Here is a 70,568-nt window from a genome sequence, read left to right as displayed (position 1 = left end):
CAGTTTATGCTGCCAACTTATTCTCAAATGGTGAGGGGGATGAGTTGAGAGAGAAACTGAATGCAGCATCTGTGACACATTATGAAAAACCGATGAAACTAGCAAATGGTTTACAGATGTTTGTTCCAAGTTAATAATTCTTGCAACTTTTTGTAAATTTGAAAATTTTCAAAATAAAAAGCTTTAAAGAATAAGAAAATCATGATGAAAATACCCTGCTGAACTCTTAGGGTCTTATTTTCATAAAATAATCACCGAATAGGCTCCTACCTGGGAGGGGAGGTTAGGAGCGATCTTCTTGGACCTAATCTTCCTGTGATTTCTGTGTCTGCGTCATCTCATCTACAGATTTAGGGAATTACTTCTGCAATCCAGTTTGGGGTTCAGGGGGTGCCTGCCTTCCTGGGTGAAAACTTGCCAGCGGTGGGTGTTAATCCTTCACGATATTGCTGGCCTTTATTTTCTAGTACTTTAGTTAAATTTTTCTGTTTTCGTCTGTGCAGGCGACATGCACCTTTCCTTCTGCAGGTAACTGAGTCTACAGGGACCCAGGTGAGGGTTGAACTGGGTTGAGATTCCTCATGCTGGGGGTTACGGATCCAAACAAAAGGAGGGATGATTTGAGTAACAAAAAGCCCAACTCACCAAAAAAGGGCTGGAATTCTCCGACCTCCCCTCCCGGAGGGGCGCGGAGCCGCATGGGAAACCGAGTCCCCACTTTGATGGATGGCCCGGCGGGGAGCCAGGAATGGTCCCTCGCTGCGCCCTGCGCGCATGTGCGGTTCCTCCTCATTGTTCCCCGCTCGCCTGGTCTCCGGCCTCGGGCGGCGGATCACCGCGGGGCCGGGGGTCTGCGCTGCCCGGGACCCGGTCCTGCGCGGGGGATGTGCGCTGCAGGTGAGCACCTCGCTCGGGGGACGCTTTGCCGGGCTTGGGGTATGTTTGTGGCCACACCTGGTGGAAGCAAAAACTTGCGCGCAACCTCCGCGGGCCGAGATCTCGCAGCACCTGCTCCTGAGCGCTGTGCGCTCGTCCTGGGGACCGCCAGGGGCAGAGCATCGCCCAGAACCTGCAGGTTCCGCGAGCGGAGAGGGGAGCGGGCCGCGGGGTTCTTGGTCAGAAGAAAGAGCGCTTGAGAAAGGTTCAGGAACTGTTTGCAGAAGCTCCTCGGATGCGCGTGTGCCCCAGCCAACCATGCACGCGTGAGTCGAATCCACCAGCCCAGGGAGGAGAATGAATTCTTATTACTCTTAGGACATGGTTGCAGGCTAGGGGCGCGTGGGGGGTCTGCAGCAGAGCAGAGCCCGAGTTTGAACGAAAACGAGTTCAAAGTCTGGCTCAGCCACCGAGTTCCCCTAAATAACATGATGGGCCTCTGAAACTTAGTATCTCCATCTGTAAAGTGAAGTTATTCCTTAAAACCTGCCTCGAGGTTGTGCTGAGGCTACAATAAGGTAACACCTGGAAAGCACTCAGCGGCAGAGCCTGGCAGGCACTGGGGGGAAGCAGCTGAAAGTGCCCATTGCTATTGGCATTAAGTGTATTATTTGTTCTCCAAGACCGCCCCGCCAGATCCCTATCATAGATCTCATTTTACCCAAAAAAGAAAATCAAGACGTCAGTCACATCAAAACAAGTTTCTTAATAAGCACTTTGGAAATAGTCAAACCAAGGAAAGAACAAGTACCTTAAATGTATATATACATGTGTATACGCTCCCTTAATCAATGGTTCCTCTTTTTTTTTTTTTTTTAATTTTTCTAGAGGCATGTCTTATTTATTTATTTATTTGTTTGTTTGTTTGGTTTTATACACGCACTGGGTACAGTCAGAGGTGCGGGAGGGTGAGAGAATTCACCAGAGCCAGAGCGGGGAGCAGAGCAGGCAGAAGGACCGAAGGACACTGCTGAGGGGAGCAGCGGGCGGCAGGAGAGGTCTGCGCGCCATGTGGGACCCTCCTCTGGTGGCTGGGGAGCAGCCGGGGATCGAACCGGCGCCGCAGAGGCCGCGGGCAGCTTCACAACCCAGCGCTCAACCGCTGCGCCACCGGGGAGGCCCAATCAATGGTTCCTCTTAATTCTTTAACCTTGAGGGGTTGAAAATATAAGTAGAAATGTAAATGAGCAGATCTCCATCTGGTTTTTGTGGTGGTTGCTTGGTTTTGGCATTTTGTGCTGTTTTTTATGTTTTTTTAAGATTTATTTATTTATGCATACGAGAGCTGGGGTACAGGCCAGAGATGCCAGGGGTGAGAGGATTCACCAGAGACAGAGTGGGGAACAGACCAGGCAGACTGACTGAAACACACTGCTGAGGGGAGAGGCAGGCAAGTCAGGAGAGGTCTGCGCGCCATGTGGGTTGCTCCCTGGCCGGGGATCGAACTCATGCTGCAGAGGCTGCAGACTGCTTCATAGTGTGGTGTTCAACCCCTTGCGCCACCAGGGAGGCCCCACTCTGTGCTGTTTTTTAAAGGGAAATATCCAAAACCTACAGAAGTTAGGAAAATAGCACAGGCTGTGTTACTTGACGGTCATCAGCAGTTATCGGTGTAGATGCCATTTCATTACTCCCCACGCCCAACATGTGCACACACTCTTCTCTCCTCCTGACCTTCCTCTGCTGCGTTGTTTTAACGTAAATCCCAAACATCAGAAGATTCCTCATGAAACAGGTTCAATCATGGACTGGTGGCTTAGCCTCTCAAGCTTAGCTACACTGTGATTCCTTTAACCACATCTTCCTTGGATTATGTCTTGTTTTATATTCCTCTGCTATTAAATCAAAGGAGGGTATAAGTAGTAAGAAACCTTATTGAGGGGCCTTATTTGTAGCGCAAGGGGTTAAGACTCAGGACTATGAAGCTATCGGTAGCTACTACAGCTACTAGTTTGATCTCCAGCCAGAGAGGTGACCCATATGGCGCAGCAGACCTCCCCTGTCTCACCCGCTGCTCCCTTCAGCAGTGTATTTTAGTCAATCTGCCTGTTCTGTTCCCCACTCTGTCTCTGGTGAATCCTCTCACCCCACCCCCACACTCTGGCCTATACCCTAGTTCTTGTATGCATAAATAAATAAATCTTTACAAAAAAACAAAAGAAGAAACCTTATTGAAAAAATGCTTGCTTTTCCCAGTGAAAAGCTACTTCTCTTAGCTCCATGTGGTTATACGAGGTTAAAGAGTTCCCTGCACGCACCTGCTCGGAAAGGTCAGGGAGGCTTTCTCCTTCCTGGGGCCACGTCGGTGAGTCTGTGTGGATTTCCAGGCAAATGTTAGGATGACTTTCAAAGAAATTATTTCTCATGACTTCTTTACCGTTTCCCTTCCCTCCTGCTCTGCCTTCACCGTTCTCTAAGCATTTCCAGGAAAGGAAAATGGACACATCTCAGGTGAGATGCCTGCTCATTATGCAATTATTTCAGTGAACTCTAAGTTACTTTTTGCATTTTAGTGACCATGCTTTGTGACAGTTATTTTTCTTCATTTCTTGCTTTTTGTCCTGCATTATTATTCCACTTTTCTTTCTTCTTCTTCCAGTGACTTTGAAAATCTACATCGTATTTTCATTCTATCATGGATTACCACAGCTGTGTTTAATACATACATAAACATATCTTTTTATCAAGATCGGGAATTGTTTTTATTTGTCTTATCACCTACATAAGATACTGTTTCCTCACCCCATGTTGTGGGAATCATCTAAATGCTTTTCTTTTTTCAATTTCTCTTTTGTTTTTACACAATGAATATCATTTTTGGAATCCTTGGTTAACAGTGTTATTGTACCTTCTAGCTACTTGAAAAATAATTATTTCAATTTTAATATACATCTCCTGGCTATTTGTACAGTCCCAAATTTGAAGACAGTGACAACGTTATCATTGGTCAGCTATAGCATTACCTACAGTTTAGGGGTGCTTATAATGTTCCGATCACTATTTAATTCCTTCCCTAGATTAGCACACATAATTCTCATAACAACATTAGGAGGTAGGTATGTTTATTAGACCCTCTTTACTGAGAGTGTATGTCACAGATTTAAGAAGAGCCAGTAGCTGAAATTATTCTAAAGATACATCATTTTATTTATTATTTATTTTTTAAGATTTATTTATTTATACAAGCACTGGGTACAGTCAGAAGCGCAGGAGGGTGAGAGAATTCACCAGAGCCAGAGCGGGGAGCAGAGCAGGCAGAAGGACTGAAGGACACTGCTGAGGGGAGCAGCAGGCGGCAGGAGAGGTCTGCGCGCCATGTGGGACCCTCGCCCAGTGGCCAGGGATAGAACCAGCGCTGCAGAGGCTGCGGGCAGTTTTGCAACCCAGCGCTCAACCACTGTGCCACCGGGGAGGCCCGATACATCATTTTAAATTTGCCCAGATGGAGGCCTCAAGTCCTCTGCAAGCTTTCCACTCATGCTGGGGACTAAGTTATCATCTGCTCTTGTTCCAGCCTGCCTGGCAACTCAGAATAGGGGATCTCTGAGGTAGCGGGGTGCTGGATGAGACACAGAGCATGGTAAACAAAGTATAACCCACGTGGGACAGACGAAGGCTAAAAGCAGATTCGTTATTTATCTGAAGTTCAAGTTTAGCAGAGTGCCCTGTATTTTTGTTGACTGAATCTGGCAACCCCACTGAGGTAGAAAGAGCGCCCTCTGCCCACCCTCCTGGCTGGGAGGCTAATCCCCGCTCACCCAGAGGCCCTGACCTCTCCGCCTTAGTGGCTGATTCCGCCACCTCATTCCACATGGCTGCCTCCTCACCTGGCTTCCCACCATCCATCCTGCAGCAGCTGCTCTTCCAACATTTCAGGAGGCTCAGACTTGGAACCACGACATGTAGCTTTGCCTACCTCGGTCAGTGGCTCTAAAAACGCTTCTGCTGAGTTCATGCACACGCTCTCCCCTTTCACGGTCTCCAAGTCACCCCTCACACGCCCTCCCCGCAGCCCTCACCACCAGCCAGGCCCCACCCTGTCTTCTGTCTGTCCTCATGAGTCTGTCTGTCTGAGTCCCTTCTCAGCGTTGGCTGAGCTTTGAGAGGCTGTGCCTGGCGAGCTGAAAATGCCCCGTGACACGAATGATCGACGAGCCTTGGGACTGGGGTTTAAAATGGTTTCCCTGCAGCGTATTATGAGAAAAGGGCACCCCTGTCCTCGCTCAGCGTTTGGAGGGACTAAGGGTAGGCGGATTTTCTTTATCCTGGGGTTCTGCCTGTCTCCCCTCGGTGTCTGGTTATTTGTCTGCTTGGTAACTGGACTGGTCCTGGTGAGAGGAAACCCCTTGTTCCTGGGATTCTCCCCCCTTCCCTATTCTCCCCCCTCCCAGGACACCCTGCTGGGCCGGCATCCTCTGTGCCCTTGGCTGTTCTTTCCTCATGTCCACTGTTCTGTGTTCTGTCCCCTGCTTTGGGAGACGCGCTCATTTTGGCCACCCCCTTCCCGTTGTCTTCAAGCCCTCTCTTGAGAGTTTTGCTTTCTGTTTTCATCAGTCAGCAATGGAACCTTGACTGTCCGCTCACTTCTTTTTTCATAACTAACTTTTCTCATTTTGTGGAAGTAAGACTCTCGCATCAATTTGGGGATGTCCACTTGAATTCTTAGAAATTCTTCACTCTTTTCGTGAAATGTATTTTCATGGTCTTCAATCCACTCTCCTTGGCACCTGTCTTTTGGAGATGTTTTTATTGACAGTAACTTTGCTTAGCATTCTTCAAGCCTGTTATACTTGATGCTTACTCTTCAGATTATTGCTTTTCCTCCAGTCTCTGGACACTTTTCATTTTTTGCATGATTAGAAATATTAGAACCTCATTGGATCAACTTAGGGGGCCGAAGTGCAGCTGCCCAGCAGCATAGAAGCTGTTTCCCTGGCAGGCTTCTCCCTCGCAGGGAAGGGCCAGCTATGCCCTCTGCAAGCTTGTGGCTCCTCTTTAGGCTGAACAGAGGGGCCAGGAGGCAAACTCTGGCGGCCCCCTCCTCCTGCCAGATGGGGCAAAGCTTCACCCGATAGCAGAGTAGATGGGTCTGTTTTCCCAGAATTGCCTTAAAACAAAAGCTGTGGGCATATCAGAGTAACAAGCACAGAGCTCTGCTTCTCTCTTGGATTGTGGGGTTCACCAGTTCCCTGCTTTATAAGGGGACCCCTTTCCTGAGGACTCCCCCTCAGCCAGCCCCCTGGGATAAGGACCACCAAGGGGCTGGGCTGGCCAGTGGGTCTACCCTTGCACCCCATTCTTCAGCCCAATCCACTTCACCTTCCAGCCCATATATACTCTTTATATATTAGTTTTATATCTCAAAAATTAAGAATGTTCATCTTTACTTTTGTGGCTAGAGCCATATGTAATTTATAAATAAATAGCCTAAGGAAAGTTTTATTGATAGGTGGTAAATATTTGGAGGCCACTGATCCAAAATGTCCAAAATGTACAATATTTGGAGGCCATGGTCCAAAAGACCAAAATGTCTCTGTGTCTGACCCCTAAAACCTCTACTGCTCTTTACCTTATCAAAGCCCTCGCCTTGTCCCATCACACTGTTCTATGTTATTTCTTTCATTTGATGTTTTTGTGTTTCTGGACCTTCTGTTGCCCCATGTTCACACAAAGCTCACTGCTGGTGTGTGGCCCAATATCTATGTCCTAAGGAGATCAAATCCAAAATAAACAAGGAGCTTAAATGCACCTCCCCCTTCACGACCTGATTCTTCCTCGTCCACACCTTCTTTCTCAGTTCCCCGAGTTCACAATTGCATGTGTATGTTTACTTGGAAAGTGTCCTCATCTGTCTGTAAACTCCTTAAAAACAAGGCCAGTGTCTTTTTCACCTTAGTGTCCTCTGTAACCAGAACAGTCCTGAGAGTGCAGAAGAACTCAGATTATTTTATGAATGAATCAGTGAATTAATGAATACTCAGAGAGGTAGTCTTTCTGGTATGATTTCTATTTTCTCCCCCAAAGGCTAACAAAAAAGGAAGGTACTTAATTGACATCCTTTGTAACTTTTCCTGGTAAACCCTTACGAGTGAACACTGTAGGAATTAGTTCTTATATGTTTTTCCATGTTTGATGGTCTTGAATCCTTCAGACTGAGCAGGATTAGTCTGTTACAGGGATCGGTATGGTTTAAGGATATCTCTGTGGACTTCACCCAAAAGGAGTGGCTGCTGCTGGACCCAGCCCAGAGGCTCCTGTACAGGGAGGTGATGCTGGAGAACTACAGGCACCTGCTGTCCCTGGGTAAGCCAGCCTCTCGCACACCTCCGGGCAGCACACACTCACTATCTCAGGGACCAGATCACTGTAGAATGTAAGAGTCTTAGGCTTGAGAGCTTGCATTCAAATACCCTTTTAAGGGAACTTGAAAGGATATATATTCTCACTTCTCTGATTGGGCAGCTCCTAAAGCTTCTTCCTTCAGATTCTTCAAAGGGTCTGACCCCCAAGCAATGTTGCCAAGTCCTGGGTCATTTCCCATAACAGGGCATTGTGATACCAAACCTGAGCTGATATTCAAGCTGGAGCAAGGAGAAGAACCATGGATATTAACAAGAAAACTCCCAAGTCAGGCCCATGCAGGTGAGTGAATAAGGGCAAAGATAATGGTACCTTTTGGAAAGTGGGCCCTAAGTAGCCAATTCAGGGGGTGGTATCTTTTAAATGTGCTCTGGAAATGTCTTTTCAAGGCACCAGACTTTCAAAAGTGACTAAAGACAGAAGGTTACCATAGCTTGCATCAAACTTCCAAATATCACTCATAGGTAAATGTTCTTTGTTTACTGCTTGACTTTCATAGAGAGAAATTTGCTTGGTTTTTCTAGAATTCAATTGCTGCCTTCCTCATCCTCATCTCTGCTTTTCTTTCTGGTTAGCAATGGTCATTTGTTCATCTTCCCTCCAGTGCCAAACACTCTGTATTCTTTTATTCCACAAATTCTTTTATTATTCCACAAATATGTATTAAGCGCCTGCCATGCACCAGGCACATTCTAAGCACAGAGGACAGGGAAGCAAACACTCTCCTCCTGTCAGCAGATCCAGTAACAAATTAATGCATGTTATGCCTGGTAGCAACCAGCACTCTGAGAAAGCAGTCAGATGAAGGATAGAGACTGACAGGGAGTGGTGCTTTCAGAAGGGAAGTCAGGGAAGACCTTTGAGGATGTGAGCATTTGAACAGGAACAGTGAAATGGAGTTTTACATGAAAACAAGGAGTAGAATGAGCCATGGGTTATCTGAGAGATTTCCAGGTCAAGGGAACAGCAGGTGCCAACCCTCCGAGGTGGGAGTGTGCTTGTAATAATCGGGAAACAGCCAAGAAGTCCGTGTGACCAGAGGAGGCAGAGCTTATTAGGGTTGCTAAAGACTTGAATCTACTCTGAATGAGATCACTGGTAAGTCAAGAACTATCCCCTTAAGGGCTCCATTCAGAGGTCAAGAAGATGCAGGACTCTAGCAAGAGACACCAAGAAGGAGTGCCTGTTGTCATGGGGGAGAACCAGGAGACAGCGGTGTCCCAAAGTAAACTGTGTTTTTAGAAGGAAGGAGTGAATTTCAATTTGGAGATGGAAGTGCAGAGTCAGCATTGTGCCTTCTTTTCCTACCAAGTATCCCAAGGGAAAAAAAGCAAATGTCAACTCCATTTTCAATGGTAGTTAGAGGCAGCTATAATCTCAAACTTTGTGTTAAAAGTGGGAAAACAGCCAAGAGCAATGAAAATCAGACATGGTCATAGAAGCATAAACAGAAAGCATCACACAAACCAGTGCTGTGGAGGTAGTGTCATTAGGACGTATTATCCAGACAGTATTTACTTGCAGGTTTTGCCATAAATGTAACTCAAAGTGGTCATTTTTTTCTCTAACAACGGGATGGTAGCATTGCCCTGAAGGATGTGTAGGTTCTGAGTGGAGCTAAGTATGTGCTAATTAAGTGAAGAACATGAGGGTTGTGTTTAGATATGCGAAATATGTGGAATTAAATACCCTGGCCTGATAGGAACTGACAATATTGTGTAGAGTTGTGGGACAAATGCTGGAACCTGTACTGTGAATTTAGGGACAATAATCTAGTATAAACTCTTAGGTATAAAAATCCACCGTAAAATTTTCCTTGCTAGCATATTGGCTTCTACTTATTTTATCTGCTACAGAAAAGTTGTAAGTTTTTAAGCATACAGTTGATGTTATTGCATCAAATGAGACTAGCAGAGGATAATAATCATCCCTCGTCAAAAATTTTAAATACAAAACCAAAACATAATAAAGTTCCTAGGACCAAGCAGGTGTTTGAGTATGCACAGAAAAGAGAAATCAAAAGAGGAAGGAAGCTGACGAAAGAGTGGAATTCAAAATATTGTGACATAGCACAATCTATTGATAAAGTAAATCATCAAATTAAAAGAGGGAAAAGTAGGATTGTCAACCAGGACAGATAACTATTAGTTAACTCTCCGATAGAATCAACTGTTCACACCAACAGTCACAACACAGAGGTGAACTGGAGTCTGTTGCAAGGATGTTTTATGTTTTAACACACTCTTTGGGCATTATTTTCCATTAAAAAAAAAACTATATGATGAGATCGATCTGAACTATAGGACTGATCTTTAGACCCAAGGAATTTAATGATTTCATAACTATCATTGAGGATTTATGTGCAGAATGGAAAAAAAGAAGAGATTGGAAGTTTGGGTAGTGGAGAAAGGACCCCTACTGCAGTGATTAAGGTATAAGGAAGAAGAGGATATAGTTCTAGTCTCTGATCTGCCTCCAAACCTAATTGTTTCTCTGATACTTCCCTTGATTACCCTTCAGTCTTCTTGTGTCCCTATCCAGTGTCTCCTTATCTCCATCCCACTTTTTGAAAACCCTCCATCCAAGGACCAGTTATTTCCCTGACATCTTTTATCCCAGTTCACCATCCCTTGTATTTTATTTCAAACTTTTTACCCATTAAAGAGTGATAGTAGTAACAATACAAAGCTACTTGGATTCATTTTCTGCTTTCTGATCCTTTTTCTGATACTTTTTGTCTATTTTCATATTACCAAAAAAAAGAGTAGAATAAATATTTGCTTAAGAGTTGTTTCTTCCCAGCAGACTATGTCTGAAACCCAAGAATCAATTCAACATAGGGCATCTGTGCATAACTCTATTCCTTAAATATGTTAACATTTATAATATATGCTAAATCTTCATATTTCTAGAAATCCAGAAAATAAATAACATGAAGGAGAGAATCCAAGAAAATGAAGATAAATATTTGAGGCAAACTTTATTCATCAACAACAAAACAATGACTAAGGAGAGGAGTAAGATCTTGGGAGAATCATTTAATATAGCCATAAAACCAGTGCCTTCAACAGCATTTGGAAGAAGCTTGAAAAATGTTTCAGAATTAATTATTAGTAATAGAAGCCATGTAAGAAAGAAGTCTGATGGTTTCAGTGAATATGAGTTCTTTGATAAGAAAACTCCTATAGGGAAAAAACCCTGTGGAAGTGATCAGAAGAAGAAATCTCATAGTCATAATGAGGACTTTATTCAACAAAAGAATTCAGCTTTGGATCAACCTCTTGAATATAATAATTGTGAGAAAACCTTTAACAAAAAAAGGGCCTTTGTTATATGTAAGAGAGCTTACACAAGAGAGAAAGTCTCAGAAGGTAATGAGTCCAGGCAAGCCTTCTTTCAAAAGTTAAAGCCCAGTACTTGTCGAAAAACACTTAGGGTCAGGAAGCCACACGAGTCTAGTGACAGTGCGAAATCTTCACGCATGAAGTCAAGACTCGTACATCAGAAAACTCACATAGGAGAGAAACATGAATGTGGTAAATTTGGGAAATCCTTTAGCAATAAGTCAAACCTCTCTCAACATCAGCAAATACACACTGAAAAAAAACCTGATGTCTATAATGAGAGTGAAGAAATCTTGCATAAATCATACCACATTCAACATGAGAGAATTCATGCAGGAGTGAAAATCTGCGATTGTAATAAATGTGGGAAACTCTCCCATGAGAAGCCATGCCTTACTCACCATCAGAGGACTCATACAATAGAAGAAGCCGGTGAGTCACAACTCACTTTAAATCAGAGCATTAATACAAGAGAGGAAAACTTTAAAGATAAGAAAGGTGAGAAATCTCCCTGTAAAAAATTGAAAATCACTCGGCAACAGAGAACATACTTGAGAGGGGGAAATAATGAGTGTGACAAAAGTGGGAAGGCCTTAAGTAAGTCACACCTCCTTCAAAATCAGAGCACTCACAAAGGAAAGAAAATCTATGACTGTAATAAGTGTGAGAAGAGCTTCCTTAAGAAAACACACCTTTCTCAACATCAGAGTGCACACACAGGGAAAAAACCCTATGACTGCAGTGAATGTGGAAAGTCCTTCTTTGTGAAGTCCAACCTTACAGAACATCAGAGAACTCATACAGGAGAAAAACCATATGAATGTAGTGAATGTGGAAAATCCTTCTGCCAGAAGTCAGCCCTCACGGTGCATCAGAGAACTCACACAGGAGAGAAACCATACAAATGTAATGAATGTGGGAAAACCTTCTGTGTGAAATCAAACCTTACTCAACATCAAAGGACCCACACAGGTGAGAAACCCTATAAATGTAATGAATGCTGGAGATCCTTCTGTGTAAAATCCAACCTTGTTGTACATCAAAGAACTCACACAGGAGAAAAACCCTACAAATGTTCCGAATGTGGAAAAACCTTCTATGAAAAGTCAGCCCTCACCAAACACCAGAGAATTCACACAGGGGAAAAACCCTATGAGTGTAATGAATGTAGAAAAACCTTCAGTCAGCGGTCAGCCCTCACCAAGCATCAAAGAAAAACACACAAGAAAAAAACAACCCCCAACAACTCTCTCCATGTGTGAAAGACTACATCCATGAGTCAAGCTTGTTGAACAGTAGCAAAGTTACGGGGTAGATGGGCCTCCTTGGTGGCACAAGGGGTTAAGCACCACACTGTGAAGCAATCTGCAGCCTCTGCAGCACAAGTTTGATCCCCAGCCTGCCAGGGAGCAACCCATATGGCGCAGCAGACCTCTTTTGATTTGGCCGCTGCTCCCCTCAGCATTGTACTTCGGTCAGTCTGCCTGTTCTGTTCCCCACTGTCTCTGGTGAATCCTCTCACCTGCCACATCTCTGGCCTGTACATATCTTGTATGCATAAATAAATCTTAAAAAAATGTTACGGGGTAGAAACACTAAGATGTCAGCACTCATGAGAAAGTCTTCATCAGTAGGTTGTAGCTAATTGGAATTAAAGGATCAATATAGGGCCTCCCTGGTGGCATAGGGGTTAAGTTTCGGGCTATCACCACTAAGGCCTGAGTTCGATCCCTGACCAGGGAGATAACCCACATATGGTGCCGCAGACCTCTCCTGTCTCGCCCGCTGCTCCCCTTAGTGTATTTCAATAAATCTGCCTGTTCTGCTCCCCACTCTGTCTCTGGTGAATCCTCTCACCCCCTGCACCTCTGGCCTACACCCCAGTTCTTCTATGCAAAAAAAAAAAAAGAGAAAGGGTCAGTATAGGAGTAAGACGCTATAAATGATTTGAACATTTAAAAGTTTTAACAATATTCACAAATGTTGAGGGGAAAACCTCATTTTAGGAAATATTGTTAAAATGCTCTTGTGAAAATGTTTAACTGGAAGTCCTATTTCAGACATAATACCAGAATTATTACAGAAACTATTCTGTTTTTGAGAGTGAGGAACATATTGCTTAGGTAACTGCATGAATAATTTAAGTCATTGATGCCGTAGCATTACATAGATATGTGAAGACTGTCTGAGGTATCTTGGGTTATGTCTAGGTATGTCGTACATGAGTGTGTTGTATAACATGAACTGTGTGTATGTTGGACTTGCATATGGATGCCCACACCTCGGAGGCATCAGTGGAGGTGATAGGGAACAATAACCAGGTGCTCCTAACCACCCCCCAAGCCAGGGAGGTACCAGCAGTCCTACAGGGGAGGCAGAACTCCCCCACCCAACAGTAATGAAAAGCCCTCCCCTCGGAATCCAGAGGGCATGTGGGAAGCTGGATTTCTATGTCCAGGTAATGAGATGATGCCCCCTTTAAGATCCAGTGTCTCTTAACACCGAAATGTTCAGGCTATGATTGGAAATCATCGTACCAAGAACCAGGAAGGCCTCACCTTCCCCTCCTCTTGAGTGTTCTAAATTATGTCTGACAGTTGAAGCCAAGCATTACAACATTGTCTGATCTGGTTTTAAGTGTATGTAGAAGAAATATTTATGACAATACTATAAATCAGGAGAAACCTCAGGCAGAGCCCGTAAGTTCTCTGCTTGCGCTTGGTGATAAGCAACCAGCAGCCCGGGAACTGTTCAGGCTGCCTGACCCCCAGTGAGGGGCTGGCTTCTTCACTTCATTTGTTTTTTTCCATAGGAACAAATTTAATAAAAGATGTGTAAGACAGCATTGTGAAAAGATACGAAAGAAAGTTTCATTTCGTTCAAAGCAAATTGATGGCAAAAGAATCAGGAGCCACAGACCCTTCCACCACAGCCACGTGGCTGATGAAGAGAAAACTTACCTAACCAAGAATAATCAGGGCATGTAAGATTTGTCAGTGCAGGGGCCTGGTGGAGCAGGGCTTAAAGTCTCAGCACTATCAAGCTATTGCCAGCCACCACAACACAAGTTCGATACCCCGGCCAGGGAGCTACCCACATGGCGCAACAGACCTCTCCTGTCTCCCTGCTGCTCCCCTCAGCAGTGTATTTCAGTCAGTCTGCCTGTTCTGCTCCCCGCTCTGTCTCTGGTGGATCCTCTCCCCCCCACAACTCTGGCCTATACCCCCGTTCTTGTATGCATCAATAAATAAAAGTAAATCTTAAAAAAAAATTTGACAGCGCACTTATGATTCCTGCAAGAAATTGTAACTTGAAATGAGAGACATCGCCTGCCGCCACAGTTGTACCAAAACAGGTATCATAAATAAAAGTGATAAAATTAACAAAAAGGTATCACATGTTCATTTTACCATTAGTGTGTGTCATAAAAAGCTCATCTTGTTTTTCTGCCCATAAAATGTTTTCTTGTTGATTTTGTCTTGTTTTTCTGGAGATCGTTTTGGATAAGTGGACTTCCATGGAAAAGTTTGCACTTTGGTATTATATTCTTATCACAGTGTTTGCTGCTGGCTAAGGTACGCTGAGCCCTTGGGCCTGAGTACCTCAGATACTTGGCCACCCACTATACTAGACGCACCCACCTGGGCAGTGGGACCCGAGGGCAGGGAGCAGGCACCCCGTGCTGCTCTCACCTGCTGTCTGCTCGGTGGGGCTGTACCCCCAGCAGGCTTACTCCAGGCGGTCCTCTCTGAGGGGTAGTTCCCCAGCAACTGTCCACACTGTGCTAAGGACAAGTGCACCCTGTGGGGGAAGCCAGCCCACAGGAGCTGTGCCTGCTGGAATCACTGGACACCTACCCCCCAAATCTTCACGTCTGCTTTAGCCTGACCTGCCTCTCCCCAAGGGCTGGGAAGTCCTCCTGGTTCTCTCCTGGCTTCTGGGGTTGCAGAACCAGCACCCGCCAGACCGGCCCCCAGCCACTCCCCTGCCCTAACTTCTGGGAGGACTAAGAGAATCGTCAGGAGATAATGCCCTGAATGTTCCAGACACCTTCCACGAACCCGCCCCTGCGTGTCCCTAATCTTTCTCTTTTTTTTTAAAGATTGATTTATTTATGCATGCAAGAATGGGGTACAGGCCAGAGGTAGAGGGGCGGGGGTGAGAGGATTCACCAGAGACAGAGTGGGGAGCAGAACAGGCAGATCAACTGAGGGGAGCAGCGGGCGAGTCAGGAGAGGTCTGCTTGCCCAGGTGAGTCACCTCCCTGGCCGGGGATCGAACTCGTGCTGCAGAGGCTGCGGACTGCTTCATAGTGCGTTGCTCCACCCCTTGCACCAGCAGGGAGGCCCCCAGCTAATCTTTCCTTCATTCTCAGGCCCCCTCAAAGCTGACAAGAACCTGCCCAGGCGTCCCACAAAGGAGAGTAAGGATTTGGGGTTCAGGTGGAGCTGACTGCGGGTTTTGCCACGGACACTCTGACTCAGTTACTAAACCCCAGAGCCTCAAACCGGAATCCCGGACGCCTCCTGAGGGAGGCTGGAAAACAGCCCTGAAGGAACTGGCGCCCCTTGACTTACGCGGGCGCGTTCCTCAAGTGGCCGGCAGGGGGCGCCGCTCGCCCAGCAAAGCCGCCGCCTTCCGCGTTCGTGCTGGAGAAGCGATTTTCACAATTCGGTGTGTCACCACACTGCTGTCAAAAAAGCCAGTCCAATCACTGCAGTTGTACTACTCCCTTTCCCCTGCCTCCCTTAATGTTTTCCTTATGGGAATAGGCGTGCATTCTCAAGCAGGCAGCCGTGCCCCAAGGGGGTGAACATTCCTAGGGGTGTCCATGGTTTGTGGACCTGCAGAGGTCCGCGGTCTGTGAACACATACCTGGTATCTCTGGTTTTTGAATTTCACTGAGAGGGCACAGTTGGAGGAAGAGTCTAAAAATGCAAATGAGGGAATCAATCAGGAAGAGAGCCTGGTCCCCCACCTGAAGTTAGGATGTCCTAGAATTTGGGGGGTGCAGCGATGCTGTCTGACCCCAGCAGTCCCTAAGGTGCTCAGTTGCCCCCAACCCTAAAGCCTAACTCCCAGGGCTCCACCCATCTTCCTGTCGGCTTCCCCCTGTTTTCCAGGCCTTCATCCTTCACCACCAAGCTGCTCTGTGTCACCATAGTTAGCATTTTTTCAGAGTGTTTTTAGAGAGTGTTACCTAAATGAAATGAAACACAGGTTTGCTTTCTTTTCTGGCTTCTTTCATCTAGCATAATTAATTTGAGATTCATCTGTGTGCTTGGATCTATGAATGGTTCATTCCCCGTCTGAGACCCAGGAGGACTCAGATCATTTAAGAGTTAGAGTTGGGGTGACCACCCAGGCCAGCCAGCAGAAGGGACAGGGCCGAGGGGACTCTGGAGGAGGCAGCAGAGAGTAGAAGTTTCCAGCTGCCCCAGCTCTTCCCCATCTGCCTACCTACCTTGCATAACATAAGGAAAAATTAACGTCTTACATGTGGAAACTGCTGTCTCGGTTTTTTATTTCCTGCAATTCTGAACGATTCAGTATTCCTAACAATAGCATGTGCCTGCGTTTTGTTCTTTAATCTGATTTTGCTGCCTTTGGGTTTTTTTTTTTTTTAAAGATTTATTTATTTTTTATTTATTTATACAAGCACTGGGCACAGTCAGAAGCGCGGGAGGGTGAGAGAATTCACCAGAGCCAGAGCAGGGAGCAGAGCAGGCAGAAGGACCGAAGTACACTGCTGAGGGGAGCAGCGGGTGGCAGGAGAGGTCTGCGCGCCATGTGGGACCCTCCTCCGGTGGCCGGGGAGCAGCTGGGGATTGAACCGGCGCTGCAGAGGCTGCGGGCAGCTTTGCAACCCAGCGCTCAACTGCTGCACCACCGGGGAGGCCCCGCCTTTGGGTTTTAATAAGACAATTCAGCCCATTTGAGATTAGTGCGAAAAAAATGTAACTTGTTTTATTCCTCCATTTTTTAAAAATATTTATTTATTTATACAAGAACCAGGGTACAGGCCAGATGTGCAGGAGGGTGAGAGGACTCACCAGAGACAGAACGGGGAACAGAGCAGGTAGAGTGACGAAATACACTGCTGAGGGGAGCAGCGGGCGAAATAGGAGAGGTCTGCCGCACCGTGTGGGTAGCTCCCTGGCCAGCGGGGATCGAACTGGTGCTGCAGAGGCTGCAGACAGCTTCACAGTGCGGCACTCAACTGCCTGCGCCACCAGGGAAGCCCCTATTCCTCCACTTTAGTTCAGGTTGCCTGTTTATTTCTCTCCTCTTTTTCTTTTTCTTGTTCTTGCAGGCTTGATAATGTGGCCATTTGTGATCTTTTTTCTTTTAGATGTTGGTTTTCTTTTCTACTTCTTCATTCTTCTAGCAGTGACCTTTTCTTTTAATATCTAGAATAAAACACATAATTGCAATTATATAATTTCCCATTATGTGAAAAGCACCACCTAGTCCCCCACATTATAATGACCTGTTTGTAATGGTCTCTCACATCATCATTCTCCAGCCCCCAGAGCGATGGAAATGCTTCATTCTCTGTCTCCACCAGCCTCTCCCCCTCCCCAAACACACGCTGAGTCTCTCGGCACTAACCGCCCTGTATTCTTATTATTATCCTTCCCTGATGATGCCTTTTCTCTGAAAAATCTGTAAATATCATTACATTGCTGTTTGCTTCCGGTGTAGCACATGAGATGGCGCTCTCGTTGTTTTTCTTCGTAAGTTACTTGTTTTCTCTTTCTGGAAGCTGGTAAGCTTTAAATGTATGCTCGGAAGTCAATCACTTTTTCAGGACATGTCTAAGGATGAGAATTATTTTTTGCAAGTTCTGGGTGGGATGTTTTTGTTGTTCATTTCTATTGTGAGTTCTGTAAATTCAGTGAATCCTTCATTTTTAATGGGAGTATTTTTTAGGTGGGCCTTGCAGCAACATTGATCTGTTACTTCTCGTGGTGCTGTGGGTCTTCTGGACGGTTCTCCTGGTAGTTGGGTTCCCTCTGCAGGGGCATCGTCCTGGGAAGCTGGGGAGACAGGAGGTCTGAGACGCCTGTTTCCTGTGCCTAGAGGTTGTGCTGGCCTCTCACGCCCCATGTGGACCCCCCTCCTCCCGTGGACCCCGGTGACCCCAGGGCAGTGTCCTGGATAGAGAGGGTGCAAGCTGCATGGCTTCTGAGGTCCAGGCTTTGAAACACAAAAACTCCTGTCTGTCACCTTCTCCTGCTCAGTGTGAGTGCCAAGTCCAGCCCAGATCAAGGGGGAGGAGAAAGGGGCATGACCTCTGGAAGGGAAGAGCGGCAAAGTCAAGGCAAAGTCTCTACTGTAAATTTCCTCCCTTTTTTGTTTTTTTTAATGCAGGTCTTCCATTTCCCCCGTTTTATGAATTTCCACTATTCCAACATTGAATAATTCAGATGTACAAGTCATAGGTTGCCCACCTCATTCCCTCAAACCAGTTATTTTACTCTCTTAATAATTTTCACCTCCTTGAATTTTTTATTTCTCTTTGATTTCTCCATTTGGTGTTCCAGGGCAGGTCTCAACAGTGGCCGCCCTCCTCTTTGATTCATCTCCCGAGATTTTTACTCTAGACATGAGGTTTTCCTTCCATCTGGAAGGGAAACGTCTGTGTGTGCCTATGTGCATGTGCACGTGTGTGTAGGTGTGTGCATGTAGGTGCGTGTGGGGGCGTGCGTGCTGAGTGTGTATGTGTGTGTGTTGTGTGCATGACGTGTGTGCTGTGTGCACACTGTCATCATTGATGTTATCATCGATTTCTGTTCGGCCGCCCTCTCTCGCCTGCAGTGAGTGGCAGCTGCTGTTCTCTGTGACGTGGCATTTTTTCCTCCCTCCCAGGGCCCGGTGGCTGTGCTGGTGTTTCCTTGGCTGGCTCCTGGGCCCCTGTTCAGCTGCTGGGGGTTACAGCAGGGTTGGCCCCTTGAGTGGCCTGCAGCCCAGCAGACCTCGCCCTCTGGCTCAGCCTGGCTCCAGCTGGCAGGTGTGGGTCCCAGAACTTCTCTCTAGTGTCCTCGGCTGGCACTTCCCAGGGCAGGGGAGTCTGCGCACTTGCTTACTCCCCCACCACCTCTGGACTCCAGCTCTAGCCCCAGAACCTGTGTGTGGGCAGGTGCAGCCTCTTCCGCAGGAGAGCCTGGGTTTCCCTAAGTCAGGGCCCAGGTTTTACTGCTTTCTTCTGGGTCTGAGCCCCTGGCCCCCGGCTCTCACTGGACCAGGTGGCAGCATGTTTCTCTGCTGGACTCCAGACATGAACAACAGCTTGCCTCCACCCTAAATCTCAGACGCTGCTTTCCTCAAGAAAGATCCAGTAGCTGGCTTTATTTGAAGGATGAGGGCAGCAAGAACATATTCAAGCTACCATCTCCCCATAGTACTCCGAGGAAATCCATTTTTCAAAAGGCCAAAATAGGCCAGTTCATAGGCCACGGTACAATAAAACCAGAAATCATCAGCCAGAACACCAAGCCAATATAGCAACCAAAACCGTCACCACAAACAAAGCCCCTGAAGCCATGAATATCCAGTTCATATTCTTTTAACTACTCACTGGATTAAAGAGAAAATAAAAATAGAAAATTTTTTAATTCTTTCTAATGAATAAACATGGAAGCACAAAATGTAAAAATCTAAGAGACTTGACTAAAGAAGACTAAAGACACAGATTTAAATAACTGCATTAGAAAAACAAAGGGAAAAAATTTAAAAAGAAGGAAAACAAAGGGTTAAAAGGAATGAAGAGGTCCCAGGTAAAGGAAACAGATGGAACATTCACATCTCATGCTGCTCCCACTGGACACCTTCTTAAAATACAGTAAAAGGCCTTTATTTCACCTTTATACTTTATGAAATTTCAAACCCCCAGGGAAGGCAGAGAATGCCACAATATACACTGAATACAAATACTCTGCATTCACAATTGTGATGACTTTGCCACATTTGTTTTATTTCTGTCTCCCTCTTTTTTCAAAGATTTATTTATTTATGCATACGAGAACTGGGGTGTAGGGCCTCCCTGGTGGTGCAAGGGGTTAAGCACAGCACTATGAAGCAGCCTCTGTCTCTGTCTCTGGTGCATCCTCTCACCCCCCACCCCGCACCTCTGGCTTATACCCCAGTTCTTGTATGCATAAATAAATATATCTTTAAAAAACGCACACACAAAGAACTGGGGTGTAGGCCACAGGTGGGGGGAGGGGTGAGAGGATTCACCAGAGTGGGGAGCAGAACAGGCAGATCTACTGAAATACACTGCTGAGGGGAGCAGCAGGCAAGATAGGAGAGGTCTGCTGCACCATGTGAGTCAGCTACCTGGCCAGGGATGGAACTCGGGCCCCAGGGGCTTGATAGTGCTGTGTCTTTAACCTCTGTGCCACCAGGGAGGCCCCCAAATCCCTTTTTTGAGGTTAAAAAAAATCCTAGGAGACCAGTCAGTTTTCTTGATTGCAAACCATAGAAGTTGACTCAGGTGATTAAACCAAAAGTGAGGTTTTTAAATATTTTTTTTATTAGTACTTAAAACTATTTCTGACATTTGTTCAATTTTTTTAAGGATGTATTTATTTATACAAGCACTGGGGTACAGGCCAGAGGAACACAGGAGAGTGAGAGAATCCATCAGAGACAGAGCAGGGAACAGAACAGGCAGAAGGACCGAAATACACTGCTGAGGAGAGCAGAGACAGGAGAGGTCTGCCACGCCATGTGGGAATCTCCCTTGCTGGCCGGGAATCAAACCGGCACTGCAGAGGTTGCGGACAGTTTCACAGCACTGCGCTCAACCCATTGCACCACCAGGGAGGGCCCCAAAAGTGAGTTTTTAGACACTGAATAGCTCACTACAGTGTTGTGAGGGCAGCAGGTCATGCCCCAAACTATGCCTAGAGCTAAGGAAGAAATGTGGCTGCTATCCCCATCCCCCACTCTTTTTTTTTTTTTTAAGATTTATTTATTTATTTACAGAAGCACTGGGTACAGTCAGAAGTGCAGGAGGGTGAGAGAATTCACCAGAGCCAGAGGGGGGAGCAGAACAGGCAGACTTGCGCTGCAGAGGCTGCGGGCAGCTTCGCCATCCAGTGCTCAACCGCTGCACCACTGGGGAGGCCCCCCATCCCCCACTCTTTGCAGGTCCCTGACTTTGCAACCTCATGGGGACGCCACCTTCAAAGCCACAGCTTGTGCCACCCAGGCCTATGAAAATGGAAGCCCCACGTGGAAGGGGATTTCCCAAGTAATTCATTTCCAATTCATTCCACGAAGGTCAAACCCACGCATCCTAACTGTGAGGGAGGCTGGGAATTTGAGTTCTGACTGCCACCCTGGAGAGCTGGTACTTACGATCACAAATTTCTCCCGAACATAAAAGGCTACTCAAAAGATGATGGGAAGTGATGAACAAGACAGATGTCTACTAGAAGCAATAAAATAGATACACTCCTCGCGAGGCAGATAAAAGATAAGTGAAAAAGGACAAAGATGTTTAAGAAGCAATTCTGGGAGTGTTAGGGGTATCGGGGATGCCCTATAACAGTAGGACTGATCATCTGGAATGGTGTTGGCTCATCGAAAGATAACATAAACTGTGAGTGCAATGAAAACTTTTCGAGTAATGACATTAAGAAGAGTCAAAAAGAAATATGTGAACTAAATTGTAATATTTAATACAACACATCCAACGTATTATGACATAAACGTAATCAACATGCAACTTATTCATGAGACATTTTACAATTTTTTATACTAGATCATGATGTTACCGGAATTATGGGTATATTTCCTTGACTGGGAATCGAACTCAAGCCCCAACCATGGTGGCGAGAACACTGAGTATTAACCATTAGACCACCAGAGTTATAGGTGTTTACCTTAAGTAATCCCAGAACTTTGCGATGCTCAGGCAAGCAGGAGGAAATTTTATTTAAGAATCAATACTAGGGCCTCCCTGGTGGTGCGAGGGGTTAATATGCAACCTATGAAGCTATCTGTAGCCACTGCAGCATGAGTTCGATCCCCAGCCAGGGAGCAACCCACATGGCACAGCAGACCTCTCCTGTCTCACCCCCTGCTCCCCTCAGCACTGTATTTCAGTACATCTGCCTGTTCTGTTCCCTACTCTGTCTCTGGTGAGTCCTCTCACCCCCCACACCTCTGTCTGGCCTGTACCCCAGTTCTTGTATGCATAAATAAATAAATCCTAAAAAAAAAAAAAAAAAAAGGAATAGCTACCAAGTAGGACTCCCAGGCTGTAGGTGTGCTGAGAGAGGCTAGCCATCACTAAGTGGGTTTGTATCTAGGGGTTCAGATTGTCTCATGCTCATCATTCTAAGGCCCATTGGTTTCTGTGATTGGTCCTTTTCTCCATTGTCTCATCCCCCTGCATTAATGCAGCTGGGCTGGGAATTAGATCCTGCTTCCCAGCCCTTATCTTAGAGTTTTTTTTTTTCTTTTATTGCCTTTTATGCGGATGTGTTGTTTGCTCTCTTGGAATTTACTGCCCTTTTCTCTGAAGTCTCCCTAATCTTCTGAGGCTCCCCCACCCTACACTACTCTGTCCCTGGTGGCTGTCACCTGTCCCACAACTCAGTGACAATGTGGCAAGTATTTTTTTAATATATATAAACTATTTTGCAATAGAGTATTTTTTTTAAAGATTTATTTATTTATACAAGAACTGGGGTACAGTCAGAGGTGTGGGAGGGTGAGAGAATTCACCAGAGACAGAGTGGGGAGCAGAACAGGCAGATGGACCGAAAGCATTGTAACAGGGTGGTCCCTATATAAAATAGGCAGGTTTGCAGGGTTTGGGCTGCCTCTCTCCCTACCCTGTAACAGCACTGCTGAGGGGAGCAGCAGGCAAGGCAGGAAAGGTCTGTTGCACCATGCAGGTTTCTCCCTGGCCGGCCGGGAATCGAACCCGCGCTCAACCTGCACTCAACCCCCTGCGCCACCGTGGAGGCCCAGCAAGTATTTTAGATTTAAATCCAGCCACTTCAATTCAGGACACTCACATTGTAAGTGCTCAACGGCCACAAGTGGCAAGTGAGCACTATACTGAAAAGTGTAGAGATAGAAGAAATAAAATAGAATCCTATTTCACTTAAAAAGAAAGTCAAGGGGCCTCCCTGGTGGTGCAGGGGTTAAAGACACAGTGCTATCAAGCTCTCGCAGCCACTGCAGCACAGTATGATCCCTGGCCAGGGAGCTGACCCACATGGCACAGCAGACCTCTCCTGTCTTGCTCACTGCTCCCCTCAGCAGTGTATTTCAGTAGATCTACCCATTCTGCTCCCCACTCTCTCTGGTGAATCCTCTCACCCCTCCCTCCCCCCCCCACCTCTGGTCTACACCCCAGTTCTTGTATGCATAAAAAAATAAATCCTTAAAAATATAAATTCAAGATGTGTTAAAGACTTAAATCTAAAAAATAAAGCTATTAAATGTTAGAAAAAATCATGACGTATATGATCCTGGTCCTCAATAAGATCTTTCTACCATCTGTGGGGTAAAGAGCCAGATAAAGTATTCACATATACATATGCAAAGAGCTTTTGCAAACTAGTATCAGCATAAAAATGGTCAGAAGCTATCATGAGATTATTCATAGAGGAACAAATCCAAATGGTGAATAAATGTAAAAAGATGCTTCAGTCTAGCCGGGGAAATGTAAATTAAATAACAATGAGATATCACTTTACTCACAGAGGGAACACATAACACTTACCCAGGCTGGGAAGGGACTCTCTTTACATCACAGTAGCCATGACCTTGTTGGAAAGCAATCTGGCAACTTATATCAAAATAAAAGAGCTCCGAGCGTCCTCTGACCCAGCAGTCCCACGCCTGGGAATCCATCCCATGGAAATAAAAGCACCAGAATATATATGGATGTGGACGTTCGCAGCAACCATGAATTTAATAGTGGAATGGACCCTGATACATCTGTATCATTAAAAAAAAGAATTTCTTTACCTTTCTCTACTGACTTGAGAGAATGTCCATTTCTGCAGATGCCGAGAAATGCAAGAGACAGGGAGAGAAAACCATGTACACACATGAACATCCAATTTTCTGAGCATAAAGAAAGATATAGAAGGATGGAAGCATTCTGCAAGCAAGGTTATCTGGGAAGAGGAGAAGTGGTACAGACAGAAAAAAGGGAGGGAAAAGAAAGAAAACCCTAACAGGATGAAAGTGAGAAGGGCTTTAAGAAGCTATTACACGTCAAATGAAACAATTTTTGTAATGTCATCATGCGTGTTTGAAAAGAACAAATGTTTCTAGATGAGTCTACTTGATAAAGCTTGTCAGGCCTGGTATTCAAATCCTCTGCATTCCTGACTTGATTTTTAACTACTTGCTCTGTAGCTCGCAGGTATATTCAAACTCCCCACGAAGCAGTGGGCTTGTTGTTTTCTCCTTGCAGTTTACAAATTTTAGTATTATAGGTCTCAAACCTATTTGAGTAGGCACATTCAAGCATACAGGTTACACTTATTGATAGAGTGAATATTTTCTCAACTTACATTTTTGTCTTTTCAAATAACACTGATGATTTTTGCCTTGAAATCTGTTTTGCCTAGAGCTGAGATTGCTTTCAACCCTTGCTTTTCTTACCTGGCATCTGCCTGGTATACCTTTGCCATATTAGCGTTTTTGATCGTTCTGTTTCACACTGGTTTTGCTGTCTCTTGTCAAACGGCATGCAGCTTGACTTTTTACTCAATTCAAGCGTCTGTCTTTTAACAGTGCCTTTAATATATTCACATGGATCATAGTTATTGATATATAAGCCCATTGTTTGCTGATTTACCTTGTGTTTTCTGTTGTGTATGCTGTTTTCACAGCTCTCTTTCATCCTTGATAGCATTTATTTTTTTTGATAGCATTTATTTTTGATAGCATTTTATTTGTTCCCAATTAATTTTTCTTCTAATGACTTGCAAAGTATATCTTGTGTTCCTCTTATCTTTATATATTTGACACACATAGTTAAGCAGATTCTTTTTTTACGGTTTATTTATTTATGCATACAAGAACTGGGGCGCAGGCCAGTGGTGCTGGGGAGTGAGAGTGTTCACCAGAATCAGAGTGGGGAGCAGAACAGGTGGATTGACTGAAATACACTGCTGAGGGGAACAGCGGTTCATGGGGATGTTTTTCCGGAAAGTTGCAAACCTAAGAGAGGGAAAAGACTTGCCCTGTCCCTTCCCTTTCTGTGGGATGCTAAGAGTGTCACCCATGTGGTGTCTCATTGTGTCAGTAGCAGCTACTTCCTGCAACACCCTCAAATCCAGCTGGCAGTTGGGTCAATATTTGCAGACCAGCCTCCCTGTGCCCTGAGCCTTGGCTTGGAGGGCTGAGTCCCAGCCCCACAAGCCCCTCTTCTGAGCCTGCGCTGACCCCTCCTCATAGGTCTGCATTTTGGGAATGTCAGGAACTGTCTTGGTTTTAATCATGCCGGTGTTTTTCCTTTTCTCTTCCAGCCTTTGAGATGCTGGGTAGATGCTTCCTGCCTTCACGGCTCCTGTGACACCTTAGACCTTCCGTTCCCTTTTTAGGTACCTACTTAACATCTCTCAGCCTAGTTAACATGTCCTGCTATAGCTTTGTTGTAGTCATTTCAGCAGTGGAGTTGTTATTAAGGGCCAGACAGATGCTTTCTAGCACCTACCTAGACCCTCTTGACACATCCCCTCAATGGGGCAGGCCACCCCCAGCCACGAGGTGGCTGTATTCCTCAAGGGAGACATTAAGCCTCTGAAGGAAGAGAGCATCCTTTAAAACAGGGTCAGTCAGTTGCAGAAGCTTGGCCCAGAGAGCATGAGCAGCACGAATGCCTGCAGGACACTCGGGAGTGACAAGAGGACAAGTTATAGTCATCATAGCCTGGAGGAGAGCAGGCGTCTCCCAGTCAGTATCTGGACCAGCTGAATTCATGCGAGCACTGAGTCCGACATAACCTCGTGAGCAAAACAAACCTGAGCTCACATGGCTTTTGGAAAGAATGGGTTGGCATTGGGTTAGGCGCCAAAGGCAGGTTGGGTGGACACCAGCCTTAGAAGCACATTCACTGCAGCAAGTCTGCTGCTGATTGGCCGGTCTTCGAAGCACACACTATCACAGACTGGCTGGTTTTAGACGCGGGTTCAGGCTGGTGAGTTGCCCCTGACCTACTAGACAGGCTTAATTCCTGTTCCGGGTGTTACTTATTACCAGAACTATGGAAATCAGTCTTTCCCTAGGAGAATGTAGGTTTTAATATTCACCTCCTACTTGGTCTTCCTGGATCTGTCTGTGTAGCCTACTAACCACTCTCAATGCAGTCTATTCACAGCAACCTATGAGATCTTTTTTCAAAATTCAGATCAGATCTCTTGCTTACAACCCTCCAATGGATTCCCCTTACAGCAAACCAAAACTCCTCACAGCAGAGGCCTGCATTAGCTGACTTCTCCCTACCCTTCTCATCCCTTCCCTTTTATGATCTATCCTCATAGTTCAAATCAGGATCCCCACCTACCTGTCAGTCTTTCCACACTGCTGTCCCTTTTGTGTGGAAAACCCTGTGCTTCACCTAGAAAACTCCTATTCATCCCTCATGGCTCAATATAATCAACAGGCTGCTTGGGGGATTCTATGGCCATGCAATCTTCTTGCTTTAGATGGTGGAAGGTGGACAGGTGAACCTAGTAATTCTCTCATTACATTTGTCACAGTGGATTATCATTTGCTTACTCACTTATTTCTTTGCTTGCTGGCTTGCTTGCTGTGTGTCTCCTCTGCAGGCTGCGAGTGCTCTGAGGACAATGTCCACAATTGTTTTGCTCATCAGTATGTAACCAGCGACTGGCCTACATTAAGGACTCCACAAATGTTCATGGAAAAACCCTTGGGTAGGGGAGTCTTCCTACAATGAACAGGAGCCTCTCCACGTGGTCACTCTCCCCAGACAAGCCTCCAAGGCCAGGCACCCTGGCAAAAGGGGGTCTTCATTTCTTCTCTAATGGCCACCTCAGCTTCTCACCCAAGAGAGAGGTGCTCTGGGCAACCCAGGTGAGTTCAATAAAATGCTTGGAGCAAAGGAAGCATCGCCCATTAAAGGAGCCCCCAACTCTTACTCGGGCTCTGATTTCCTTGCGTTACAACTGGAGGGGTAAAGGCAAGGGGTAGTGAGTCAGAGGAGCCCACTCTCTCCCACCCCATGCTTGTGCATGTACACACACACACACACACACACACACACTCACACAGTCACTTATAAGAACTTCCATAGACTAAATTGCTACTCTGAGCTAGAAGCAGGACCTTTACTTGCTCTACCTTGTGTAACTTCCTCCCTTGCTCTGTAAGTTCTACTATTTCTACTATTATGTCTTTTTTACAGATCAGGATAGTGAATTTCAGAAAGGTCAAGCAAATTGTCCAGGACACTTAGGGAAGAGGGCAATATTCAGGCAGGATCACCATCCCAGTGGTTTAAGTATTGAAATTCTTCCATATTGGTAAGTTGTAGCTGCTTAGAATGTTTTCCCCACATGATCAACAACCCTGACCTCTCCCTCCACCCCTAAGCCCTTCACTGCCCCACAGTCCGGTAACTAAAGGGTTTTTTAGGCTCTGGACATATGGAGGTGGGGGGAGGAGCCGTGAAATCCTCCAGGAATCTTCTCCGGGAGCTGTCCGTTCTGATCTGTCAGTACTCATGCCTCACTGGTTGCTAAATATTTTGCATTATTATTTAGGATTTTCTGCTTTTGTTGTAACCAAGGTCTTCCTGCTGCAGAAGCAGATCAGGGCCAGGCTTAGCATTTACCTCCCGTCCAGACAGATGCAGTGGGCTGTAAACCCTGACACCCAGGGGAATCGACAAGCCCTCTCCTCCCCCGCCACCCCGTTTGAGTACAGAAAACAGCAGATCCACCAGATACTAGCTCACTTAGCGTTTTCTAAGAAATGACTGAGCCATTGCTTTGTGTCTGCTCTGAGTGAAACTCTTTACAAGGGGACTCGGCAGGGGGCGCTCCAGACATAAACAATAGCCATTTGGTGGTTTCCAAAGCAGGGGCAGGCAGAGTTGAGTCCACTTCTTCAAGTCCCAGGTCTGCCACTTAAGAGCCAAATAGCCAATGACTTAACCTTTCTGGGATTCATATTCCTCTTGTGAAAAATGACAATAATAATAATAGTAATGATTCCCACTCCAGAAGATTGAGTTGAAGTTTAAATTAGATGCATATGTGAATAAAATTAATGTAAAATTCTTAAAACAGTGCCTGGCCCCTACCCTAATGTTATCTGGATAAGTCGTGCCTATTAGCTTTATTGACTGGGTGTGCTAGATTTTGCAATCTCGTTGAATATGCTCCCCAAAGCTCCAACACACAGAGAACCTGAGATTTGGGCCTGTGACCTGCTGGCCAGCAGGTCGCGCTGGTCTCACACTGGCGGTGGAGCCCATCCCTGCTGGGGCTGACAGCTGACTTCTCGCCACGGTCTCGGTCTCCGAAGTCCCCTGCCCCTCTTTCTGCTTCCACTCACACAAAGACACCACAAGTCCCAGTTCCTGGAAGAACAATCTTGGCAAATTAAGTTATCGTGAGTTATGTGAACCCCCAACCTGCAAAAGCCAATGCTAGACTGGCTGTCTGCCTCCTGCCCTTTGCCTCCCACTTAAAGCACCAAGTCACCATGAATTTTCTTAATGATACTTTATTCCCCCATTTTAGTCATTTTTCTTCTCTTTCTATTCGAGGCAGAGGGTTCTCTTAAGGGAGACCAATGTGTCAGAAAAGACCCAGGCTTTGAAATTTGATTGGATTTGAATACTAACTTTATTGCCCCTCAAATATCCCTGGGCAAATGTCTTAACCTCTCTGTGCCTCAGTTTCCTCATTTGTGTAGTAAAGGTAATAAGAGTATGTACCTTAAAGGAATGTGAGGGTCAAAGGATGAATCATGTAAAGACCTTAGAACAAAGTTTCACATCTATCCAGGCATAATAAGTGAATTGAAGAATGAAATGCCCAGATTGTTTCCAGTGCGTAGTCTTGTAAGATGGTGGTCCCCAGGAAAAGGGGAGGTTCCAGGGTCCCTGCTCCACCCAAGGGAGGGAGGAGCTGAGCAGGGAGGAAGAAGAGGCTGGAGAGTAGACTGGAGAAGGAAGGAAGCAGGATGGAGAGCAAGAAGGAGACCTGAAAGAGGCACCTGGAGCAGAGGGACATGCTCTTGCTTCTTGGTCCTAGAGTGGTTGAAACAGCTGTGGTGAGAGACCCTTGGGGAGGTTAACAATGGCAGCTTTTATCTTGATTTTGAGTTTGCTCTTTTCCTCCCATACTTGTCTAGCTGTTTTTTACCCTTTTCCATGGGTCCCTGCCAGAAGGTGCTTTAGACTTGTGGCAGGCTTTTGGGCCTTGCTTTGGGCCAATCCTGTTTGGCTGAACTTTTACCCACGAGGGGATGAGTAATTTTGGGTGCTTGATTTGGAAACTATATTCTTTGTCTTTTTTGTATTGTACACTAACTGTATTAAAGTTTCTTTCCATGAAAGGTCTATATGTTTTGTCTTGATGCAGTGGATGACAGAACCTGTTTAGAGCAGGCAGGTTTGGGGATTCTGGGGTATTCCTCGCCATGCCCTATAACAGTGTAAAGAGAAAGATGTGGGCTTTGAAGTCACATTGACTTTGCTGTGTGGCCTTAGGAAGTTCCTTTGCATTTACAACCCTCAGTCTTCCTCATCTGTAAGATGGGCTCTTTAATATGCCATGGAAACTGGATAGTTTTCCATGAGGTAACGTTACAACGGTCCCGGACAGAAGTCTTGGCACATAGGAGACCCATAATAAATGTTGATTCTATTTCTTTTAGTAGACAAACGTAGGTTTTGACATTTATGAGCCACTGTATCAGAAAGCCTTTTGGTGTGGTGGCAAGGATTATATTTCAACAATAATTGCATACTTACAAAGAATCGACCCTAACATGAGTCAAGTTCATAGAGACCCACCATTTGCACACCATTTCTTTGTATGTGTCTATTCAACGGGGCAGAAAATAAGCTATTCACCATGCACATGCACCAGATACACTCTAGGTCCTGGGGAGGCAGCCAGCAACAAGATAGTCAGCATCTCTGCGTTGTGGAGCTTACCACTCATGTTGAAGTCAGAAAAGAAAAAGATGACATCCAGTACTATGAACAAGATAAAAGAGCAGAGTGGGGGTGGAGGGCCTGAGTTAGAGGAGATAGGGTGATCAGGGAGACTTGCCTGGGGACGTGAGAGCACTACCCGGTAAAGTGAAGGTGTGAGCCGCCTGGTACTCAGAGGGAAGGGCACTCCAGGAGAGGGAAGAGTAAGTGCAAAGGCACAGAGGTAGGAAGAAAGTGTGTGTTTGAGGAGTGAGTACTTTGACCTGTAAGACTCAAGCAGAGTGAGCAGGGTGGGGGAGGGTGGGGGAGTAAAACAGAGTAAGTCAAAGCAGGATCTTATAGACCATGGTGAAGATTTTGTCTCTCTAAGCCTCCACTGCTCTAAAGAACATATTACAGCAAAGGTGGATGCTGATGGAAAAGACAAGCATTGATGTTGCCCGGGAGAGGGGATACTTCAGAAGCAAGATTTCTGCTTGAGACAAGATGAAATCTAACATACACCACAGGGGCTGCCTTTACAGAGGACCAGGGAAGGCGTGTTTATGGTCATAGGAGAGAAACTGAGCACTCAGGCGCTGATGCAGGGAGGTTGGTGATGGACTTGGCCATAGGGGACAAGATCGTTTTCTCCTCGTTTTGTCTTTCATTTTTTGCCAGTGATATAAGAATATCATCAATGAAGAGTGAAGAGTGGAAGGAGAGAGAAGATGCCAGCTAGCCTCTGTGTGGGTGGGAGTGGGTAGGCAGGGACAGCCACGAAGTTAGGGTGACCCCATCGGTTGCTGGGCACAGGTGTGGACCAGGTGGTAAATTAGGGCCAAGCAGATCTGAGCTCTTCGGTGAGTAGATGCAGAGAGCTGGAGCACAGGAGTTGGGGGCCAACACTGAGGGATTTCAACAAAAACCAGGGTTCTAAGACAGATAAGGAAGGAAGTGAAGCCCCAAGGGGCTCGATGCAAATGTGGAAGGTCAATGGATTAGAGAACTGGGAGGAGTCTTTCAGCTCCAGTTTCAAATGTGATTTTAGAGGAACTCAAAATGGTCAATATAATTTACTCACCCACTAAATACTTGCTGAAGACCTACTCTAATGGTTACACTACCCACCATTTGTTGAGTGCTCATTAAGTGCCAGGCACTGTGTGAAGGGCTGTACATTCACTGTATGGTACCCCAGTTAAGATCCCTGGATTCCTAATTGAAACCACAGAAGCTGGGGGGCAGATGTCCCTGTTGGTGGGTTCTCACCTACATGCTCATACTCCAACTGCAGGATATAACTCTGGTCCCCATTGTATAAGAGATGAGGCACAGAGAGATCTAGTGACTCACACAAGGGATGATTCTGCTTGATTCTGTCAGAGGCGCCCTTCTGGTGACCATCCAACTCAGTGCTGGTGCAGTTTGTTTTGAAACCTGTGCGGTATTGAAAATGGACCAACTAGGTGCAAAATCTCACTAGTACCAATCAGGTTTGAGCTCGTTCTGGTGCCAATCAAGTAAAATGGCCAATCAGGATTGAAAGGCCAGTGCCCTTAAGCGGGCATAAACAAGGCTTCACCTGGCTTAAACAGACTCGTCCAGACAGACTCCTGGAAAGACCTTCATAGACCTTTGCAGACTGTTGAGACCATCACATCTGATCTCCACTCCAAACTGTTGCCTCACCTCTGCTCCTGCCTCTGCCTCCAGCATCGCCTGGTGATCAGTGCCATTTGGCCCACGCCTGGCATCCCCGAAAGAGTATACACTGGTGCATGGACCCCTGACATCCCCTCTAAAAGAGCTGTCTGCCACTGGCCTACCTCTCTAAGGGCTGTAACACCAGTGCCCAATTTCTAACTCTTTCCTTTCTCCCACTCTCTTTATCTCTTTGACCTCTTTGTAAATAAGCTCTGTTGTTGGCCGCACCCTGAGCCCGAGTTATATCCTGCAGCTGCAGTGTGAGCATGTAGATGAGAACCCACCAACAGTGACATCTGCCCCTCAGCTTTTGTGGTTTCAGTTAGGAATCCAGGGATCTTGATCTTAACTGTGATGTTCTACCATGTCCCCAACACAGGGTTGGGTTCATGTAATCATGACATTCCGCTTCAGGTACTTCTGCCTGACCTGGCCTCAGTTGTCCAAGGGCAGCAGCTGGGAGTGAAGTGAAGGGACCTGGAATTCTTCCCTGTCTATTCTTGGTGGCGCTATCAAGTGGCCCACCCTTCTTAGCAAAGGGGAGGGCATGTTACCTGAGTTCTGACACTTGGATATTGCTCCAGGGATTTTGACTCTGATGTAAGAAAGATCTGATCAAGAAAGAAGGGGAAAGCCTGGGACTGAGTCATTCATTTGGGGCCACCTAAACACCAAAGCACTGTCAGTCTCTGTCCTTCTGTCAGCTAGTTCTCCAGTTTCCTGTCGCCTCTGTGAATTAGCCACTAGCCTGCCCATAAGCTCCTTCTGTGCTAAAGTTAGCCGGACTTGTTTCCTGACACTTGCAGTTAAAGACCTTGCATTGGACTATCGGGGGAAAATAAGACAAAGTCTTGTAAAGTAACAGGAATGATTCAGTTCTTGGGTAAATGTGCACTGAGCAGGGTCAGGACAAGGGTGAGGCAAGGGAGGTACTGGGCACAGCATTTAAGTAGCTGCTCACTCTCTGGGTTGTGTCAGCATCGCCTGGTGATCAGTGCCACTGGTCCTGCACCCTAGATCTGGTGCAGGACCGGCTCTAACAGTCAACCTCCTCTGCCCCCGCAAAGTGACTTAAAGAACAAAGACTATTTCTCTTTCACATGAAAGTATGAACCTTTCAGGAGTCTCTGCTCCATGTGATCATTCAGCAGCCCCGATACCTTCTGTGGGACGATGCTCTCACCTTCCAACACATCATCAGGATTGCAAAGGCATGGGGGGGGTGGGGAGGATAGTACTTGTGCTGCAGTGGCTGAGGGTAGCTTCATAGGTTTCGTCTTAACCCCTTGTGCTACCAGGGAGGCCCATGTTAGCAACATTATTGATGACAATAACAATGTGTTCATAAATACATGAATAAAAACAATAGTATGAATAATAACAGGCTTGCCTGTGAAAATCTCACAAAGCAATGGTTTAGAAGAGGCTTTAGTATCCAGCAAAATGCCGTAGATCAGGGTCAGGCAAACTACAGCCACTGGCCAAGCCCTATTTTTGTAAATAAAGTTTTTTTTTTTTTAAAGATTTATTTATTTATTTATACAAGCACTGGGTACAGTCAGAGGCGCAAGAGGGTGAGAGAATTCACCAGAGCCAGAGAGGGGAGCAGAACAGGCAGAAGGACCGAAGTACACTGCTGAGGGGAGCAGCGGGCAGCAGGAGAGGTCTGCGTGCCCTGTGGGACCCTCCTCTGGTGGCTGGGGAGCAGCCGGGGATCGAACCGGCGATGCAGAGGCTGAGGGCAGCTTCACAACCCAGTGCTCAACCGCTGCGCCACCGGGGAGGCCCGTAAATAAAGTTTTATTGGAACAGTCACACAGATAAGTTTATATATTGTCTATGATTGCTTCCATACTACAACAGTAACTTTATTTGTGAGAGACCATATAACTCAAAATCTCTATAACTTAAAGTATCTACTCCGTAGATCTTTATGCGAAGTTTGCTGACCACCTCTTGCAAGGGCTGTAGTGTTGTTAGCAGTTACTAAGCCTCAACCTCCCTGGGTATCATTTATTCACCAGAAAACAGAACTAACAAAAATCGTCTTGAGGCTGGCATGAAACAACATATGTAAAACTGCTTTGCAGGCACTTTGCACCGTGAAGTGCCACAGAAATGGCAGTCATCATTCAGTCTCTCTGCTGAGTATCTATAACACAGACAACAAAATACCCATCTCCCCGAATTGTTGTCATGATCTTCTTGGACAAAATGGGCAAACACCTTGCTCTGCCCATCACCAGTTGCAGGATGGCTGGGCCTCTCCATCATCAGTTTCCTCATCTGTCACAGGGGGCCAGCCTCAGACCTCCACGCGGGTGGTTGTGCGGGAGCTGGCACGAGGGGGGCGCTGGCAGGGCCCCGGGCCGTTCCCTCCGCAGGTGTGGTGACGAAATGCCACCTCCCACGGGTCCCTACCAGCAGCACAGCTGAGCTGTACCCTTCTGCCTCTGCTCGGCGCCCACGGTCAACCCTGGGTGCCGGTATAATTAGCTCCAACTCGGTGGTGAGCAGCCGCGCGGCTGCTCAGAGCCTCTGCCACGACTGTCACCTCCCACTCGGCCCCCAAACCTCAGCTACCCCGCGTCGGGCGCGCGTCCAAGCCTGCGGGGCACGGAGCCGGGAGCCGCCGGAGGACAACTGTGCCCTGAGAACCTCTGATTTGTCACAAAGAACCAAGGCCTTTTCCTTCAATCCCAGGCTGGGCCAAATGTGACCTGCAGCTGCTGCTGAGAACCCCGGTCCCCGCAGCCCCCCAGCCCGGGGAGGGTGGGCGCGAGGAGCCGGGATCGCGGGACTCGCGCAGCCTGTGTCTTTAAGGGGCCTCCGGGGGCGGGGCCCGTCGGCGTTTTCCCGGCAGCTGGGCCCGCCCCTTCCTGAGTGACACGCAAACAGCCCAATTGGGGAAAGAGGCTTCAGCGCGACGGCGAAACAGAGCAATAGGAGGCCGAGCCTGCCTGCGTGGGGCGGGGTCCCGGGAGGGCGGGGCGGGGCGGTTTCAGGCGCCGCGGCGGAGCGGGGCGCGAGCTGGGCCTAGGTCGGCGCCCTGGTGAGTGGGGGGCGCGGGCGGCGGGGCGCGGCGGGCCCCGGGATGGGGCCGGGGGCGCGGGGAGGGGCCCGCGGCCGCGTCCTGCCTCGCCCGGGCGGCGGCGGGGCTGGGGAGGGCGGGCCTGGGCTGCTCCCCGGGCTTGTCGGGCTCCCGCGGGGTCGCGGCCCTGCCGGGGCCTCCGGGCGGGAAGGGGCTCGGGGTCCTGCTTCGGGGGCAGGAGGCGGGCGGGGCGCGGGGAGCGGGGTCTGGGCCGCGCTGGGCCGGAGGGAGGCGGTGGGAGGCTGGAGCCCGGGGGCGCGGGCACGCCGGGGGAGGCGGGAGGGGCTGGGGCGCTAGTCGGGGGCCCCGCGGGTTTTCTGGAAGTCGCCCCCAGCCCCGCCGCTGGCCACGCGCCACTCAACACCCCCGCCCCGCCCCTGCCGATCGGGTGGGCTCCGTGGCCCCCAGGCCTCCCCCTTCCATCCCCACCGCCGCCCACTCGTCCAGGCTGCTCGCCTCAGGCCGGGGCTGTTGCAGCGCCCGGACTGTCCAGCCCACGGGCGCCGGGCCCCTCTCCCGCTGCCTGCACCACAGCCCAGGGAGCTTTCCAAAATGCAGATCAGATCTGGGACCTCTGCTTAAAACTGGCCCCGCTTTGTACCCCTGGAGTCAGCCCCGAACCTCCCCCAGGTCCCACGACCGCTCCCTGGTCTCATAGACCCTCTTGCTCAACGCCCCCTGCTTCCTTCTGCATACCAGGCTCTGGCGGTCCGTCTGTACACTTCTCCTGGTTGAGCCCCGAAATTGCTCTTCATCCTTCAAGTTACCACTCAAGTATCACTTCCTGGGGAGGCATCCCTGGCCCCTGTGTGTGTGTCCCCCACCAAACAAATCCCCTCTTTTATCACCCCATGTCCATCCAGAAACTTGCACAGCTGCAGTTCTGCATACATTTGTGACAATATTAATAAGATCTATGAGGAAGAAGATAGTGTCTGGTTTTGCTTTTGTGTCTCCTGCCTCTTGCACAGGGCTGGCACTGTAAAGTGCCAGTGAATAAGTGAATAGAGGACAGGGATTTGTGAGGAGAAAGGAAGTGTCACTTGTGGTTTCTGATGTCTGCCTGTGGGGAAAGAAAATTTACTTTGGAGTACTTCTTGTGTGCCACACCCTATGCCAGAGTGATGCTGTCCAGTAGAAATATAATGCAAGCCATACATATGATTAAATTATTTTTAGTTGCCACATTGAAAAAGTAAAAAGAAACAGGTGAAATTAATGTTTATATTTTATTTAAGCTAGTATTTCCCAAAATATTATTTGGACATATAATTAATATGAAAACGTTACTGGAGAGATATGGCACATTTTTGTGTGCAATCTGAGTCTTTGGTACAGGTTTCACACTTACATAGCCCAGCTCAATTCTTTTTTTTTTTTTTTTTTTTTTTTTTTTTTTATAGAGGCATGCTTTATTTATTTGTTTGCTGGTTTCTTTGTTTGTTTTGTTTATACATGCACTGGGTACAGTCAGAAGCGCGGGAGGGCGAGAGAATTCACCAGAGCCAGAGCGGGGAGCAGAGCAGGCAGAAGGACCAAAGTACACTGCTGAGGGGAGCAGCGGGCGGCAGGAGAGGTCTGCGCGCCATGTGGGACCCTCCTCTGGTGGCCGGGGAGCAGCCGGGGATCGAACCGGCGCCGCAGAGGCCGCGCGCAGCTTCGCAACCCAGCGCTCAACCGCTGCGCCACCGGGGAGGCCCCCAGCTCAATTCTTAAGAGGCACAGTTCAAGTGTTCGATGGCCACACATGACTGGGGGGCTGTGAAGTGCCTGACACTAACCTGTGCCATTTAATCCCTACAGGTTTTTTTTGAGGTTATTATTGTTATTTGCATTTAGTAATCAAAATCATGAAGCTCCTATAAGTTACATTGCCCACCAGTGATCATCCTAGTTTGGTTATAGAGGAGGCAGAATTAAGACCAGAATCCCCATCTGTTAATCAGAGTCTAGTTTTTCCGTACAGCATGCTTCTAGGAGTTAGCAGGGAAATTTGGGGATACAGAAAGTGAGGTCTAAACTTCCTGAAAACAGTGGGATATATAGCATATTCTATATATAGCATATTCTTACTTATTCCACGTCAAAAGAATGTGGATACATCAGTGCCACCTGCCTACGTGGCTCAGGAACAAGCATATTTGATGCCGTTGAAGGAAAAAGCTCCAAGATCCATTCTTTTTCGCCCAGTCTCCGCAGCTGAGCACAGTGTGCACCAACTCAGCCTGGTCCCAGGAGCTGGGTAGATCCCAGGATCTCCAAGATCCTGGGAATCCTGGCCTTGAGTTCAACAGTTTGGCTGTTCAGTCCAGAAATTGCTCACTGAGTGAGGCCCTCACTACCATGAGGCCGGCCTGTTCTAGGCTACTTATGTTATTTGGGACTTTTAAGTCACAACCTTCATCTTCAGGATGCTCACAGTGTGCTTGAAAGACAAGACCAGATCACAGGATGGTTAGGCAAAGTGCAAGACATTGATGAAGAACCAGAATCCGTGATAAGCCAGAGGCTACAAAGTGGCTCTCCAGACCAGGCTGTGTGATGTGCTTTAACATGTTAAATTTGAACTCCAGGCTGGTCGTTCTTTGCAGCTTGCCATGGCCCCTACATTGACACCCTTATTTATTTACCTGCCTGCTTAACTGCCTGAGCATTAGGATGTATGACCCCCCAGGCATGCTGGCTGTACTTGAGTCACTAGAAAAGATTTGTTGAGCACTTAGCACGTACCAAGCATTATGCTGGCCACTGCTCTGGAACTGGTGGTGGGGGTGGGACATCTGCTACAGTGCTCTGCCTTTTCTGTCCATTTTTCTCCCTGATTACCTTCACATTTCTGCTCTCATTTCAGCATCGATAGGCGTCAGCCTGGCACATAGGTCTTTTGTATGCCCTATGTGTTACCTGGTTTTTGCAACTTCTGCAAGTTCACACAGTTGAAGTTCTGCTCAGTCTGTGCCAGGCATCCCATGTAATGCTCAGTCATAGACTGGGACTGATTGAAACCCCCATTGTACAGATAAAAGTTTGTTAGAGCTGAGATCCAGACCCAGGTCTGCCCCCCTGCAGAGCGCAAGCCTTTAACTGCCTCATTCAAGGTCTGGTTGGAAACCTCCTCCCATTGGTCAGGATCTGAGGTCCAGAGAGTTTTGTGCAGAGCTGCAGAGTCCAGGTTCCGGTGCTGTAGGGGAGAGCTGACCCAAGGGTGGGGGTGGGGCCTTAGGCTTTTGTCCTTTTGGCCTTGGCAGTTTCTGGAGCTCTTAGCTCCCTCTTTATAAAATGCAAGGGCTTGGCCTGATTTTACTGCAAGAGCAAGAACAATGCTGTGTTGTTATGGTCAGTATTGAGAATCAGGCCCACAGCCTGGGATTTCAGTCCTAACCCAGGACTCTTTCCCTCCCCACACCCCGGGTCCCCACAAGGCTGCTGTCCTGTTGCAGCCCTGTAGCCTGCTGAAGGGAAAGTTTCCTAAAGTTCCTGTGCATTTTCCATCTCAGTTTGTTTCTGTAAACACTGACCCCTTCTAAGTCTCCCTCCTCCATTACTGCACTTAGGGATTGGATGATGGAAGGTTTTCTGTCATTAGTATTTTAAAGGTCTGGGGCACCTTGGAGGGTATTTTCGGTGTGGGGTTCCACGGGCATAGCTGTGTGGGAGGTTCTGTGCTGCAGGCTGGGGAGGAGTAGATGGGGTGTCCACACCAGGTTGCTGATGATGCTGGGCTGTGGCTCTCAGTCCTGGCCATTGGTGAGAATTGCAGGGGAGTTGAGCAGGTGGGTGTAGAGGTTGTGAGAGGCTGAGAACCACGGTCTAGAGTCTGTGTCTCAGACTTCAGCATGTGTGATTGCATGTGTGTGACCTGCCCAACAACCTTGGGTCTGAACTGGAGAGGGTGACAGCGTGCAGTCTTGCGGCGCCCAGGTGTGCAGAGAGCACGTCCAGTTGCAAGAGAAAAAATTGCTCCTGGGCAACCAGAGGTCAGTGGGACTGGGGCAGTGTGTAGAGATGATGGCCTAGATGAGAGGGCAGAGAGAAGGTTTTCTGAGCTGTGACTTAAAAGCTTGAGAAGTTTGGCACAGAGCGGAAGGGATAATAGCAAGCAAACGTGTGGATGTGGAGGCCCTGGAGGCCGGTAGTTGGCCCGCCCAGGGTAACAAGTCTGCAGGCCAGTCGAGGTGGGACTGACCAAGCCCAGGCTCTGCTGCAGGGTTTATTCCATCTGTCAGTGTGGGTCCTGCCCAGCTTTCTGGGCAGGACGAGTGGAGGCCTGGACCCTTTTCACCTAGGTATTGGGGGCCGAAGCCCTGGCAGTCCGTCTGTTCCCATACTCTGCTCAGCATACCTCAGGCTCTACCTAAGTGAGTGACTTTTAACCTATGAGTCTTGGGATCCACCCAGGATCCAACAAACAGGAGAACCCTCAGCCGCTGTTGGGACCAGTGGGGAGGAGAAGCCAGTGATGGTCCTTCTTGGCGTTTCTAGTACTCGTTGCAATCTGAATCTCTGCCCACCAAATCCCTCTCTACTGTCCGTTAGAGCCTCATCCTCATTCTGTGGTCTGAACTAAGGGAAGCTGAGTCATGTCTGAGATGAGAAGAATCAGAGGGAGAACCTCTTTTGAGATGGTGGTGCTGATTAGAAGGAGGGTGTGACGGCTGGTTGCCTTCCTGGTGTGGTGTGTTCTGTTGTAGAAACAAAAACCTAATTCACCCAAGTCTTCTCCACAGAATCAAAAGCAAAGGTAGAGAACAAAAGCACCCTCAATCCTTATCCTTAAAAGCATAGGGGGGAGGAGGGAGCGGAAACTTGTGGTCTTCATTCTGAATTCCTTACTAATGGAAAGAGATCATCTTTCACTTCCTTTCTTAAGATGGGCCAAGATGGGCCATCCTGCCTGCAGAATCTGCTCTGCTGGAGCAGCCACAAGCGTGATTGAAAAGCTCCAGGGCCCTGTGTAAGGTTCTGAGCAGAGGGAAGCCAGGAATGGCACAGAAAGAAAGTGATGTCTGAGCCAGGCTTTACTGCTGAAATAGGAGCACTGCTGGTCAGTCGGAGGAGAACGTGGCCTCCTTCATTTAAGTAACAGGAGGTCCACCTCCGGAAGCCACTCAGAGGATGTGCCAGTGGAGACACTGACTTTCCTACTTGTCTGTTATTTTCCCAGCTTTGCCTCTGAAAACCTGGACATACAGTCTCATGCCTGACAGTGAAATTATCTTCTTCAGATCAACTTGTGTCTCTCTCCTGTTGGAGGCATTTTGAGTTTGCGGAATCATCATCGTCTCTGTAATGCGCCACGGGTTGGGAGGTTACTAGGTAGAGGGGTTCACTCTGGAAAGGGTGTATTAGTTCCTGGCCTCCTGGGCCTGGGCATGGAACTACAGCTCCCTGTCCTGGCTGTCTGTGGTTGAATTCTATAGTGCTGCTTAGTGGTGGAGTAAGAGGCTATTAATAACCCTGAGAATTTTGCAATGTTACTGGATTGCTTCGACCTAATTTCCACTTCCTTTCGAAAATGAAAAGAGTAAGCAAATAAGTGCTGGAAGGGTTTCCCCACAAGGAAATCCTTTATCTTGGAAATATCAGGAGACTTACTCCACCCTCCCATCTCCTGATGTCTCCATGGGGAGAAAAGCAGAGGGATGTTTCCCCTCTCTTTCAATTAGAGTCGGGGGGTGTCAGATCTGATTTCCTAGTGAGATGTGTTCTAATGTTAGGTATGAATATAGAACTTTAAGTAATGGAAACAGTGGATCTTTGGAAGGTGGTGGGACATGGAGGGGACATTAGACAACCAGAACGATTCATGCCAGTCCCTCTGCAGTCAGAGCCAGCCCTGCTTGGGAGGAGTTGAGGAAGTTGGATTTGAGCAGATACAGGTGCTTACCCAGCCTTGACTCTGAGCTAAGCGCTCTGCTAGGTAGAGAGACCGCAGGGCTGTACTGCCCTGGAGGTGGGGCTGGTGAAGAAGGGAAAGGTGTGAGTACACAGTGGATTGGGCAGGAGCCTTGGTGGAGGCGTGACCAGAATGCAGAGGACACAGAGGCCCCTGTCCTACCTCATTTTGCTAGATGAAGGGATGGGGACAGAGGGAAGCTAAGAATGGGACAGAAAGGACGTGATGTCTGAGCTGGGCTTTACTGCTTGAATAGGAACTTTCTGATCAGTCAGAGGAGAATGTGGCCCCCTTCATTTACATAACAGGTGGTCCAGGGAGATCTGGCTAGACTGTGAAGGACTCAAGGCCACAGGAGGAGGCATGGATTGCCTTGGTCAGGCAGCGGGGTCTCGTTACCTGTTAAAAGAAGGGAGTTTTGTTACATGCGCCTCTTGACTTCAGTCTGCTTTGGCTTAAGGTACAGCAAACCAAAAACTTCCATCACCACCTGCCGTGGGCCAGGTAGAGCACTACCCACTTTCATGTGGCTTCAGACACTACCAGTCTTGGCCCAGATCCAGGCTGTGCCACTTAATTATGAGGCTGAGCGTGGACTTGACATTTCTGTGTCTCCATTTCCTTATCTGTAAAAGGGGATAATGATATACTACCTGGGGTTGCTGTGTGGATTAAATAAATTAATATACATGAAACCCTCAGAACAGCAGTGCCTCAGCACCGTGTAATTGTGAGCGGGTTAATCAGCGGCATCAAAGAAACACTGTTGAGAGGAGAGCTGACTTTGAAGTCCTAAGACCTTGAGGTCCGGTGCTCGGGTGATTTCTGTCTCTCTTGGAGAGTGATGGGGCTAGAGGGGTGGGAAGGATGCTTTGAAAGGACAAGTTGCTGAAGTCATTTGAGCTCCCATTGGATCTCCTGTAAAATGGTGGGGGTGCTTTCTAGGGTACTTGCGAGCATCAACTATTACAATGGTGTGGAAACATGGGGCAGCTCCGAACAGGCTGTCTGCACAGCCTGGGCCTGCCATGCACGTACGGTGCTCCTGTGAAGTTCCCACATCGCTGGGCTGTTTTAAGCAAACCAGATTACCTGGAAGGGTTTGCGCTTCATTGTGCAGCAGGTGTTGATTAAGGGCCTGCTCAGTGCCGCCATGCCCCGCACGCTGCTGTCTGATCAGATCTCCATTGAAGAGGTCTTTCCATTTGGGGGCTGATCTGAGATGGAGGCTAAGTTTTAGCTGCCATGAGCAGAAACACAGGCTGGTTTGATTTAAAGGCGGTTTGTTGGCAGGAGGTGAGGGGACAGCAGGCAGCCCCCCTTGCGAAGTACCGCCGGGGAGCCTGCAGAGTCAGCAGACTGTGGGCTTTACGTCTCTCCGTGGGGCGGTGGTTCAGGCTTCTGGCCTTCCGTTGTCTACCCGCCGCTGATTCTTCCCGCACAGCAGCTTCCTCTGAGGGCTCGGGGGTCTGCTGCTCTCACCTCTGGCTCACCGCGGTACCTGCTCTGACGCTGCGACCTTTCTGCCCCACCCCTGGGGCCCGCCAGTGCCCTTAGACTGGGCCTTTAAGCTCAAGAGGAAGAATTAGAGTAGCCCGGCTAAGGTGGCGGCTTCGCCCGGCCCCATCAGCTGTGGCGGGGCTGGGGAGAGGCTCCTTCAGTACCAGCAGAGAGCGAGTCCGGTCACTTTCTTCAGAAGGGAGCGTCCCAGGCCAGCGTTCTTCCTTTTGTGCCTGCACTGTCTCCTCGAAGCAGAAACGGAACAAAGAGCCAATGGTGTGAGAGCCGTGCGCCCAGCCCTGTGGGAGCGGGTGTGAAGTAGGGACAGGCCGGCCCAAGGCACGGGGATGGAAACCGTTAGGAAGCTTCTTGCAGGGGTGGTGGGTGGCCTGGAAGGAGCTGCGAAGGGATTTTCTGGGGATGCAAATCTTGTTCTGAGTGCTGGTAACAGGGAGGCGCGTGTGTGCATGAGCAGATATTCCCGCGTGTGCACGCACATGTATGCTTAAGTGCTGCGTGTTTTACTCTATGTAAACATGTCAGTGCTTAGAACTCGTCTCACGGCTGCACGGTCACATCTCCTAATTATGGCAGATCGGCCGATTTGGATACAGATGCCTGCCAAGGCAGCCAGGGGCTCGTGGTAGCACCCAGCTCTGCTGTGTCCCCGGAGCAGAGCGTTTCAACTAGACGTTGTTTGATGGGACCAGTTTCTTTTCAGAGGTTTGTGTCTGGGAACAGGACCAATTCTGCCTGGAGCTGCAGAAGTGGTAGGGCTTCGGGCCGCAGGCAGCCCCCTCGGCGCCGTTAGGTGTGATTTAGTCGCAATGAGCAGAAACTCAGGTGGGCTCGGGAGGAGGGAAGAACACCACCCAAGTCAGTCCTGGTTCTGTCTCCTCTGCTGCTTATTAGCTGGGTGAACCTGGGCAGTTAAACCCACCTCCGAGCTCCAGTTTTGTCATCTTGAAGTGGAGATGATAACCTTATTCTGCCTACTTCGTGAGGCCGCTGGGAGAACTCAACAGAGCAGTGGAAGCAGCTCAAAAACCATCTCTCTCACACTGTCACATTTTGGAAATACTGTCCTTTTGACAGTTGCCTTGTGAAGCAGGCAGCCTCATCAGGAAATGGTCATGAAGCCTCCCCTTTTTCTGAGACCTGTGGGTTTAGGGGAAGGGACTTCTCTACCCTTTCACCAAAGAGGTTTATACCAAAGATGGTGAGAAGTGACATCTGTGGTTGGGCTGAAAGATTGATCGGTGCATGGGTGACAGCCTAGCAACAGCTCCACGGCGTGTTCTTGGGCAGGCGGGCGGTCTCCATCGGGTAGCAATTGCAGCTGAGTGGTTAAACCTGGAGGACGCAGGAGAAAGGTCTTTTTCATTAAGAGAGAGGCTCTCCTGAACCTGTAGGCAAGTCGTGTAAATATACATTGAAATAATCCATCAGCCGAGTGACTTCCCTTCATCAGACCTTGGAGAGAAAACGCTTTAGCTACTGCTTGGAGTACCACTAAGCTCGGCTGGTTGCCTAGGAGACCAGTCACATGGGCCCATCTTCCAGACTTGTTCAAAATGATTTATTCTTCATTTTGGAGAGAAGCGGGGGGAGGGGGCCAGAGGTACCTCCAAAGCCCGTGCTCCCGGAGAAGCGCCTTGGTGTGGGGGGCTCCTCTCCTCCCTGCCCTGGAGCTCTCAGCAGCCCTTGCCCTCGGGGAGAGGGACTAAAATAGCATTTCCTGTCCCAGTTCTCTTCCCAGTTTTCTGAACTCGCCTCATCCCACACAAATGAGGCTCCACATTGTGTCCTTTGAGGGGGAAGGAGCGGCAGCAGTAACTAGGGAGGCGGCAAGGGAGCATGTGGCCGGGCCCTGCTGACACCGGGATCTTGGGATGGCTGCAGGCAGGAGCGGCTGGCTCCTTCAGCTGACTGCTCAACCAAGAAAAGGCTGTGTCTATTCTTATCTGCCTCAGAACATATGCGTCTCCTCCAGGTCCCAAGACAGGAGTGTGCAGTAAATATGCTCTTCTACCGCGGAGTCCTCTCGACCCTTACACTGAGGGGTCACATTGGCAGATCTTGCTCCTGGCTGATCTGCAACTGATAGATAGGTCCGTCCCATTTCTCCTTGCTGATTTACTCTAAAGAGACAGAAAGCCAAGAGGTTGTGGGGTGATCTAGAAAAATTCCAACCATGTAGTTCCAGGTGTTACTTTGGACACTGTCTATCTTCTGAGTCTTCAGAATCATTGGCAAGGGGATGATGAAGGCAAACTGAGTGACTCCCCTCCCCGCCCCACCCCCCTCTTGCTGATTCTCTCCCCAGGCAGCGGTGTCTGTGTGTGTGTCTTGGGGAAGCAGGGCCCATTGGAAACGATGCCTCCGCCATCAGACATCGTCAAAGTGGCCATCGAGTGGCCAGGTGCTAATGCTCAGCTCCTTGAAATCGACCAGGTAAGCTCCCGAGATGAGAAGCTGCGATGCAGGAGCGGGGTCAGGGTGTGATGGCAGAGGCTGTCTTCAGGGAGAAGACCTCTGGCATCGGGAGTAGAAATAGCAGTGAGAAGGCTAAGGCCAGTCCCACCCTCTGGAAGGTCAGTTAGCTTGGCTTAGGGAAGGTGTCCTCTTCAACAGACGCCATCAGGGAAAACGTCCATGCTTGGGCCCCTGGTTGGGCCTGCTTGGCAGCCCCTTGCGGAGCCAGGCATGAGTCGGTGTGCCTGCTGGTGAAGGGTCTCTCTCTCTTTCAGAAACGGCCCTTGGGATCTATCATCAAAGAAGTTTGTGATGGGTAAGTTGTCACTGCCCTCATTTTGGACAAGGGCAGGCCACCAACTAAAGGAGCACCACCAGACCGGGAGAGGAATCCTGCTGAAGGCCTCCAGTTAGCTGGGCCCCAGTGAGGGGGTTGGGGGGGTCATTGTCTTACAGGAAGTAGAGCCAGTGAGGATGTCCCTAAGATCTCCAGACAACTTCAGTCTTTCCTTTACATCCAGAAGTGCCCTGTCTGAGTTCCTGGTGGCAGCTGGGACCGTGCTTCCTCCTATGTCCCGCCTCCTGAGGTGCCAGCCTGTACGAGTGGCCGATAAAGTGCTTTATTTAACATCTCATCCTAATTCTTTGGCGTTTTTCCTCTGTGCTCCAGATAGACCACTCAACTCCTTAAGCAATTCTACTGAAAAGTATTTCTTTGCAGCTTTCTACAGCCCAGAGGAATGGCCACATGGGCTCTCCTGCTTCTCTCTTGCCAGGTGGTCCTTGCCAAACCCGGAGTATTACACCCTGCGCTATGCGGACGGCCCCCAGCTCTACATCACCGAGCAGGTCAGTAGGGAGGAGGCCCTCCCAAGGAGAGGGCACTACTTGCTCTGCCAAATTAGGGTTCTTCCATTTATGGGGTAAAGAGCTGATTCCTGGGCAGATGAGGGAGACTAGCCCTAGTTCTCCCCTCTAGACTTCCTGGGAGTCAGCACCTACCATGGATCTGACCCTGTTCTAGAAACTGAGACTATGGAGACTGAAAAGTCAGGTCTTAGAAGTTCTTTGCCAAGGAACAAGCAGGGAAAAAGGGCCCGAGTGGAAGGTCTCAGTGACAACCACTTAAGAAATGGAAGTGCTTACTTTTTTCTCTTTCTGCCCCAGACTCGCAGTGACATTAAGAATGGGACAATCTTGCAGCTGGCCATCTCCCCGGTAGGTATTCTGCTTTCCTGGGCAGCCCCATTATTTAACAGCCACAGGCGAGCACCTGCTGTGGGCCTAACCCGTTCTAGAAACAGACTATGGAGGCTGAAAAGTCAGTATTTGTTTTCATAGCTTAGTTGGGAGCAAACAAACAAATACAGTCTAGGGCATCTCTCAGGACTTGAGAGAAGGTTGCTTAGGGAGGTGTGGGAACTCAGAGAAGGAGCTCCTAGCTCACCCTGAGAGTTTCCAGAAAACCCTCCCAGAGAAGGAGACACTTTAGGCCAGATGTGGACGAGTAAGCAGGAAGGAACTGGAGAAAGAAAATAAGTATTCTGAACAGAGAGACATCTCCATGGGGAGGGGGGATAGGAGCGCTGGGTGGCTGGGCTGTGGCATTCAGGGAGATGCTGGGTGTGAGGGCACCCAAGGCCCTGTGAGGGCACCTGATTGTGCTTGGACTTTGTCCAGGGGCAACATGGAAACATTGAAAGATTTTTGCAGGAAGGTACATTGTAAACACAATATATATTTTATTTTATTTTTTTATTATTTTTTTTTTTAAGATTTATTTATTTATTCATACAAGCACTGGGTACAGTCAGAAGCGCGGGAGGGTGAGAGAATTCACCAGAGCCAGAGCGGGGAGCAGAGCAGGCAGAAGGACTGAAGTACACTGCTGAGGGGAGCAGCAGGTGGCGGAAGAGGTCTGCGTGCCATGTGGGACCCTCCTCCGGTGGCCGGGGAGCAGCCGGGGATCGAACCGGCGCCGCAGAGGCTGCGGGCAGCTTCGCAACCCAGCGCTCAACCGCTGCGCCAGTGGGGAGGCCCAATATATATTTTATAAAAATCACTTCAGTGACAGTGTGAAGATGGGCTAAAAAAAGGAAGGTTGGTAGTAGGAGGAATCTTTAAGACGCTAATGGGAAATGTCGACAGCCTGTGCAGGCGAATGGCAATGGCACCGGCAGAATGGGCAGAAAGAGTAGCTGGGAGGTAACCTGGGTGTGACAGAGATACGCCGGGCCAGGTGCAGGAGGAAAGGGGACAATCTAAGATGACCCCCTGGTGTCTGCAAGAGCAGCCCTTCAAGGTTGCTTCCTTACTGAGGAGGCAGCCAGAAGGGTAGAAAACCACAAGCCTGAAGCAGTCACTGCTCAGGGCAGGGAGAGTGTCCGGAGAGGAAGTGTCTGCAGCGAGGAAGAGAGAAAGTAAACTGAGGAAAGAAAAGGTTGTTTGCTGGCCGGAAGGTGTGAGGTACCAGTGAGCGCGGAAGCAGTGTGGTGGGTGACGAGGTGACACCCATATCATCATGAGTTGAGTTGAAGAAAGGTGAGGAGGACCTTGAGTTGACCACATTTCGTGGTTACTAAGGGAAGTGCATAGAGAGGTAGTGACTTGGGGATGTAGAGTCGAGCAGACATGCATTTCGAAAAGAGTCGAAACATTCCTGTGTTTCAAAAACCCAAGCAATTTGAGGAAGCTTCTTTCTCAGCGAAAGGTCTTCCTTGAATTCCAGCCCCTTATTTCCCCAGGTCCTGCTGCCTGCAGACCTGGTGCTTGCTGCTGCAGCTTCTGTGTGTCCATAAAATGACATTAAGGTAGAAGAGAAGGTTGAAGGTGCAGGAAAGAGGGGTCATTAAGGAACAGGACCTTGCTGGGTCATGACAGGAGGAACCCAAAGCCCAGGTGAAGGGATTTACTTCAATTGCTTGACCCCCAAAGAAGATGGCTGATGTGGACAGAATCTGGAGACATATGTAGGAGGACTGCCAGAAAATGACGGGCACAATAGCACCTGTTTTGGGGTGCAGGGAGTGTCTGGGTCATTTGTGAGACGGGAGTATAACAGCTGAAATTTACCGAACAAGTGTATCCAGTATACACTTTGCACAGACTGTGTCATTTAATCCTGACAGATACCCTTCGAGATGGGTACTCTTGAGGATCCCATTTTGCAGACAAGGAAACTGAGACTCAGCAAAGTTACATAACCTGCCCCTTGTCACACAGCTGAAAATGTGGCAGAACCGACTCTCAAAGCCTGGTCTGTCTGACTCTGAGCCTGTATTCTTTCCATTGTCTGCTTCCCTCTCTTCAGACCTCTTCTCATCTCAGGGACTTCACTCCCCCCCAAGCTCTGCTAATTTAATGTGACAGTCTGGGATTACTCACTTTTATGTAAGTGCCGATGCGTTTTACAGACCTCTTGCAAGGAGTCGTTGACTTTCTCAGAGGCACATCTCTGGAGCAGGAGGCAGCAGCCCAGAAATGCTGTCTCGGGAGGAAAAATTAACATTTGGAGCTGGCAGTCTCTCCGTGCGATGTAGACCAGTGCTCTTCCGACCGTTCTATCCTGTGACCTTTTCTCGGGGCGCACATTTCCTCCTTGGTCTGTCGAGACACTGGAGGATTTCTGTACCATCGAGCGCAGCATGCTGTTAAAGGGCCATCTTTGTACATCTTTGTAATAAAAGGGGCACCAGAGGGGGAGGGGTATGAACAGGCCTGACCTTGGGCCAGCAGTGGGAACTTAGCACTGTCAGAAAAAATTAAGAAGACCAGAGTGTTCCTCTCCCCGGGGTCTTCCTTCACGGCGGAGAACGGTAAATTAGCACAAAAAATAGAGAATGATGAAGCAGTAAGTTGTGAGGCACTGACTATAAGGTTATCATGTTCAGCACAGGACAAGACCTGAGCGCACGGGAGGAAGGCCCAGCGGTGTTTCCCCCAGGAGGCAGCATCCTGTGAGGAAAGTCCCTGTGCTGGTTTGGGGTGGGGGTGGGGGTGAGTCTTCAGAGGCCACTATTTTCAGAAAACTCTGAAATTAGCTGCTTCCAGCTCTTGATGATCTTAAACTTTCCCAGGATTATCACTTTGAGAAGTCATGATAAGGACTGTGAGACATTCCCAGGATTACCACTTTGAGAAATAAGGACTGTGAGAGAAAGTTAAAAAAAAAAAAGGTCAGTTTTGGATTGAAAGCATCTTAAAGATCATCTGGTTAAGTTCTCCACCCGCTGCAGGGACCCTGGCTTAGCATCTCTGGCCATCAGGTTCTCCCAGGGTTGAATCCTCCCAGAGACAGCCCTTCTGCTGTCTGTCAGCTGTAATTGGTAGAAACCTCTCCTCCATGGACTGATAGTCGTTCTGTAACTTACATGGCTGGTTGCGCAGCTGGTGCACTGTCACCTCCCAGATCTTTCACTCTCTTCCACAGGCCAGAGTGGCCCAGAAAGGATACAGGTAGCTATACACTGGCCTGGGCCTGCTGATAATTCCCTGATTGCTCCAGTAAACATTTATTTAGCAGCTTCTAAGCAGTGCAAAGGAATAGTTCTGCCTTGGGCTCAGGTATCCCCAGAAAGGCCCTGGGGCTCTCCACAGAGCAGTCACCTGCCGCACGGAGCGGGTGGCAGAGATCTTGTCCCTGGTCTCGCAGTCCCGGGCTGCACGCCAGCTGATGGAGAGGACCCAGTCATCCAACATGGACACCCGGCTGGATGCCATGAAGGAGCTGGCCAAGCTCTCAGCGGATGTGACCTTTGCCACCGAGTTCATCAACATGGAGGGCATCGTTGTGCTGACGCGGCTTGTGGAAAGTGGAACCAAGCTCCTGTCCCAGTGAGTATGACTGAGGTCTTGTTCCAGGGTCTTCAGGAAGCCACTGCTTTTGCTGGCATCTTACTCTCATTTCCAGTGAAACGAATGTATTGAGCACCTTCTGCATATCGAGCAGTGCACCAAGCTCGAGGGTCCACCCCGAGGGGTCTAAGCACTGTTGTCCTTTATCTTACCATCCAGCTGGGTTCTCATGCGCTAAGTGGCAGCAGAGAACAGTTCTGTGTCAAGTGAGTTAAATGAGGGGTTCCGAGCGGCAGGAAGGTAGAGGTCAGAGCCTGTTGGTTTATGGGAAATGATTGGCCTCAGGGCAGTTAGTGTCGGGCTGTCCATTATCCACTAGAAGAGACGTCTGTTCCTAACCACCCCGCCCCTCCCTCACCACTCCCTCCACACTCATGTATTTACTGTAGGTTACCCCACATTCACCACCTCCTCACCACCCACTGTCACGGGACGAGGACATCCAGAACTCTGATATGCCATCTTCACGATCCTCCCGGCTGAGATGAGGCGGAAACTGCCTTGTCGTGATCAGCAGTGAATAAACAGATGTTTCATTTGCCTTCTAAGCCTGAGGAGTGTAAACTAGCAGAGAGGGAGTCAGAAATCTTTCAGCCGGTGGTTCTGGATCAGCTGTTGAAATTTTCAGCCCAACCAACCCACTAATCTTGGGCATTTGTTTTAAGTCTTGGATTTCCAGCTGCACTGAATCCTGACGCCCCTGCTGCCGCCCGCCTGGCCCAGGGTTCCACCATCCCCTGAGAGTGCAGGACTGGATGGGCCGCCCCTCCTCCTCCTCTTTGAAGGGGGGTAATCCCTTGCTGTGTTGTCATGAGTATTATTCGTGAAAAAGGGCCTGAACATGCTTCATAAATGGAAGTTTAAATAGTTTGCTAATTATAAAGCACTACACAGATGCATAAAGGATTAAATATATAAAAAGAGGAGGGAAGCATTTTAATCCTTACTCTCTGGCTGCTCTTTAGTAAAAGCTGTGTGTCCATTGTCATCTTGCCCTCATGAGCCTCAACCCAGTGAGGTTAACACAGTGAGACTAACTCGATTTTACAGAGGAAGAAATTAAAGTTTGGAAAGATAAAATTTGCACATCAGTAAACAGTTGAACAGGAATTGAGCCCATCCCCAGAGCTTGTACTCTTTTCTCCTAACCGCGGATGCCTGGATGGAACCTGCCCCTCACCTGGCTAGGTGTGCGCTGTCGTGTCCCTGTTTCCCATGGGGTGCTCACATGGAAACCCCCCCCCCCCATTGTAGGCGCCTTCATACCTGTGTTCGCTGACTCTGAATCTTTGTGTTATTCTGTGTGTTTTTTGCACGTCTCAGCTACAGTGAAATGCTGGCATTCACCCTGACTGCCTTCTTAGAACTCATGGACCATGGCATTGTCTCCTGGGACATGGTTTCAATCACCTTTATTAAGCAGGTGAGGCTCCCGTGTTCTTTCTCTTCTCCCTCAGTTTTCAGTATTCTCAGGCTTAGGTGGGATTGCAGGCAGCACAGACATTCTGGTGAGGATCTGCCCTCTGTCCCATGAGGCCACATTCTACATTCTCCAGCTCTGATCTTCCCAGGGCTCCTCTTAGCAACTGCCCTGAGAAGGTGGAACCGGGCTCACCAAGCTGAACGTGGGCATGGTGGGATTGGCCTCAGGGGGACTTGACACAACACCAGCCAGTCAGCTAGTACCAGCCCTCAGTCTTCTGGCCTACTTCCTGAACTCTCCTCTTTAGAGGAAAAGCACATTCATTTCATGGCCTGATACTTAAAGGCCAAGGTGGAGCAAGGAGGGGCAGTGGCGATTCAGAAAACTGAACTGAAACCAATGAACTCCCCTACATCTGCTGACCTAGAATTTCAGCTGACATTGACTTAAGGACGTTGGGGATTTCCCAGAGCCAGAGAGATGCAGGCAAATGTGAAGTAACCTTGTGTCGCAGATATTATGGAAGGGACTGAGAAGAGGTTACAAGACCTCAGCATTCCTCTGTTCCGTGTGTCTGGGGGGCGGTGTATGGGCGGAGAAGAGCATGCACACAAAAGGACATCCTGGTTCAGTGGGATCCTCTGCTTCTACACTTGGCTTTTTAACATAAGCCCTTATTTTGAAAACAAAGGATTAAGTTCTTTAATTTTGAGGCAGCACCGTTGACCGGGTACTGCCACTTGAAAGGAGCTATCCGTGCCTAGGGAATTCCTGGCATGTTGGTCAGGATTGCCATAAACTGGATGCCACTGTCCACTGGGGACAGTGCCCCTACGTGGGCATCGTGCCTGGGAGAGGCCTCCGTGGGCTGGCATCAGATCCTGAGGCTGTCCAGGTCTCTGAGGCCTGGGCTTCCTGATTTGCCCCTGTCTGGCTTTAGATTGCAGGGTACGTGAGCCAGCCCATGGTGGATGTGTCCATCCTTCAGCGGTCCCTGGCCATCCTGGAGAGCATGGTCCTGAACAGCCAGAGTCTGTACCAGAAGATCGCCGAGGAGATCACTGTGGGGCAGCTCATCTCTCACCTCCAGGTGTGAGTAAGAGCTCCGGGCCTGCCCCCTGCCCTCTCTGTCCTCTTCTTGCCCTCTGCTTGGTTAAGTCTCCCCATCCTACTACTTTCTACTGTGCTGCTTTTACAAGCTGCTGGTCCGCTTGTTCATGCGTTCATCTCCTCTTCCACGCCATTGCTGGAGTTCCTCCTATGATTCCCTCCTGGTCATGTCATGCTCCTGCTTGAAATCCATTGTGACTTTCCTTGCCTTCAGGATAAAGTGACCTTTCCCTCAATCTTCCTAACCACCATGGTGCCAGGCAGAATTAGATGCTTTCTCCTCTGATGGGTCAGATAATCTGGTTGTACCTATGGTGATTACATAGACATAAAAGAATGTCATAATTCCTATTATGTCTTCCATTTTAAACTTTGAGCTCTCTGGGTATAGGGACCAATCATTTGTATATTCCCTGCTCTGATTGAAGTAAAAGCTCAATTAGTAATTATTGGATGGACACTAAGTCTGGACCAGCAATGTGCTGTGTACCGGGTAGGGGTGAGTGCAGGAGAGTTCAGATCCCGGCTTGACTGCACGCGAGGTCTCCGCCCTCAGCAGGTTACCCCATCTTTTCCAGCTTCAGTTTCCCCATCTCTAAACAAAAATTAATCATCCCCACATCTCAGAATTGTGAGGATCAAATAATATTAAAAAAGAAAGCCTAGCCTAGCGACAGGTATTCAGTAAATGTAGGGTTTTTATTTTTTAAGAAGCTTAGCGCTTCCTGAAATGTTCTACTTAATAATAAACAAAACCAGAGGATGGGTGTGGAACGCTGTTCCTCTCCTCGCCATTCTTTTTCCTTCACTTCTGACCCTTGTCCATGGCTCAGGGTCTGGACTTCTCAGAATGAGCCTGGTGATTCTGCCGATTCTCTCTCGCTTTTGCCTGGTGCAGGACGATAAAGGATGCTGCTGGAGCCCCGCCAGCTCCAGGGACACCACGGCTCCCAGAAGTGGTGTTTCCAGCACACGCAGCTCCGCTCCCCTGCTCCTCCCCACAGAGCCAAGGGAAAAGAAAGCACAAAGGGATTTGCAGTTCTGGTTTTCCCTTGTCGCTTTTTAGGAACCCCGCAGCCTCTCTCTCGATACCCAAAAGCCCGAAAGGTGGATGGAGGTCAGGGGGCAACGTACACTCCGGAGGGCGAGTTCTGGTTTTTCGGTCTCACTGCTCTGTTTCGTTGTCTTTGAATGCTCAGTGGTACTCAGTGGCCTCCGTGAGGATGTTAGAGGATCATGGCATTCCTTAGGCCCAGTAGCTGTCACCAGAAGTCCCATGCTCTGCTGTGTGCTATGGGACCCTCCCTGCCCTCCGCTAGCTGCCACGGTGCTCTCTGCTGACCCAGAAGCCCAGCCCCCTCTGGAAAGCACCATATTATGTGCCTACCACAGCATGTGGAGAGCCAGGAATTCAGGATTCTGGGCAGATTTTTAACAAAATTGGGCTCTTATTATACATACTATATTTACCTGGACTCTTTTACTGAATAATGTATCCTATACGTCTCCTCATGTCAAGATTCTTCCAAGTCTTTTTTGTATCCCAGAAGCCTTTGGAAATCCAGTAATAGCTGTGGGCTCTCGTCTCCTTAGAAAAAATACCACATAGTTGAAGATGTAGAATAATTTCTGCACCACTTCTAGGATTCACAGATACCCTAAGCCCACCCTGGGATCCCAGGTTAGGAACCTTTACCCTAATCGGGGTGTTTTTTGTTTTGTTTTGTTTTTTAAGATTTATTTATTTATGTAGTCAGAAGCACAGGAAGGTGAGAGAATTCACCAGAGCCAGAGCCAGGAACAGAACAGGCAGACTGATGAAGTACACTGCTGAGGGGAGCAGCAGGCAGCAGGAGGGGTCTGCACGCCATGTGGGACCCTCCCCCGGTGGCCAGGGATCAAACCAGCGCTGCGGAGGCTGTGGGCAGCTTCGCAACCCAGTGCTCAACCACTGTGCCACCGGGGAGGCCCCCGGGGTAGTTTTTAATGGCTGCTTAGATTTCCTATGGATGAACAGAGTTGCTGGTGTGGACATTTGGGCTACTTACTGTTCTGTCATTTTCAATGGTACTTTAGTGGAGCACCCAGCTGCCAGGGCTGGGCCTGCGCTCTGATTACTGTCTCTGGCACATCCCACTACTGGAGTGCTGGGCCAGGAGTGTGCCCCTTTCCAGGTGTTTGAGACTTAGCCCTGATGATTATTTGATTACAGTCTGCATGTGATTGGTCTCTAAGCATCACCTTGCCGGTCAGTCTCCTAATCTCCCTCTGCTTCTTTCTCCATTGACACAGCTCCAACCAGGAGATTCAGACCTACGCCATTGCACTGATTAACGCACTTTTTCTGAAGGCTCCCGAGGACAAGCGACAGGTCTGTGGCTGCCTATTCAAGCTTTTCATCTGGGCTCTTCTGAGAGAAGAATTCTCACCCACCTACCCTCTGCTGTGCAGACAGCAGGGACCCAGCCATTTTCCCGAGAGTCTTTCCTTCTGTCCCTCTGGCCAGAGCCCATCAGAGTGGCTTTGTTAAGGTGACCCAGGGGAGAACCAGGAGGGAAACAGTGGAGTCCAAGGTCAGAGCAGCGGCCTCAAAATGTGTCCCTCCAAAGGATGGGAGAGTAGCTATTTTTCAGTTGTGGGCCCTCTGGCCTACACATCAGCTGCTCCGCCTTGCCCTTGGGACAATAGGTAAACTCAACCATCTTCTAGTAAGATCCTATTTACACAAAGAGGCAATAAGCCTAATTTGGCCTTAATTTGCTGACAACTTGATTAGAGGATGAAAAAGAAAGGAAAGACCCACCAAGATCACTGTTGAGGCTAAAGAGGCCAAAACAAATGAGATCCTTACTTAACAAAATGAAAGCGGAGGGACTTAGCCCGTTTCATGTGCAGACATCCAGGTTCTCAATTTCTTTCTTCCCCTGTTAGCTTTGTGACATTATGCAAATCACTTGCTTCTGTGAACCTGTTTCCCACCTGTAACATGGGAGCAACATGCTCCGCTAACTTTTCAAGGATGTCTTGGAAAAAAAAAACAAGACTCCTGTTTGATAACTGAGGAAACCAGGGACCAGCTGGGCAGAGGAGCAAACAGGCTCCAGAGCTCTGAGGCTAATTCCTTTCCTGCCACTGGCTGGGCAAGTGCCTTAACCTCTCTGGGTATCAGTCTATTAAGTGAAAGGGGCAGATCAAACAATCTCTAAGAGCCCTCTGACGCTAACATTCTGGATTTCTCTGGCAAAAACCCAAGTGGTTCTACAAAGGGAAGACTTTTTAATTCTCGGTCAATACCATGGACTCAGTAAGTTGGAATTCATGCGGGATCATGTACCAAGCTCTGGATAGACTTTAGTGGGAGGACCAGGAGCATCTGTGGTTCTGTCTGTCCTTGTCTTTCTTGGATGGCTTTGCTCTGTTAATCTCTTCCTTCCTAGTCCTGTTTTGAATGTAAGCTGAAAGCTCATTCTTCCATCTGCTTCTCTGTGCTTTTTGCTTTCTGCCGGCAGGACAAGCATCTTAATCCTCTAGACCTGCCTGTCACTGTAAGTAGCATCGCTGTATGGAAAGGGCTCCGGCTCTCTTCCAGGTGGGGAGGTCAAGCTGGGTGAGAATCTCATGAGCAGATCTAGATGTTCTGGGAACCCCAAGACACAGGCAAAGGTCATGTGCTGCAAATCTCCGTTGTCCGGAAGCTTTGGGGAGGAGGGCAGATGAGAGGCCCACACAGGCTTAAGGAGACACCTGCCCCAGGGGATGTGGCTTAGTCTTCCCTTTGTAACTTGTCTGTGTGTGGATCTGTGGTGCGGCCAGGGAAGATCAGATGCAGAAACAGCCTGTGACTTCAATCTAGACAATCCCAGGATGCAGCGCCTTCTGGCTTGCTGTAGCAAAGAGTAAAGGTAAATCCATGCCCTTTTGGATGCTTTCTAGGCTGAAGGAATTTGAAAAGGTTTAGACATCTGACAAAAGGGAGTTCAGATGCTCATTTCTTGGTTAGAAGGCGCTTTCGAGAGGTCGGCTATGGGAGGATATGAAAAAGGATGACTGCTTTCCCCCTGCCCCACAGAGAAGCTTTTAGTCCAGGGCCTTTATGTTTTAGCAGTAGCCCACTGGCCAATTACCACTTTGTGAGCTGTCCACAGCAAGATTTCATCTCAAACCAACCTCCTATAGCTTTCAAAGAAGTTTCTAGGCCACCTTCCTCCTCTGCTGGCCAGATTGTGCTCAGGGGATGCAAAGTAAAACTTAATGTTCCTGGCAGTGTCAGCCATTTGGAATATGGCTAGAAATCTGGAAGTGAGAGAGAAAGGCCTTTCAGCTCAGAAAAATGACAAGAGCTCATGGATTTGGCTGCATAGGAGAGGTGTGACAGCTCTCCCAGGCCCATTGATTTAGAACTATCTATAAAATTAAAGGAAGGCAGCAGTTTAGAAAGGAAAGTCATGCTAATTATCATTAGTAAGAAGCGATGGCTGACATTGGAAGGAGGAGACAGAAGAATTATGAAAAGCTGTCAGAAAAATTAAAAGCACAATATTCTGGGACCATTTTGTTTAGGGGAAAATAGCTTCACATTTCAATAGCTCCTTAGGGTATTATAATGTCACAACACAGAATAATAACTGATGTTCTTTTTGATGAAGCCAAGTCCTTGGCAGTGATTAAATTATAATCATTATGGTCTCTTCAGAAATATAGAAATGTATATAATATATTTTTAGATGATTTGCATAAGAATGGTCAAAATAATGATGCTGAGAGGACCCTTAAAGCTTCATTCCCTAGAAGATCACTTACAATGATACTTTATTTCCCTAGTGTGCTAAATAAATAAAGCATTACTGTCAAAATCTGAAGGTGACCCTATTATGAAAAATTCCCCCAAAATACCCAACACGTTGTTCTTTAAACCACTCAGAAGTGAATCATGTGGCAGAGTGTCTGTCCCCCTCAGCACTGGGACAGACTCCTGTCCTGGGTTTGGGGTCAGTGCCTCTCTGGGGTGCCCTCCGGCCTTGGTGGCGTCTGCCCCGACGTGCATGTGGCTTGGGAACGTCACCCGCTCTGTGCTCCCGCGCCTTGTCCATCGGCCACATCCTGTAGCTCACGTGTCTTGTCCTGAGCAGTCTGCGTCCCTCTTCTGAAGATGATGCAGTGCTTTGTGCCATGGGGAAGGGAGACCTTATTTGAGTTAATTTACACTAAGAAAAAGAAAAGTAAAGGAAGTTGTCAGTCTATAAAATGCATTTGGTGGTCAGATTTTTTTTTCCCCCCATTTGCCTGCTTTTCATTTGAGAGGAAAAAAACATTTCAGAGAAAAGCCCCAGAGCTAGGACGTGGCCTTCCTCTCTTGTCATTGCCCCAGCTGTGAGCCTGCCACCCTGCCTTATATTTGCTTATTTTCTCCAATAGGATATGGCCAACGCATTTGCACAGAAGCACCTTCGGTCCATAATCCTTAATGTAAGTTCCTGGGTCAAGCTATGGTTGTTACTGTTGTTGTTTTGTTACTATTAATAGCAACTTTTATTACAATAGTTGTACTGTTGTTGAAATTCCTGTTGAGTGGGAGGGCACTTGGAGGGAACTCTATCAGCTGAATACTTCTTAGGGGGGGTGTCTCTAGAAGGCCCCCACCAAGAATTGTGGGAGTTCTAAGACCTGCTTATACTCCTTGTGGCCCCGACCCTCCAAAAATGTGTATCCGGGGGGAATGTGTTAAAAAATAGACACAAAAGAGGAAAGTAATTCATTCAGCTAGCACCCATCATACACCTGAGCTGTGTGGCGCCCTGGGATAGGCGAATGAGACGCCGTGTTCCCCAAGAACCTCCCGTCCGGTGGGGAAGACGAGTGGTTCAAGCTCCCTGTGGTCAGTGGCTCCATTGAGACTGGTGGTCAGGGAAGGACAGATGGAGCCCCTCCCCACCAACAACAGTGATGGGAGAGGGCCTGGGAGTCTTTAGTGGGTCCCCTCAGGAGAGTCTGTGGATAGGTACAGACCAGAAGAAAAGGGGTTCCCCGGTGGGGGCTGCTTCTCGGAATGTGCCTCTGACTCCAGCGTGCAGATCTGTGATGAGGCCTTGGTCTTTTTGCCAAGGGCAGCTGAGAGGGTTTAATCAGGATTGTGAAATAACCAGACTGGCATTTTTGAAAGCAATAACTGCAAGATGTGTATGTTTCCTGGGGGGGGTGGGGGGTGGGGGAGAGCTGGTGGGGAGGGGGAGGCATCTGGAAGGAGGTCTGATTTCCTGTTAGCGGGTGGGAATGTGGCTGGGAGAGGCTGAGGTGAGAGGTAGGGCTGTGCGGGAGCTGGGAGGAGAGCCAGGACCTGGGTGTGGAAGAGACCTTTTTGTCAATTGTCAAAAACAAGGGAGGGGCCTCCCCTGGTGGCGCAGCGGTTGAGCGCTGGGCTGAGAAGCTGCCCACAGCCTCTGCAGCACCGGTGATACCAGGGAGGGTCCCACATGGTGCGCAGACCTCTCCTGCCGTGCCCACTGCTCCCCTCAGCAGTGTATTTCATCAGTCTGCCTGTTCTGTTCCCCGCTTTGGCTCTGGTGAATTTGCTCACCCTCCCACGCTTCTGACTGTGCCCAGTGCTTATATAAATAAATAAATAAATCTGTGGTGGGGGGAGGGAACAAGGGAGAACCAGGACTCCTCAGTGAAGGGAGCACCATGAAAACCAGGAGTCAGGTATGAGGAGCTTAGTAATTCTGACATAAACTTTAGCGTTACTAGCCCCCACTCTGCCAGTGACCAGTCTTAGGCCCCAAGCAGTTCCCTGGACCTCTGCTTGTGGAGACTCAGTGCTCGGCAGGGTGCCAGGCCCTCAAAGCACTGGGCTCTTATGGGTGCTCATGTGTAGGGAACAGAATGCAGAGGTGACAGAATTCACAAAGTTGGCTGGGGCACTTGTGAAGTCTAGTGCCCAGCTGGACCCGCAGAGCCTGGCACATTCCACCTCATGGAGGGAGCCCCTCCCCGCTGGCTGCCTCTCTGGCCATAGTCCCCCTCCAGCCTGGTGGGAGGGCCCTGAGCAAAATGCTCCAGGCTGCTTGCCAGGGCCTGGGAACACTTAAGTCGTCGTCGTCCCCTATCAGAATGAGCTTACAAGTTCAGCTGGGCTTCTGAACAAGCAAAGATTCCACTATGGAAGACAAGTCAGTGTCAAGGCCCCAGTCTGGGGTCTGCTGGGACCCGTCAGCAGTGCTCACTTCAGTGCAGAGCCTGACTCTCAGGCCAGAGAGCGTTGGCCCCCAGGTCCCGGCAGTCAAATGAGACTTGAGGTGAAACTAACCCAGCAGACTGGAGCTGTACTTGCTTAAGCTTCAGTTGCAGGAGTAGTGGCTTTGCTATGGGGTCTGCCCTTTGAGAAAGGAAGATTAAGGTGAATGAGAACCAACATTACGTCAGCTTTAACCTTTTCGGGGTGATGTTTTGAATTATGGAGAAAGGTGAGGAGGAAGGAACAGCAGCATTAAGGAGAAATCAGAGAGCGGAGAACGGAATGGGTTTGGAGCGGGCTGAAAGAAGAGGCACGGAGGGGTCAGGAGTGGCCAGGGCAGGGAAGAGCCCTGGGGATGGCAAGGGAAGCCACAGGGACAGGTAGAGCTTAGCAGAGAGAGAGAACACAAGCTTGGGGGAGACAGACATCTAAGAAGGAGCTCTGGATGGAGCTAGCAGGCTGCGCAGGGAGGGTGAGGGCCTCGGCAGGGACAGGGAGAGGTCGATCAGCTGCACTATCTCCAGTGGGATTTGGTGGCCGCGAAAGTGCTGTCTGAAACGGTAGCTGGAGCCACGCATGGCTCTGGAGCACTTGAAATGTGTCTAATGTGACTGGGGAACTGAATTTGTGGTTTTACTTGATTTCCGCTTAAAGTTAGCTCCCCCCCCCCCATGGCTGCCGTGTCGGGCTGCGCGGGTCTAGAGGAAGACAGGATGGGGGGAGAGCAGGACTGGAGCAGCACGGACCCTGGAAATGCGATGAGCACCCCCCTTCCATTAATAGTCTAGTAGCAATAAAAAAGGAAGAGGGGAAATTAATTTCAATGATACATGTTTTATTTAACCCAATATATCCCAGTGATTGGAACAAATAATGAATAGAAAAAATGATCAATTGAGATACTTTCCATCTTTTTCACACTAAGGTTTCAAGACCTGGTGCACACCTTTCATTTGCAGCACGTCTCAGTTTAGACCGGCCACCCTTCAGGTGTTCAACTGCCACCTGTGACTAGGGGCCACCAGCTGGGGGCACGCAGGTGTAAGGAGAGGGATCTGGAGCCAGAGCAGGCCCTGGAGCACGCACTTAAACCTAAAGGGCACTCTGGAGGCGGCTGTCGGTGGGACGTCCTGTGATGAGGGAATGTTCCACGGCCATCACTGGGTGGTGGGCACTACCTGCACCTGACCCTCGAGCTTAAACTGTGACTAGGGTGACTGAGGGCCATTCTTTCAAACTTAAATAAATTTTAAGAGATAGCCACACATGGCTGGGGCCGCCATAGTGGGCAGCCCAGCTGAGAGACACAGCTGGACCAAGGACATGAAGGACCCTAAGGTGGCACTTGTGGGAATGGGACAGGGTCTCATTTAATCAAGAAAAGACTAAGTGTGACAGGATTCACGATGATGGAGGAGGAGCGAGAAATACCAGGGAGCACGCAGGAAGGAACAGGCTGTCGTGGGAGTGAGAACAGGACAGAGTGAGACAAGAACATGACCAAGCAGTGATCAGCCTGGAGGAACTGTAGAGGGGGTGTCACATGCTAGGGAGAGACAGAGCAGGAGGAGGAGGGGGCACTACAGCTGGGGGTGGGCATCAGAGGACGAAGGAGGAGGTGATTAACTGAGAGGGAGGTGGGACCATGGAGAGAGTTGGGAGGCCAGGGTGAGAGGAGGTGGGGACATGGAAGGGGGTAGCCAGGGCTGTGGGGAGGGGGGCATAGGAGACAGGAGCGGGAGAGAGAAATGGGGGGGCTGCACAAGGAGCTTTAGATGCCCCCCCCCCCTTTGAGCAGAGTCTCCCATGCACACCCATGTGAGCTCTATTGTCCTGAGCTAGGGAGCCTGCGGGGCCCTGATGGCAGCAGATCTCCCAGCCATGATCTCACTGGGTCGCCTCCCTCTTTGGCGGCTAGGCTGTGGCCTCCGCCCTTCATCCCACTTTCCCTGCCTGGGGGAGTGCCGAGAAAGGGATGGTGCCCTCTGGGCCAGCAGGGAGTCCTGTCTGCTGAATGGAGCCATTCATGCTTCATCCCTTCTAGAAGGGGAGGTATCCGTGTAGGGGAGGAAAGCCCCGCTTCCCGTGATGTGACTCTGGTAAAAGACAATCAGCTCAACCCTTTGCTCCCTGCCTTTGCTTTTGCCAGCATGTGATCCGAGGGAACCGCCCAATTAAAACTGAGATGGCCCATCAGCTGTATGTCCTCCAAGTCCTGACCTTTAACCTTTTGGAAGAAAGGATGATGACCAAGATGGACCCCAATGACCAGGTTGGTGCTGAGTGGAGCTTCCCTTGTGCTGCTTTCTGTTGGGTGTGGTGCATCCCACCCGAGGTCCTGTAGTGTGCCTGGGGGTTTCTGTCTCCTCTGGGGGCTCAGTTCTGCGCCTTTCCTCATCTCTTCCTGCTGGGGGGCTGTCTAGGCCATGCCCAGCTCTGTCCTGCTAAGGTAGAGGGGTGCCTCCTAAGAGATCTATCAGGACCAGAGCTCTGTCTGAAAACCCTGACCCACTCCTCCTTCTCCTGGCTCCCTCAGCTGGCTAACTGACCTGCTGTCTGTCTGTTTGCCTCTCAGGCTCAAAGAGACATTATATTTGAACTGAGGAGGATTGCATTTGATGCAGAATCTGACCCTAGCAATGTCCCTGGGAGTGGGACAGAAAAACGCAAAGCCATGTACACCAAGGACTACAAAATGCTGGGATTCACAGTAAGTTTCCCTGAGCGCAGGTGTTGGTAGCCGTCTGCCATGATGGGAATTCTGCCAGATGTCTCACTCGGACAGAGCCTGAGACCGCCCCCTTCTTCACGTGGTCTGCAATAAACGACAGTAAGAGACCAGAGGTGCCTTCACACTGGTTTGCCTCAACAGCGGCAGGTTCACAAGTCTATGTGCAGCATCTGGCCCTGTGAAATAAACCAGATGGCTCTCGAGGAGCCCGGCGGGGTCAGCCAAGTGCAGAGAGAGGGCCCAGTGCTCTCTCCAGCTTAGCTAGCTTCTTTGAAAAGCTGGGGTAGGGGCCTCCCCTGGAGGCGCAGGCGGTTGAGCGCTGCACTGTGCAGCTGTCCGCAGCCTCTGCAGCACAGGTTCATTCCCGGCTGGCCGGTGAGGGTCCCACGTGGCGCGGCAGACCTCTCCTGTCATGCCTGCTGCTCCCCTCAGCAGTGTATTTCATCAGTCTGCCTGTTCTGTTCCCCGCTGTCTCTGGTGAATCCTCTCTCCTTCCCGCACATCTGGTCTGTACCCCGGTTCTTGTATAAATAAATAAATCTCTAAAAAAAAAAAAAAGAAAAAGACAAGCTGGGATGGGTTGGGTGTTGGGATGGGACACAGTGGCTTGAGGATGGGCCAAACTGAATTAAGTTGTTATTGCACCCTATCCGGGGCGCAACACGCAGTTGGCCAAGAACCCCCAGTCTAGTAAAGACAGGTGTGTGATGAGCCATAGTAGCGGGAAGGAGGATGTGCTGGGGGGCCTGTATTCCAGGTTACTGAGTACACAGGAGACTGCTCTCAAATTGTGCTCTTATTTCTCCAGAATCACATCAACCCAGCAATGGACTTCACCCAGACTCCCCCTGGAATGCTGGCCTTGGACAACATGCTATATTTGGCTAAAGTCCACCAGGACACCTATATCCGGGTACAGGCAGGGGGCCAGCTTCTTTGTCCTGGGTCACATCTCTTGCCTCCCTCTCCCAGCTCGCTTATCCTTCCTCCCCCTCTCTCTCCTCAGATCGTCTTGGAGAACAGCAGCCGGGAAGACAAGCACGAGTGCCCCTTTGGCCGCAGTGCCATCGAGCTCACCAAGATGCTCTGCGAGATCCTGCAGGTTGGGGAGCTACGTAAGTCTGTGCAGCCCCGCTTCCTTCTGCCGCGCCTGGTATACTCGAGAGCCTGTGAGACTCGAGGCTGTGAAGTTAGGTGTCAGTGGGGCTGGGAAACCTTACTGTGCTTTTGGTTTCGATCTCCGAGCAAGCTATAATCCCTCTCATTCTTGTTTATGGGAACCCTGGCCATTGCTGCATGTGAGGTGGCAACTTGAGCCTTGTCTGAAGCCTCCCCACTGTCCACATCTGTGTGGAAGGGCCAGCTGATGCCGGGTAGGCCAGACTGCGTGGCAGTGCCCTAGAAGAGGAGGCTGAGGAGAAATGCCCATCCCACCCTTTCACCAGCCCCAGCCCTTGGTCCGGTTTTGTTCCTGGGACTCAGAAGCAGGAGATCCAGTTTCTGAACGTGAGCGCCCAGCTTCACGCTGCCCATGTCTTGTCTTGCACAGCCAACGAAGGGCGGAATGACTACCACCCCATGTTCTTCACTCATGACCGGGCGTTCGAAGAGCTGTTCGGCATCTGCATCCAGCTGTTGAACAAGACCTGGAAGGAGATGAGGGCAACAGCCGAGGACTTCAACAAGGTCAGCGTTGCGGACCTCCTCTGAGGCCCATGACTGTTTTGACGACTGGCCAGAACCTGGGGATCCGGGGGTGGGAAGACCAGCCTGGTGGCAGCTGGCCGGGGCTGAGGCACGGGTTAGCCTCTGGAACCTGGCGCAGGTGACTCCCAGGTGCCCTGTTTGCCCAGAAGAGCCAGCACACCACCCCCCACCGCGCGCATGAACTGGGAGGAGGGTGGGGTGGCTCCATGCCGTGCCGGGGTGCCTTGTCCATCTCAGTGCTTTCCCAGAGCGCGCTCTGTAGTGCGCTGCTCAGCCTTCAAAAGCTGGGAGTGTGCAAGTTGAGAGTTTTGAAACTACTCATCTCGTGAAAACTGTGTTAAGGAGAAAAGCCATCTATAAATCCACCACTGGGGACGACCACTGTTACGTGTTTCCCTCTGTAGACTTTCCTTCCCCGGGGGATCATACCGCATGTGCGGTGTGAGACCCTCTTTTTCTTTGAACTGTTGTGTCGGGCTTTTTTGGACACAACCCTCTGTGCCCAGTGCTGCGTCCACAGCGCCCCTCACTCTCCGCGGCGGCTTGTCACGGGTACGTCTTCCTTCCTGCCGCAGCAGAGATGAGCAGGGGCGGCCCGAGGTGGTTAAGTGATGCCTCAAGGAACAGACTGAGGTGCAGAGTCAAGACCTGAACCCACCTCTCTAACTCCAAAGACCTGAGCTCATTCTACCACCTGTTGACTCGCTGACCTGTGTGAGGCTCGGGATGCATCACCCACAGGCATTTGTCCTAAATGGCCCCCTAAGAAGGTAGCCTCGGCAGCAGGGCCTGACTCACGGCAGCAGGGCCTGACTCACGGGAGCTCTGCAGGCCTGCTGTGCTGCGCCAGGGGAGGGCGGAGCCGGAACCAGAGTCTTTCCGCTGTCAGGGTGGGCCTGAGGGCTGCCCTTTTCCTTTCTCAGGTCATGCAGGTGGTCCGAGAGCAGATCACTCGCGCCCTGCCCTCCAAGCCCAACTCCCTGGATCAGTTCAAGAGCAAGCTGCGAAGCCTGAGCTACTCTGAGATTCTGCGGCTGCGCCAGTCAGAGAGGATGAGCCAGGATGACTTCCAGTCCCCGCCCATTGTGTAAGTGCCACCTGGGAAGGCCACTGCGGCTCTGCCTACCTTCGGAACTCTGCTGTCCCCTGACTCCCCTCTGCATGTCCACCCTCCCCCCCCCCATCCCCCTCAGGGAGCTGAGGGAGAAGATCCAGCCTGAGATCCTCGAGCTGATCAAGCAGCAGCGCCTAAACCGGCTGTGTGAGGGCAGCAGTTTCCGGAAGATTGGGAACCGCCGGAGACAAGGTGAGGGCAGCCGGATACAGCTGGCCCTCCCCATGCCAAGGGAGGGAGCCTGCCTGGGCCTGCAGGAGCAGCAGGGGGCAAATCATCGGCCTGCTGTCCCAGGCCTGTCCCAGAGCTGTCCTGGCTCAGCTGCCCGGCTTCCCGTGTGTTCCAGAACGCTTCTGGTACTGCCGCTTGGCGCTAAACCACAAGGTCCTGCACTATGGTGACCTGGATGACAACCCTCAAGGGGAGGTGACATTCGAATCCCTGCAGGAGAAAAGTAGGTTTCCTTCTCTGTTGTGTCCTGGTGCCTGGACCTGATGTCGGAGACCCGAGTTCTAGTCCCACCCATTTCAGACTGATTAGCTGGCAGGGGGCAATTGTCTCTCTGGACCTGTGTCCTTTCCTGGCAGAGGGCAGAGGTCATCTCTGCCTGGCTTGCTCACAGGGCTCTGGAGAATTTCATGAGATCATAGGTGCGATGGGTTTAAAGGGTGATGCTAGACTCAGCTGAACAGCAGTGCTTGAGCAGAAGAGCTGGAGCCAGCCTGCCTGGATTCAGACCCCGGCTTCCCCCTACTTAGCTATTCCAGTTGGTTCCAACTGGTTGCAAGTTAACGCTTCCCTCTGCCTTGGTTTCTTTTCTTGTAAAGGGAGAATAATGGCCACTTTCTTTTGTAAGAGGCGTGAATGAGTTGTCTCTGGAAAGCAGTTAGGACTGTGAAGGGTGTGAGCCGAACTTAGCTGCGAACTTAGCTGTTGCAGGGCTGTTTACCCTGGTGCACTGCTTCTAGGTGGAAGTGAGGGCGTATCCATTCCTTAGCCGGACAACCCAGGTGGCCTGAACTGACTCCATGGAGCTTTGACACAACCCAGCAGCCACTGTCCGTAGGAAGTGACCGTGGCGGAGAGGACAGGACAAGGCCACCCTCCCCAAGCTAATACAGCCCTTGGAGTCTGGGCGCTGGGCTCCCCTGCCAGCACTGAAGCACAACCCGGTGGGCTTCATGAAGCTTCCACAGACTAATTCCCTTCATTTGTCAGTTCCTGTTGCAGACATTAAGGCCATTGTTACCGGGAAGGATTGTCCCCACATGAAGGAGAAGAGCGCGCTGAAGCAGAACAAGGTGAGGAGAGGCTGTCCTGCCACGGTGGAGCCTGGGGACATGGTTGGTACCTGGAGAGCAGGTCGGGCAGGGTTGCCTTTCAGTTTGCAAGCTCTCTCTTCCCGACTCTCCGTCTCCAAATGGCTCCTGAATGCTTTCTTCGGAACGATTTTGAACATACACAGAAAAAGCTAGATCCCCCATATACGCATCAGCCAGGCTCAACAGCCATGCAAATCTGCCTGTCCTCTGCCCCGCTTTCTTGCTTTGAAGAAAATCCCACGAAACCATGTCATTTCATCTGTAAACATGTGGACTATACCACTATAATTTTAACTCTTGAACATCATCACTATTACTATACCTGAGTAGAAATAGAAGTTATTTAACATGAAATACTCCACTGATGTTTAGGTTTCCACTGTCTTACAAATACCGTAATTTCTCTATAAAAAAACATAAATATATGCACACACACATATACACACCGACACCCATTTCGTTTGTTAAATTCGAATCCAAATAAGGTCCACACTCTGTGGTTAATCTTTTAAGTTTCTTGACTCATAAGCTCCCCCTCCGGCTCCTCCGGCTTTTTTCTCTCTTTGCAGTTTATTAGTTGAAGGGACCAGGCTGCTTGTTTGGTAGGTTTCCCAGAGCCTCAACTTTGGCCCACTGGCTCCCCATGGTGTAGTGTCCCTTGTTCCTCCGTCCCAGACCTGTAGATCTGGAGGCTGATCCAGTTCAGCTTTGACCTTGTTTTGGGGGCGGGGGAGACTGCCTCCTAGCAGGCCCTGCCTCCTAGCAGATTCTGTCCAGAGGCCCGTGTGTGGTGGTCTCTCTTTTTGTGAGGTGAGCAGAATTCTGGCGCCTGGTTCCAGCCGTGAATTACGGGTTGCGGCTAGTGACACTAATGCAGCCATTCCTTTTCATTTATGAGCTGAATACTCTCTGAGGAGAAACTTGCTGTCGGCTGCGATTGGCTTCCCAGTAGCACGGTTTATGTAAGAAAGGAGGATCAATGCTTGATTCTTTCCTTTCATGTGCCTTCTTTTAGAACAGTGAGCTAGTTCCCTGATAGCATCCACAGCGACCAATTTTGCGTGTGTGGTGGTATTAGCAAATTCTCTTTGTTTTAGTTCATTGCAGTTACACTGTTGATGCTCAGACTGTCCTAGCTTTGGCTGCAAATTGTTTTCGTTGTGGTGGTTTTTTAAACTGTCAAGGCTTTCAGTTTAATTACTAAGATCTATATTTAAGGTGATATACCATCGTGGGCACTGACTTACAAAAGGTTCTGCGTGTGGTGATACCTTCAACTAAGAAACCTTGGATGTATCACCACATCTTAGGGGTGGCTCGGGCTGGGAGTGGCTGAGGGACGGCTGATTGAACCCTGGGCTTCCCCAGCCACACGCATGCATGTGCCCAGGGCCTGACGACATCACCTCCCAGGCAGTACTCTGGTGGTGTGGCCAAGTTAACTAGGACTTTGGCCAAGACCTTGGTGTACAGCGCCCAAGCCACTCGATTGCTCCAAGTAACTGAAACCCTTTCTCCTTCAGGAGGTGCTGGAATTAGCTTTCTCCATCCTGTATGACCCTGATGAGACCTTAAACTTCATCGCACCTAATAAGTATGAGGTGAGCAGGTGGTGCTGCCTTGGTCAGTGGAGCCTCTCTGACTCTTCAGGTGGAGGGGCACAGTGGGCCCCCTACTGGCAGGGCTATGAGCTACCAAGAGGCTGTGTGACACCCGGGACTTGCCACACTGCAGGCCATGCTGGGCTGGCCCCTCCCGGGTCCTCTGCAGCCACAGCCCTGGATTGTCCTTAGAGAGACAAGGTCAGCGTGGGGTAATGTATTTGCCTGGGACTAGGAAAATCTCTTTTCAGTCCCTCTGTGACTGGGTACCCAAGTGATCGACAGACCCTCCCTCCTTAGCGCTCTCGGCCTGTGTTGCAGTGGACCCTGAGCAGGGAGTCCAGGTGGAGCTGGTCCCGCCACCTTGGGGCTGACTGTTCACCTGCAGTAGCAGGAGATACTAGATATGCAGTGAGAAACTGCGGTGGAGAACAGACCCATCTGGCGGGCTCTGGGAGCCATCAGAGGGAACTGGGGGGCGAGGGAGAGGAGGCTTCTGAAGGAGGAGATGCTTAGGCAGGGCCTGAGCTGCCAGGGGAGTTTTAGTAGGACTAGAGAAGAACTAGCAGGTACAGAGACAGGTGACAAAGGTGTGGGGGAAGGAAAAAGGCAACAGAGAGGACAGGTGGAGTTACAGGGCTGGGGAGAATTCTCTTACTCCTTCTTATGAGACCCTTGAGTTCAGTTTCTCAGGAAGCTATTTTTTTTTTTAGTATTTATGGACTGTGTGGGTTTTTTTTTTTTTTTTAATTTACTTTTTAAAAACAACTGAGGCCCTGCAGTGACTCCTTTTGTGCTCAGCTGTTCTCCAATTTGTATTTGTGCCCATCATTGCTGATGTCAAGTAGTTGATGCCCAGCACTCAGTTCTCAATTTGCTGTATCCACTAATTAAGATCTTAGTTCACATTGTCTCAAAGAGTTTAAATCCCTCGTCAAACACAGAAGGATCTTTTGCGAGAATGAATGATTACCTCCCAGTTTGCCTCGGCTCTTCTCCCGTTTGGTTGTGCTAGAGAGACCGCTGTGGGTCCGCACAGGACAGGGGCCTCAGCAGGGTCGTGTGTTGCTGACCAGGGGTCATCAAGTGATGTTTTGCATCTTGCTCCCCACAGTACTGCATCTGGATCGACGGCCTCAGTGCCCTCCTAGGGAAGGACATGTCCAGCGAGCTGACCAAGAGTGACCTGGACACCCTGCTGAGCATGGAGATGAAGCTGCGGCTCCTGGACCTGGAGAACATTCAGATTCCGGAAGCCCCACCCCCGGTGCCCAAGGAGCCCAGCAGCTACGACTTCGTCTACCACTACGGTTGAGCCTGGAGCTGGAGACGTCAGTGCCCGGGACGGGACTTGGGGCCCAGGAGAAACACTCACAGTCTGGTGCCTTGTCTTTTGCTTGTACAGAATCTGTGGTGACTGTGGTGGCCAGTAAGTGCCAGCCATTCTGCAAGCCCACCTCGGACCACCCAGTGCTTCCTCTTGGTCCCTGTCCGCCAGCAGTCATGAAGGCAGGGTGCGCTGCTCCCCAGCCCCCATCACCTTGGAGCCTGGGAGCTAGCCATGAGGAATGGACAGATGCCCTTGCCTTCCAGCCCATGAAACTGCTTCTTGAGCTGGCTTTAACGACAGCCACTCACCTTTCTTCCTGCGCCTGCTCTCTGGTCAACTGGACCCCACGGGGACAAGAGCTGGCCCACAAAGGCCGCCTCAGAGGACAGCGGCACTGGCATGTTGAGAGCCTCCGGGAGGCTGCCTTGGGAGGCCCCTGACTCCCGTCCGCAGAGGCCCTGGCCTGTCAGTAGATGCCTCATCTTGCGTTTGTTGTCTTTGTGAGGGCTCACTGTGGCCTCGCACAGTGCCAGATGCTGCTGAGTGTGGCTCTCTCAGCTCTGGTCTCAAGACCCACCAGACCTGGCTTGTCTGCGCAGCTGTGGGTCTGATGGAAACATCTGCCAACAAGCTCTTACATTGCCCTGCAAGTCAAAGACCTGCGGGCTAAGTCCTGCCCTCTTAGGCTCAAGAACTCTGCTGGCAGAGGCCAGATGAGGCCTGTGGTGAGACCCTGGATTCCTCTGCTCCGCCACACACTGATGTCTCTTCCTTCCTTGGGGAGAACCTCCCACCGGACCTGAATTGTAGCCCCTGCAGTTCGCATCCTTTGGCCTTGGGGTTTCTGCCACTGGCCATGATTTCAGGGAGCTGGCTGAGGTTTCCCTGGTGCCGCTACCCGCGGCCTCTCTCCTCGGACAGACCACCGCGTGGCACCCAGTGTTGGTGGCCGGCATGGTCGGTGCTGCCCGGCGAAGAGTGTGCTATATATTTTCTCTACTATAGGCCATACTTCCAGACCTGTATATATATTTATATAAGATCTGCCTGTCCTAGGATGGACTGTTTAAGGGGAAATAAACTTGGAGCCCTCTCCCCTCACAAAAAAAAACTATGAAAAGATGGTAACACTTCCAATTGTGAGCCAAGATTATAATCTAAGACTAGCCAGGAGCTTCCTGTCAGTAACCATGTTTTCAATAAATACTCTTTCATGTAGACGGGTTCCTGTTCACAGCTGTTTCTCTGTCTGCCCAGGGGCTTCCACTTTGCCTCAGCAACTGGAGCCCTCAGCCCCCCTTCTAAGCGCCTTCAAAGCCCCTGTCCCCACCACACCCCCGCCAGGGAAGGATGCTCACAGACTGTCCATAGGAGTGAGTGTTTTCTGGTCAGGCCCGCTGGGCACGCGGGAAAGGCGTACCAGACATCCCCAGGAACACGTCCTCTGCTCCCTGCCAGGGACACCGCCAGGGAACAGCTCGTGTCCTGTGCTTACAAGGAAGACACCGTCTTCACCTGTGTGCTGCCAGTGCTTAGTGCCCAGCCTTCCAGCTGGTGTTTAGGCTGTTGCTCCAAACGTCAGCCTGAGTAGCTGGGAGGCTTGAATGAGTGTGGTGATGAAAATAGATGCCTCTGAGAGAAGGGGCCAAGGACAAGCCGGCTCAGAAAGTGCGTGTA

General features: G+C 49.4%; 1 protein-coding gene across 2 annotated transcripts; it reads left to right on the top strand.

Moving 5' to 3' along the window:
• Window positions 1-34,510: 34,510 nt before the first annotated feature.
• Window positions 34,511-70,140, top strand: ELMO2 (engulfment and cell motility 2). 2 transcript variants are annotated; one of them, XM_037499785.1, is made up of 22 exons: window positions 34,511-34,558; window positions 44,320-44,447; window positions 44,744-44,784; window positions 45,245-45,317; window positions 45,636-45,686; window positions 49,120-49,301; window positions 50,646-50,745; window positions 51,686-51,837; window positions 54,148-54,226; window positions 55,365-55,400; window positions 57,271-57,321; window positions 61,236-61,358; window positions 61,662-61,796; window positions 62,626-62,730; window positions 62,824-62,932; window positions 63,367-63,503; window positions 64,448-64,611; window positions 64,718-64,830; window positions 64,985-65,092; window positions 65,857-65,939; window positions 67,484-67,561; window positions 68,676-70,140. In XM_037499785.1, exons 2-22 carry the CDS (start codon window positions 44,370-44,372, stop codon window positions 68,874-68,876), a joined length of 2,199 nt encoding a protein of 732 aa, XP_037355682.1. In that variant the 5' UTR covers window positions 34,511-34,558; window positions 44,320-44,369; the 3' UTR covers window positions 68,877-70,140. The 2 variants fall into 2 exon arrangements, with proteins under 2 accessions (XP_037355682.1, XP_037355672.1); XM_037499775.1 differs by lacking the exon at window positions 55,365-55,400.
• Window positions 70,141-70,568: the final 428 nt, after the last annotated feature.

Source organism: Talpa occidentalis, unplaced genomic scaffold (genome assembly GCF_014898055.3).
Source record: "Talpa occidentalis isolate TD23 unplaced genomic scaffold, MPIMG_talOcc4v2.1 talOcc4.10, whole genome shotgun sequence".
NCBI lineage: Eukaryota > Metazoa > Chordata > Mammalia > Eulipotyphla > Talpidae > Talpa > Talpa occidentalis.
The sequence above is the reverse complement of the archived record's forward strand: the minus strand, read 5'-3'. Positions and strand labels throughout refer to the sequence as shown.

Excerpts from the sequence above, each read along its gene's own strand:
- ELMO2 (XM_037499785.1), top strand. The coding sequence starts at position 44,370 with ATGCCTCCGCCATCAGACATCGTCAAAGTGGCCATCGAGTGGCCAGGT. Across the intron at positions 61,797-62,625 it reads ACAAAATGCTGGGATTCACA|AATCACATCAACCCAGCAAT; the intron begins GTAAGTTTCCCT and ends TTATTTCTCCAG. Across the intron at positions 62,933-63,366 it reads CCTGCAGGTTGGGGAGCTAC|CCAACGAAGGGCGGAATGAC; the intron begins GTAAGTCTGTGC and ends TGTCTTGCACAG.